The sequence below is a fragment of the Myotis daubentonii genome, chromosome 15 (genome assembly GCF_963259705.1).
Source record: "Myotis daubentonii chromosome 15, mMyoDau2.1, whole genome shotgun sequence".
NCBI classification, from domain to species: Eukaryota; Metazoa; Chordata; class Mammalia; order Chiroptera; family Vespertilionidae; genus Myotis; species Myotis daubentonii.
In genome coordinates this window covers 56751608-56820652 of record NC_081854.1, presented here as the reverse complement: position 1 = coordinate 56820652, position 69045 = coordinate 56751608, and the positions used below count along the sequence as shown (strand labels likewise).

The window sequence follows — 69045 nt, the reverse complement described above, 5'->3', positions numbered from 1 at the left end:
TTCAATAAAACTTTACGGATGGACCCGGGCCTCTGAACTCCATGGGATGTTCGTGCATCCCCAACATTAGTCTTCTTCTGTTCCCCCCGCCCACCCCCTCACCCCCCCGCAGCAACCATTTAAAAGTATAGGAACCATTCTCAGCTGCAGGGAGGGCCTGTCGAAGCAGCCCGCGCCAGCCCCTGTTCTGGATGATAAACATACACAGCACATACATGTGCCGGACTGTCCGAGGGCCCCTGTGAACCAACTCATTTCATCCCCACAGTGGAGCCACCACGATGGGCTCCGCTCTCCAGAGGCGGGAAGAGACGCACAGACGGCCGAGCCATACAGCCTGGGCTCAGCGTTGGAACCCAGAACCCAAAGGGTCTGCCCGTCCCGCTGCTCTCAGCCGCCTCCTGCAAAACCCACAAACTCCTCAGCAGGTGTGGTCCTCGCTCAGCGCTGCTACGCCCGCTACGACGTGCTAGACAGGGCCGCTAAACGCACGGTACAGGAACTAGACGCCCAACAACACTGGGACCCAGGCCTTGCCGTCCGCACTCTGAGGGGGTGTCCCCCCTTCTCCCTGCTCTCAGTGCCCGGGCCTTGCCCACCGCCCCCTCCACCCACCCTGCTCCCAGCCGTCGCAGCACGAGGGATGCTGGCCTCGGTTTCCACTCCCAGGTATTCGAGGGGGTCGGGTTCGGAGTTAAACAGCCCGGAGAGAGGCGGTCTGGGGGCTTGTGGGGCCCCAGAAAGACTACAGGGGGAGGGACACGAAGCAAAGAGGTGGGGTGGCAGAAAGGGCCTCTTCCTCAGAGCGAGGAAACCCCTGTCCGCCCCCCCACCCCCCATCCCAACCACAAAACCACAAAGCCGGGGCCTCCAGCTCTTGCGGGGGGAGGGAAGCAGGTGAGCGCTCTGAGTCCCAGGCTCTGAGTCCGGGCGGGCGGGGACGCTGCTGGCATTAAACAAAGCCCTCTTATATGTAAACTGCCGGCCCCGGTTCCAGGAAAGGTTCCCCAGGCGGCGCTGAGTGTGTGCACAAAAAATTATACCTCGGTGTATCAACACGGCGGGACGCAGGCTCACACAGGCGCGCGCTAAAACGCCCCAGGCACAAAGACAAGGCCAGGATGGCCCAAGGCGGGTCCATCCACACACCCGCTGGCTTTACAATCAGGGTGCAGGGCCAGGCAGGACTGGGTTCCACCAGGAATTCCAGAGCCGCAGGGGGTGCGGTGGGGTGGGGTGGGGTGGGGTGGGGGGGAGGAAGCCCGCGCAGCAGGGGTGGGGAGGAAGGGGAGGAGGTGAGAGAGGAGGACCAGAGGGGGGCCTGGTGTGGCTGGAGGGTGGGCAGGGGCCTGGGATGGGGAGAGGTGGGGGAGGGGGGCAGGAGAGGAGATCCAGGCCCCAGGCCCCCTGCTGAGGGGCCGTCCAGCTGGCAGGGCTGGGGGAGGACCTCCTGGTGGGAGGGAGGGCTGATCAGAGGGTGCGGGGGCCAGAGCTGGGGGGTGAGGGGCGGGCCATGGGGGCTGCGTGGGGGTGGGGAGTAAGGGGGCAGGGGGGAAGCTGAAGCAGGAAATCTGGTCTTGTCTCCCTGTGCACAGGCTGGGGGCCCGGGAGCGGGGCCTGGAAGGGGTGCTGACCGCAGCCCCAGGGGCTTGCGGAGGCAAATCCTGGAGCCACGACCTCACTGGGCTCATCCTGGGCTGCGGGGTTGCCCACTGGCTGTCTGCTGCCCCCTCTTCTCCCCAAGATGTCCCCTCCGCTCCAGCTCGCTACCCCCACCGGTGCTGGCCACACCGCTCTCACCTGAACCACCACAGGTGGCCCCCGAGGGAGCCCAGCTCCTTGCTGACCCAATGCTGACCTTGCCTCCCCCCCCCCCGCCCCCCGCGCTGCTGTGTCTGCCTGGAATGCTGGCCCTAACATGCTCTCCAGGCCCCACAGCTCCCGCGAGCCCTTCCTTCTCTGAGGGCTTAACCTCTATTTTAAAAATTTATTTGTATTGATTTCAGAGAGGAAGGGAGAGGGAGAGAGAAACATCAATGATACGAGAGAGTCATGCAGGCCCCACACTGGGGATCGAGCCCACAACCCGGGCTTGTGCCCTGACGGGGAATCAAACTGTAACCTCCTGGTTCATAGGTCGATGCTCAACCACTGAGCCACACCAGCTGGGCAACTTCTCCGTTTTCTGAGCGCTGACTTCATAGCTTCCCTGGGCCAGCATGCCCGCCCTCCCAGCATCGCCTGCAGCTGGGCCTGTCGGGCTCAGGGGGTAGAGAAGGCCGGCCCCTTGCGGTTATCCTCGGCCCGCAAAAAACCAGGGGCTGGTTGGTTCTGCCCAGCCAGCTCTGAGCCCACAACCTCCCACCTCCCAGCTGCCCCACTGCCACCTGGGAAATAGTTCAGCCAGAGTTTGGGCCTGAACTTGGGGCAGGGGCCCGAAGGTGCACACACTCTGCCCAGGGTTCCGCATCCTCTGATAGGCTCACCCTGCACCCACCGCCATGGACACGCTACAGCCCCTGGCTGCCTTCCCAGGTCTTGGTCAAGGTCACTGTCTTAGCTTCCCGTGGCTGCTGTAACAAACTACCACAGCGTCCGTGCCTTAAAGCAACACAGGTTGATTACCTGGCGGAGCTGGGGGTCAGAGGTGCCACACGGTGTCCCGGGGGTAGAAGGGGTGGCAGGACGGGGTTCCTTCCTAAGGCTCCTTCCCCGTCTCTTCCTCTTCGGCTTGTAAAGGCCGCCGGCATTCTTTGGCTCATAGCTCCTCCCCCAGATCCTCAAATCCAGCGGCACAGCTTCTTCCAATATCTGGTCCCAGCCTCCTCCTCCGCTTCCCTCTTCGACCTCAAAGGGCTGTTGTGCTTCCATTGGCCCCACCAGGCTAACAGGCAAGAATAATCGCTTTATCTTACTAGTAAAATCAGCTGCTAGCAACCTGTTCCCTCTGCAACCTTCATCACCCCTTGCCATCTTCAGACACCAGGGACTGCAGCTGGGGGTGGGGTGGGGGTGGGGGGGCATTATTCTGCCTGCCTCAGAGGAGGGCAGCACGGCCCGGATAGAGAGAGGCACAAATGGCATCTAGGCAAGCTGGCCCTGGATGCAGCCGCCTGGGTTGACATTCACCACCTCCCAGCCAAGAGACCGTGGGCACGTCACTTCACTTTTCGGAACCTGAGTCTTCTTGTTCCTAAAATGAGCGACAACGGACCCTGGCCGGGAGCCTCGGATGGTTGGAGCGTCGTCCTGTTGCAGGTTCAAGTCCCGGTCAGGGCACACTCCCAGGTTGCTGGTTCAGTCCCAGGTCCGGGTGCTTATGGGAGGCAACCCATTAGCGTTTCTCTCTTACATTGACATTTCTCTCTCTCCCTTCCTCTCTCTCTCCCTAAAAGAACTCAGTAAAAACATATCCTCAGGTGAGGATTTAAATTTTTTTTAAATAAAATAGGAGACGTTGGCTTACCTCTAAGCAATGGAATACTGTTCAACAATGAAAAGGAATGGACTGTCGAGACCCACAGTGAACTGGATGAATCTCAACTTATCACGAGTGAATGAACCCAGGCCCAAAAGGTATATACTGTGTGATCTTGTTGCTAGAACATTCTAGAAAATGCAAATCAGGGGTCACTTGCAGACAGAAGGAGCCAGGGAAGGCAGGAGGGAGGGATTGTGAGGGGGCACAGGGAACTTTTGGTTTTTGATTGAGTTGATTTGTGTTGATGTATGTCTGTATCAAACATCAAAACATCAAATTATACATATTTTTATGTTACATGCAATAAACCTTAACATTTCAAGAAAAATGATCTTAAATAATGTTACATGCAATAAACATTAATATCTCAAGAAAAATGATTCTAAATATGATGTTACATGCAATAAACGCCAATTATTCAAGAAAAATGATCTTACATATATTACATGCAATAAATATTAATATCTCAAGAATAAAAGGATTTAAAGTGTAATAATATTACCAAAACTGTACTAACATAGTAGGATATCACAAAAGTTGTAGGAAATATTAAAAATCTGCAAATAACAGGATTACTTCTATTATATTTGAGAATATTTTTTCCCTCTGGCTCTATTTTTGTTCATCAATTTATGTTGTTCATTATATTCCACAAATGAGTGAGGCCATATGATATTTATCTTTCTCTGACGGGCTTATCTCGCTTAGCACGATGTTCTCCAGCTCCATCCATGCTGTTGTAAATGGTAAGAATTCCTTCCTTTTTATAGGAGCGTAGTATTCCATTATGTAAATGTACCACAGTCTTTTAATCCACTCATCTGCTGATGGGCACTTAGGCTGTTTCCAGATCTTAGCTATGATAAATTGTGCTGCTATGAACATAGGGGTGCATATATCCTTTCTGATTGGTGTTTCTGGTTTCTTGGGATATATTCCTAGAAGTGGGATCACTGAGTCAAATGGGAGTTCCATTTTTAGTTTTTTCAGGAAACTCCATACTGTGCTCCACAGTGGCTGCACCAGTCTGCATTCCCTCCAGCAGTGCATGAGGGTTCCTTTTTCTCCGCATCCTCGCCAGCACTTGTTTGTTGATTTGTTGATGACAGCCATTCTGACAGGTGTGAGGTGGTACCGCATTGTCGTTTTGATTTGCATCTCTCGGATGATGAGTGGCTTTGAGCATTTTCATATGTCTCTCGGCCTTCCTTCCGTCTTCTTTCGAGAAGTGTCTACGTAGGTTCGTTGCCCATGTTTTGATTGGGTTGTTTGTCTTCCTTTTGTGAAGCTGCATGAGCTGGGATCCCAGTCTCTACGCTCTGCACCTTCGGTCCTGGGGCGTCAGGGTTCTCTCCTGTGAGTTTTCCGTTGATTATTCGGGAAGCCTTTCCGCGTTTCAGTGGTAATTCCAGCCTGTTCCTGGGAGCAGTCCCTGCAGCATCCTCCTACCCTGCCGCCATTTCCCATGAGTCCTTCTATACATTTTAAAGGATGCACCCGGCGGCCTGGCCCGTGGCGAGTGCTCAGAGTGCTGGCCGGCGCCACCACAAAGGGTCGCCCACCCCCGCTGCCGGCAGGGTCCCCTGGCACCCACTCTCCAAGCACCAACACCTGGGCCTCCCCTGCGCGGGCGGGGCTGGGCTGATGGGGGGGGGGGGGGGGCTGTGGCCGCCATTTCTAAAGCTCCCAGGGGGCGGTGTAGGATTGGAAGAAGGCAGGTTTGTCCTCTCTGTGCAGCAGCCCCCGGGCTCCATGGGGTCAGTTACCCGGGGCCACCTGGCTGGGAGAGAGCAGGTTCCGGCTCCTGCCGCATCCCTGGGGCTGGGTCTCCATTGGGCGTCGGTGGAGAGTCCGGCACAGCCCCCTGCGCTCCGCTGTTCCCACGAGTCCCCCGAGCTGGGCCCCCGTCGCCAAGGTGTTCTGGGGGGACAGAGGTCCCGGCTCCCAGGCTTCCTCTACTGTTCCTTTCCAGAGCGTTCTTTTTTATATATAATTTTAAAAATATGTTTGTATTGATTTCAGAGAGGAAGGGAGAGAGAGAGAGAGAGAGAGAGAAACATCCGTGATGAGAGAGAATCATGGACCGGCTGCCTCCTGCACGCCCCCCGCTGGGGATGGAGCCCGCAGCCCTGCACGTGCCCCCGACCAGAATTGAACCCTGACCTCCTGGGTCATAGGTCAGCGCTCAACCCTGAGCCACAGCCTGGTTTCCGCTTCCTTTCTCCTCTCCTGGGGCCCCGAGGTGCCGTGCGGAGAGGCCAGCCCAGCGCCCAGACGGGGCGGTTCCTGCCGATCCCCGGCTCCTCGAGTCATTTCCGCGGCAGCGGCTTCGACGGGAGGAAACGGCCCCTCGAACCCCCAACAGCGTCCAGGGGGACCCGCTCCGCCTCCCTGGGTTCTGGAGCCCAGTTTAACCCAAGCCTATTAACACGTAACATGTTAATTTGCCTTTTCCATGCGCTCTGCCCTGTGCAAGCGGAACCAATTTAATGCGATCAGAAGAGAGGGCTGCGCACGCTAATTACAACGTTTCCATTTCCCTGAGAGCGCCTTCCGGCCGGGCACCCCCGCGGAGACAGGCCCCCCAGCTGCACCCCAGGTGCTGCATGGCCAGCAGTCCACAAGGAAACGCGGGCTCCCTGGCACGAGGATCCGCTGGAATTGAATGGTTTCCGGCGTCTCAGCTTGTGTTCCCCAGGCGCAGAGCTGGACCAAGGGGTCCCAGGAAGTACCACCCCCCAACAAGGTCCCCCGGGACAAGGTTCCCCCAACAAGGTTCCCCTTGAATAAGGGTCCCCTCAGATAAGGTTCCCCTTGGACAAGGTTCCCCTCATATAAGGTTTCCCTCGAATAAGGTTACCCTGGGAAAAGGTTCCCTTCCGACAAGGGTCCCCTGGAACAAGGTTCCCCCAACAAGGTTTCCCTTGAATAAAGGTCCCCTCAGGTAAGGTTCCCCTGGGACAAGGTTCCCCCAGACAAGGTTCCTTCAACAAGGTTCCCCTGGGACAAGGTTCCCCCAGACAAGGTTCCTCCAACAAGGTTCCCCTGGGACAAGGTTCCCCTCAAATAAGGTTCCCCTTGAATAAGATTACCTCCAACAAGGTTCCCTTCGGACAAGGTTCCCCTCAGACAAAGTTCCCCTTGAATAAGGTTCCCCTTGAATAAGGTTCCCTCCGACAAGGTTCCCCATGTGCAGAGCTGATCACATCAGCCCTCTACTAGAATGTTCCAGTGGTTTCTGTGACAGTCAGAAGAAGAGTCAGCCTGCACCCATAGCCAGCCTGGCCCAGCCTGACGTTGTGCCCCGTGACCTCGCCTTCCAGACGCCCCTGACACCATGCATGGGCCCGGCAGCCACCTTCCTGTGCCTGGACCTCCTGCTCACTTCCCGCCTTGGAGCCTCTGCCCTGTGGGGGCCTCAGTGCATCCGTCAGGCCTCGGGGAAGTGTCCCTCCCCAGGGAGGCCTCCCTGACTGCCCTCTTCCATGCACAACCCCCCCCCCCCACCCCATCACTTTCCGTCCCTCGTTCTGGATCACGTCCACCACAGCCCCCATCACTTGGGGAAGACACTGGTCCGTTATCCACCTGCTCCCGGCTCCTGCAGGTCAGGGACAGCCCCCCACCCCCACCCCAGCAGCCTGTCCAGCGCCCGGCAGCCCTGGTGCTCGGACACCGGGCTGAAGAATGACTGTGTGACTGAGCTCCAGGTGGGGGGCCACCGAGAGGAGGTGCTGAGGGGGAAGGAGCCAAAACCTCCCACCAGCGGCCCCCAGGAGCCGGCTCCCTCTGCTGGGAACCCCAGTAACCAGATGGTATAGGACAGTGATGGCGAGCCTCTGACAGCGTGTCAGAGGTGACATGCGAACTCATTTTTTTGGTTGATTTTTCTTTGTTAGATGGCATTTAGATATATGAAATAAATATCAAAAATGTCTTTGTTTTACTGTGGTTGCAAAGATCAAAACATCTCTATATGTGACACGGCACCAGAGTTAACTTAGGGTTTTTCAAAATGCTGACAGGCCGAGCTCAAAAGGTTCATCACTGGTCTAGGAGGTGCCTGTCCCCTGCTCCCGGCCGCCGCCACCTTTAACGACGTGGATATTTCATTCTGCACCCAGGCCTCTCCGCCCAGGCCCTGCTCTCCAGGAGCTCAGGGAGTTCAGCTCCAGTCTCAGAGTTGGGGGGCCTGGCAACGGGCCCTGGGAGCGGCGGTCCTCCGGGCCTTCTCCGGGCTCCTCGTGGTCCCCAGGGCCTTCGGTGGCCTCTGCCCAGCAACCGGGGCCCCGTCCTGGGAGGGGACAGGTCCCAGCGGGAAAGGACTGGAAAGAGAGGCCCTGGAGTCGGGGGCCCTCCTGGGAAGGGACCCTGAGGGGCACCCGGGGCACTTGGGAGTGGCCCGGCCCCCATCACCCACGGCCCCCTCCCTAGGGCCCTGCACCCCGGGGGGACGGAGCCCAGAGAAGCAGCAGGCGTGTCCTCGGCCCACGAGAAGTCGCTTGGAAAAGTTTGCCAAGCCCTCTCCCCCGGGTGCCCTGCGCCTCCTGGGCCCCTGCCGTGCAGGGAGCCGGGGGACAGGGACCCCAGGAGGCCTGAGCCTGGCTGGCCTCACTCTTTCCGAGCGGCGCCCCAGGAGCCGGGAGTTGATGGAGAATCAGACTCCGGGCCCAAGAGACCTCCGATCTCCTAGGCTCCTGCAAGGGGGTTCCCGCCCTGCTTTCCAGCTCCATCTCAGCTCGGCTGCCCGGAGTAGGGGGCGCCGTCTCTCCTGCTCCCGGTCAGACGCGGGTGCCAGGCCCGGCTCTGCTCCACGCCCTGTGACCTCTGGAAGGGCTGGAGCTCACTGAGCCTCAGGCCCAGGTCTCTGAGGTGATGGCAGCCAGGTACCCACCCGGGTAGGAGGGCCTGAGATGCCCAGGGAACACGGATCCCCGGCGTGGCTGCCACTGGCCTTGCTGGTAACACACCCGGCATCCAGGCGGCCGGTGACGAGGCTCCCCCTCCTCCCCGGACCTGCAGACCCGAAATGTGCATATTCTCCCGGGTAGAGTGGAAAGTGCAGAGCCCGGCACAAGGAGTGTCAGCCCTCTCTCCTCCCCACATGGTGGGTGCTCATTCATTCGACAGCCACCCCATGCAGCCTGTGTCCCGGGACCAAAGCTGGGAGCCTGCCCACCAGCAAGGTGGCCAAGGGGGCCCCCAGCAGGCGCCAGGCCACTGTGTGAGAAATGCCAAGGAGGGAGCTGGGCCGGTGTGGCTCAGTGGGTGAGCATCGACCTATGACCCAGGAGGTCACGGTTCGATTCCCGGTCAGGGCACAGGCCCGGGTGGCGGGCTCAGTCCCCAGTGTGGGGCGTGCAGGAGGCAGCCGGTCCATGATTCTCTCTCATCACTGATGTTTCTCTCTCTCTCCCCCTCCTTTCCTCTCTGAAATCAATAAAAATATATTAAAAAGAAAAAGAAATGCTAAGAAGGGAGAACTGGGGAGACGGAAGGGGGCTCCTTGCAGGAGCCTAGTGAGGTGGGGTCAGGGAGGAGGAGGAGCTGCTGGAGGAAGCGTGCTGGGGGAGCAGAGAGCCTCACTGATGAGAGCGAGGGACCAGGGAGGACCCCCTAACCCCAGCTGCAGGAAGAGACCTGGACCCAGAGACATCGTCCCAAGGCCCCTTACCCACGCTGTTTATTTCACGTGAATTATCTCACGTTTTTAACCGCGGAGGCTTACAAACAGCCCAGTGACCCCATCTTCGAGGTACAGCTCCGTGAATCGACTCTCTGGACCCCATCTCGCTTTCCACAGGCCCCTCCTTTCCCTGGGGAACCGCAGATACTGCGAGGGGAACTGCGGGGGGGGGGGGGGGGGCGGCTGCCGCCCGGCCACCTTCTAGAAGTTCATGTCCTTAGGCCTGTGTCTTGTGGTCTGGGAGGTTTTAAAATAGTCCATGTTTTAAAAACAGACAATCTCGCAGTCTGCCCAATTAATGCTCACAGTTCATGGTTTGTAATTGCACATAAAATTTTATGACGGGAAATTACAAGGATTCTCTTTGAAGACTTCCCCCAAGGAACGGATTTGGGACGAAAAAGCCCATTTCCGCTTTCAAGGGACAGGTCCCTTTAGCAGCGACTGAAGCCTTCCCCAGAGATGAGCTCCGGGGTTCCAGCCAGCTCTGCGGAGGGACCAAGCAGACAGCATCTAGTCAGTGCTCAGCCCTTCCCACGGTCATCCTCAGCTCAGTCCTGTGGTGCACAGAGCAGTGTGCCCATTTCTCAGATCAGAAAACTGAGGCTCAGGGGGATTCTGACCCAGCCTGTCCAGGGAAGCCCTGCAGCTGGGCCTCCCACCCACGAAAGCCCACAAGCTTAGGCTCTGAAAGGCCTCCCACCGGGCCTGCACATGGAGTCACAGGGCCCCCCCGGCAGGGGTCAATAAAGACCAGGTCCAGCCCTGGCTGGTGGTGCTCAGCTGGTTGGGCATCATCCAGTGCACCGAAAAGTTGCGGGTTCGATTCCTGACAAGGGCCCGTGCCGGGGTTGTGGCTTGATCCCCGGGAGGGGGCGTGCAAGAGGCAGCCAATTGATATTTCGCTCTAACCAGCAGGCATTTTGGCAGCCTCAGAGCGAGCAGGGACAGAAAGGAGTGTCAAAAGAGACGGTACAGCCCGGCGGCACAGCGGTTAGAGCATCGGCTCACACACTGAAAGGCCACAGGTTGGATTACCAGTTAAGGGCATGTACCTGGGTTGCGGGTTCGATCCCCAGCCTCGAATGGTCATCACGGGGCACATGACTGTAAGCAAAGCAACAGAGCAAACCCAATAATAAATGGCATCTGAGAGAGGCAATACGGAGCGGGGGGGTCTGCGGCAAACTGGGGTGTGCAGCCGGTCTTGAAGGGCCAGGGTTACTTCTTGATTCCAGCCAGCGAGAACACAAGCCCGCACAGCCAGATATTCTGATCGCTCCGTGGAAGCCGGACGCCCGAGGGCAGGGCACACCTCCCAGTTCCTTAATGTTGGCACCCACCTCAAACACGGTACAGTCATTGCTCAGGCCCAAGACAGCACGTCTGCAGGCAGCAGCAGCCAGCGGGTCAGCGCGAAGCCAGGGGGCGGACACGGGGCTCTGAGCACAGAAGGCGAGGTGGGTCCCGGGGCCGCCAGGGGAGACTCGGGCTGGAAACCCAGGCCAGAGGGAAGCCTGGCTGGTGAGATGGGGTGTTGGGAGATGGGAACCAGCTGAACAAAGCTGGGGGGGGGGGGGCTCACCATGGCCTTGTGGCCAGGCCTGGCCAGCTGGTGTGGTTGGGATGAGCGAGTGGCCAGAGGAACTGGCCACAGAGGCAGGCCCTGACCCCAGGACTCGGTCTGGCTTTCGCCTTCCCTGGGAGGGTTTCTTTCTTTCTTTCTTTCTTTCTTTCTTTCTTTCTTTCTTTCTTTCACTCTTTTTCTTTCTTTTTTAATATATTTTTTTTAATCGATTTCAGGGAGGGAGAGGGAGAGAGATGGAAACATCAATGATGAGAGAGAATCATTGATTGGCTGCCACCTGCTGGGCATTGAGCCTACACCTGGGCATGAGCCCTGACCGGGAATCAAACCGTGACCTTCTGGTTTATAGGTCGATGCTCAACCACTGAGCCACGTCCGTCGGCCGAGCCCTGGGAGGGTTCCTACGTCTTTAGGTTTCCAGGAGGGAAGGCTAGTGGACTTTTGCTAAATCCCTGGCCACGCCCCTCCTGTCTGCAGCCTCCCCTCCCGTAATCTCCACAGCTCACTCATAAATTATGAGCATGCATTCATTTGCATGTCAGAAGCTCGGCCAAGAAATTAGATAAAATTGATCCGCCACAATTTATTCTCTCTATTTTTCCAAGAACTGGCCTCCCAATCATGTTTTATTCATGGAGACACCCAGCTCTCTCTTTTATCTCCAGCCCTCAGTAACATTTTCAATTTAGTCCGTTTATAGCTGCGAGACGCCCTTGGGCTGGGCGGGCGGGAGGCCACCCAGAACGCAGGCAGCTCCCGCGGCGCTGAGGCGAGAGGGAAGGAGGTTCCAGCAAGATCCGCCAGCCCTGGGCTCCCGGGAAGGTTCCAGGGCGGCCCGTGAGAAGGCTGGGAGCACGGAGGAGCCTCTGCCCCGGTGAGCCGGCGGGGGGGGGGGGGTGCGGGGGCTTGGACAGGGCCTCCTCCAGCTGACACGGGGTCCTCCAGGGGAGAGAGCAGTGCCCGCCTCTGTCAGCCCTCCCTGCCGCCATGTGTCATGGCCGGAGCCGCCTCCCATGTCCATGGGAGAAGGGAGGAGCTGCACAAGGACATTGTCCTGTCCTCAGCCTCTCCCTCAGAGAAGAGCGGGGGTTTCTGGAAGGCGGGTGGGCCTGGTTTGATGTCAGAGCGGGAGGGAGAGGGAGAGAGAGAGAGAAACATCCATGATGAGAGAGAATCATGGACCGGCTGCCTCCTGCACGCCCCCCACTGGGGATGGAGCCCGCAACCCTGGCCTCTTAGAAATGATAAAACCTTGGTTTGTAGTCGACCATATTGTTCCCTGGCATACAAGACGCACTTCTTAGCTTCTCTTGCAGCCAGCGACTGCGTTCTGACCAATGAGACGCGAGCAGGAACTTCCGGGAGGAGTGTTTTAAGGGAGGGGGCGGGGCTGAGAGGAGCCTCCTGTTTGCTCTTCCGCATTTTCACCTTCCTGGGATCCTGGTCGTGATGGCCGGCGCCCTGGCAGCCATCGTGCACCACGAGGTGCCCTTGAGGGTGGAAGCCCACGCTGAGGTTGGTGGGCTGAACACAAGAAGGAGCCTGGCCAGTGAAGGTGGTGCAGCCGTCCCCTCACCCCGGGCTGTCTACAGCTGCGCTTGTTTTACAGGAAATAATCCTCTTGAAGCCACTAGGATCTCCAGGTTTTTCTAGTATGTGCCCTCTTCCAAGACAGGACGCTCAGTAGCATGCCCACCGTCCCCCACTGGGGAAGGAGGGGGAGATGCAGTCCATTAGGTTTGCCCTCGGCATGGGATGGGACGGAGCCTAGAGGCAGAGTGGGCATCCTCCTGGGTTTCCTCTTCACAGGAGGCCCAGGGGAGCCCCGCCTTGGGTGGCAGTGCCCTGGGACCTTGACTTGCTGTTGGTCAGCCCGGTGTGGGTTAGGGGTGTGCCCACCTGGGACGGACCCAATGGCTCTGGACAGTCTGGGTTTGAAAGCATGGAGAGACGCTGCTGGGGGACCCCTCCCTGTGTGGTAACCCCCTCCCCAGTAGCCTAGGGCGGAAACATGGGTATCAGTGTCACCAAAGGACACTGGCTCGGCTTCCGGGGCCTGAGCCTCCCCCGACCACACCCAGGGCAACGGGGCTGCTTCGAGGGCGGGTCCTGTGCAGACAGAGCCGGCGCCTCTCTGTCCACCCCACGGGCTCCAGGCCGGGCACAGCGCCCCACGGCCAGGGTGGGCTCTGGAGAGGAGAGAGGTCCAGGGGCGGGAAGGACCCTTACCCTCTGTGGGGGGGTGGCCTTTTGCTTTGTTTGACCATTTTTGTCATGGGAGGGTCCTGCCTGTTTAAAATAAATGGATTCCATTTCAAAGCGTTTGCCCACCCCTCCTCCGACCTTGCCCAGGGCGCCCTGTGGGTCGGGAAGGTGCTTCCCATTTCAAAGGGAAGGAGGCTGGGGCCCAGGAGCAGAGGGGGCCGCGTCCCCTGGAGGGGGCATTCCCTCCCGGCCGGCCCAGCCCCAGGCTCCTGCTCTCGATCCCCAGGAGACCCTCTCTGGCCGCTTCCCTGCAGCCTGCAGCCTGCCCTGCAGGCGCCCTCCAGTCTGGACAGGGGGGCGCGGCCCCGGAGCCGGAGATGCTGAGCCAGGAGAACCCCCCCCCCCAGAGGGTCCGTGTCAGGCCTCACTGAGGGCTCAGTGGCGAGTTCTCCGCCCACCGCCAACCTGTCGCAGTGCACTGCTTGTCAAACACGGTCTGAAGACGCCGGCCCCATTTTATCTGCCGGCTAACATGGATCTGCTTTTGGGATGACACGCAACATGAGCCGGCTGCTCGGCGATCTCTCCATCAGCCACAGGCTCCAGCGCGGTACCACCGCCCGGGGCGGGAGCGGGCCCAGACGCGGGTGCCAGGAAGGCTGCGACCCGGGTGGGAGCTTGGGCCCGGGACCGCCCAGGGGGGCCTTGGAAATGCCGAGGGGCGCCCAGAGGCCTGCTGAGGCTCCCGGTAACACACCCCTCAGCGGGAGGCGGCCCTGCGGGCTAAAAGGCAGAAAAGACCTAAAAGGAGAGAAACCCCAGCATGTGCTGAGCAGCCGCTGGGAGTCACATCCGCCCTTGGCGCTGCCACTGGGCCCCGACGTCACCCTGCCACCCGCCCGCTGGCAGCGATGGGCGGGAGCTCACACGTGGAGCGACAAGGGCAAGGCACCCCCGTGGGGACTCCCTGGTCCTTCAGCAAGTATGTGGTGAGGTCGGTGAGGGGACAGGCTCCCTGCCAGGTGCTGCGGACACAGCAGAGAAGAGAACGGAGCAGAGGAAACGCCTGCCCTCACATTGTGGGCACTTGGAACCGGGCGGCCAGACCAGGCGCCAGCAAAGAGGTACCAACGGGTCTGGATGACCAAAGGAGCCAGGCCTGGGAGGAGGGGGCCCGGCCGGGGTGGCTCAGTGGTGCAGTGTCGACCTATGAGCCAGGAGGTCACGGTTCATTCCCGGTCAGGGCACGTGCCCAGGGTCTGGGCTCGATCTTCAGTGTGGGGCGTGCAGGAGGCAGCTGATCAGTGATTCTCTCTCATCATTGATGTTTCTCTCTCTCTCCCTCTCCCTTCTTCCTCTCTGAAACCAATAAAAACATATTTTTTAAAGAAGATTTTCCTGGGCAGGAAGGATGAGAACTCCAGGGACGGCTTGGGGCTTGGGGAGCAGGGCTATGTGCCATCGTCTTCGGGCCCCCACGTCTGTGGCTCAGGGGAGCCGCTGAATGGTCATTCCCGGGCCTCACCAGCGGCCTCCCCGGGGGCCCGAGCCGGGGCGGGCGAGAGGACCTGGGCCTTCTCCCGAAGGGACCCACGGCTCGCCAGCCCGGGGGCTTCCGGCAGGAGGCCAGAGCTGTGAGTGTGGGGACTGGTGGGCGAGGGCCCCCACCTTCCAGTCAGGGGGGCTCAGGGGCAGGACTGAGGACGGGAAAGTGGACGGGGCCTGGGAAGCGTAGCCCAGGGCTCTCAGGCCGCCTCTGACTGGGACCGTGCGGCTCCCTGTGCGTCTGGCAATTTGCAGCCTGACCAGCTCGGTCCCTGCGGAGGCCGCAGACCCGTGGGCAGTGAGGAAGGCGCATGGCCAGGGAGGGAAAGGGGCGGGCGGGCGCGGGCGGCTGGGGAGACCGCGGGCACGGCTGGAGGCCCATGTGTGCGCCCTTGACTTAGAGTCAAGCCACACTCCCGGCATACCCCTCCTTGCAGGAGCAGCACCCGAGAGCCCATCTGGGCCCCGCCTGCTGCTTCCAGGTAGTATAGTGGTTGCGCACCTACTATGTGCCCAGCACTGAGCCGGGCGGTGAGGCTCAGAAGCGAGTCCATGACCAGTAACGACAGAAACTGGCGATGAGGTTTATGACAGCACAGAGTGGAGGGTCCTGGTGGTCAGGGAGGGCTTCCTGGCAGAAGTCACATGGGAGCTGAGCCTGGAAGGGTACAGAGGAATTGGCCGCACACAGCAGCGGAGGGTCCAGGCAGAGAACAACGCACGAGGGTCCAAAGGCAAACCAGGGACCAAGAGACTGGACGTGCGCCCTGCCGTGAAAACATCAGCGCCTGCCCTGGCTGGTGTGGCTCAGTGGATAGAGCGTCGGCCTGAGGACCAAAGGGTCCCGGGTTCGATTCTGGTCAAGGGCATGTACCTCGGTTGCAGGCTCCTCCCCGGCCTGGTCAGGGCTCTCACATCCATGTTTCTCCATCTTTCCCTCTCTCTTCCACTCTCCCTAAAAATCAACGGAAAAAATATCCTCGGGTGAGGATTAACCAAAAAAAAAAAAAAAATCAGCGCCTGCCCCTCCCCCACAGCCCGGTGACACAGTGGGGCCTGGCCCTGCGGATGGGCCTGGGTTGGGGGGGCTTCTTAATTCCGTTGTGAAACCCCAACTTCGCCGCAGGAAGCCCAGTTCCCTTCAAAGGCCCAGCTGCAGCCCGCCGTGACCCCCTCTCGTGGCTGCGTGTCCAGCTTGTGTCACTTTAAAATTCTCTTTGTTTGAGGCGTCTGAGAGCTGCCGGCTCAGGGCGGCCGCAGGGGCCTGGGCTGGGCAGGGGCCGAGATCTGGGAGGCTGGCGGCTGCTGGAAGGCCGGTGCCCAGGAACCCTAGGACAGCGCTGCCCTCGGCACCCTGCGGCCGCCCGGAGCCACGCGGTTCGGGGCACGTAGGCCTTTGTCACTGTGCCTGCAGCACAGGGCAGCGGCGGCTCTGGAGGTTTCTGAGGTCTGGGTGCTTCTCTTAGCCGTCACCAGGCCTGGGGGTGGCTTGAGGGGATGTAAACCTGCCCCAAATCCCCACCAGCCCCTCCAGCACCCCAAGTAAACACACAATCCAGGAAAAGACGGGGTGTCTGTTCTTTAGCCTTGAGACCAGCCCCCAGCTTGGCAGGTGTGGCTCAGTGGGTGAGCGTCGACTGTGAGCGTCGACCTGTGAACCAGGAGAACACAGTTCCATTCCTGGTCAGGGCACACGCCTGGGTTGTGGGCTCAGTCCCCAGTGTGGGGCGTTCAGAAGGCAGCCGATCCATGATTCTCACCATTGATGCTTCTCTCTGTCCCTCACCTTTCCTCTGAAATCAATAAAAGAAGAAGGAGGAGGAGGAGGAGGAGGAGGAGGAGGAGGAGGAGGAGGAGGAGGAGGAGAAGGAGGAGGAGGAGGAGGAGGAGGAGGAGGAGGAGGAGGAGGAGGAGGAGGAGGAGGAGAAACAAGCCCCCAGCCCCCACTCCCAGCCAGACTGCCCACCCCAAGCCTGTCCGGCTGCCCTGCTAGGAAACCTGATCTGAGACATGGGTTGGGGTGCGGTCTTCTGAGCAGGACCATCCCTGAAATTCTGGGGGAGCAGACCCAGCCTACGGGGACACAGGTTGCCCTGAGGGGTCTGGCCAGGGTGGCAGGCTGGCCCCTCCGGCCCCTCCCGCCCGCCCACCTCCTCGCTGAACCCCGGTGTCCCAGCTTCGGAAGTGACAGTCCGCCCCCTTCTGGTGGCTGGAGGTTCTCAGGAAGCCGCCCCTGCAAGATGCTCCCGGGCAGGTGAGCAGGGGCAAGGTGCGGGGCTGCCCAGCCCTGGCTGAGGTGGAGGGCCACTTGGAGATGACCCCCCCTTGCCATGATAAGGGCCTCCGATGGCTGCCTTTGACCTTCCCTCCAAATGCCATCTCGCACGAGCCACAGAACAGGCCGGGAAAGGGCCACGCCCTCCAGCTTGAAACCATGTTCCCCGGCCAGGCCACGCTGCCTGCCGTGACCTAGGAATTAATTTTATTTTTTGTTAAACCTCACCTGAGGCTATTTTCCCATTGATTTAAAAAAATAAATTTATTCTACTGATTTCAGAGGAGAGAGGGAGAGAGAGAGAGAGAGAGAGAGAGAGAGAGAGAGAGAGAGAGAGAAAGAAACATCAATGATAAGAATCATGGATCAGCTGCCTCCTGCACGTCCCCCACTGGGGATCGAGCCCCCAACCCAGGCATGTGCTCTGACTGGGAATCGCACCCTGACCTCCTGGTTCATAGGTTGATGCTCAACCACTGAGCCACACTGGCAGGGCTTTCGGTTGATTTTAGAGAGAGTGGAAGGGAGGCGGAGAGACACACAGAGAGAAACATCGATGTGAGATACCTCGATTGATTGGTTGCCTCCCACATGCACCCCGATCAGGGCTGTGGATGGAGCCTGCAACCCAGATACGTGCCCAACTGCTAAGTGGGGGGACAGGGACCAGCCCCCGGGGCAGTGTGGCCCACAGCCCGTGGCCCTGCCACTGCGGGGTTTTCCAGGAGAGTGCCCAGCTATTCACACCGATGCTGGGGCTTGCAATGTAAAGTTTCCTCTTCCGCATGCGTGACATCTAGTCAATCGATCGACTCTTATTTCGGTGTTACATGTATATTCCTTTCGAGTCAAGAATTCCATTTCTCGTCACTTATCCTCAGGAAATAATAAGAGAAGCCGGCAAGGCCGAGTGGAGAAAGACGTTTATCACCAGATAATGGGAATAACGGGAAGTTAGACCCCAAAGAAATGCCCGCCCGGGGAGGGGGGAGGGAAAAGGGATGGAGGCCGGCAGGGGGAGGTGGTCGGGGTGCTGAGGAGTGGAAGGAGCAGGAGCCACGCGGGGGAATCGCGCTGTCAATGTGCCAGGAAACTCGTGGAGAGAAACATCAGAGGCGGCTCCAGCAGCCACCCCTGGGGTGAGTGTCTTTTCGCCTGTGACATTGCTGAATCTCCCACGTGTTCCGCCTTGAGCGCTGCTCATCCTCTAATAGTCAGAAATGTTATTTTTATAAAATGGCTGTCACCCTTTCCCCGCTGGAGTGCGGGATCCGAGGCGACGGAGTCCCCGGGGGTCGCGGTGCCCTTCGCTGCGATTCTCAGGAGACAAGGCAGAGCTCTACCAGCAACACCCCTCCCATCGAGTTAACCTCCGCCCCCACTGCCAGCCCCTGCCCGGGCCCTGCGGGAGGGGGCCGGGTGCCCAGCCTGGAAGGTGCCTCTTCCGCGAGTCCCTTCGGCGTCTCTCTGGCTGCCGAGCCAGCCACGCAGCCCCCTCGGGCCGACAGCGGGGGGAGCGTAAAAGGCCGTTCAAATAAGGTTATGCAAGTCAAACATTGACTTTTCAAACCCTCCCGAACGTGTATCACACAAGCAAGCGCAGGAGAGAGGAGAGGGGTTCAAGTTCAAACCAACACATTTGCCCAGCGGCCCTGGGGAGAGCGAGCATCCTGCAGTGAGTGCAACACCCAGGGCCATGGGCGTGGCTGAGGGGGGGACAGACTCTGTGGGTGTAGCTGGGGGGGACAGACTCTGTGGGTGTAGCTGGGGGGGACAGACTCCGTGGGTGTAGCTGGGGAGGACAGACTCCATGGGCGTGGCTGGGGGGACAGACTCCGTGGGTGTAGCTGGGGGGGACAGACTCTGTGGGTGTAGCTGGGGGGGACAGACTCCATGGGCGTGGCTGGGGGGGGACAGACTCTGTGGGCGTGGCTGGGGGGCAGACTCCGTGGGCGTGGCTGGGGGGGCAGACTCCGTGGGCGTGGCTGGGGGGGCAGACTCCATGGGCGTGGCTGGGGGGGGAAAGACTCTGTGGGCATGGCTGGGGGGGAAAGACTCTGTGGGCGTGGCTGGGGGGGATAGGCTCCGTGGGCGTGGCTGGGGGGGATAGGCTCCGTGGGCGTGGCTGGGGGGGGACAGGCTCTGTGGGCGTGGCTGGGGGGGGGACAGGCTCTGTGGGCGTGGCTGGGGGGGACAGACTGTGGGCGTGGCTGGGGGGATAGGCTCCGTGGGCGTGGCTGGGGGGGGCAGACTCTGTGGGCGTGGCTGGGGGGATAGACTGTGGGCGTGGCTGGGGGGACAGACTGTGGGCGTGGCGGGGGGGACAGACTGTGGGCGTGGCTGGGGGGATAGGCTCCATGGGCGTGGCTGGGGGGGGACAGACTGTGGGCGTGGCTGGGGGGGATAGACTCCATGGGCGTGGCTGGGGGGGGCAGGCTCTGTGGGCGTGGCTGGGGATTTGCGGGTGGGGAGGGGCGTGGGGGGCAATGAAAAAGTAGAACCAGAGTCATCACATAAAACAGTTAAGATGCCAAGTGAGCATGAGCAGAGCCTGCACTGGGGAAATAATTCAAGGAAAATTTCAACGTGTCCAAAATCGTCCACAAGCGCCCTGTGCGATGCATCGCAGCCAACATTCCGACGCCACGGCCAGTGAGGCCGGTTTTAAGGAAAAGCGCGGAATAACACGCCAGCAATGTTTCTTTGCCATCTTAATGGGCAGTTCTGATTTCTTGTCCCCCAAAATTTACCCTCTCCTCTCTCCTGATGTTTCTCTTTCTCTCTAAAAAAAAAAAAGCCTGGCAAAATGAAGACAGCCGATGATCAGCCAGCGCCCGCGCTGCACAGAGAACTCTGGAGATTCCGGGAAGACCTCCGTTGTTTCTGCTTAGAGGTGCCCACAAGCACAGCGAAGCCGGATGTCGGCTAGACTGAGTGTGCGGGTCGTTACCCGGTACAGACACGCGGGAAATGGTCACGCTGGGCCCCTGCGACTGACATAAGGTCACGTGCCAATTACATCTGGAAGAAGCAGAGCCGGCGGCGTGGGTTCCCGGGCTCCCTCCCTGCCCTGAGACACGCGCAGAATAAAAGTGTCCAGGCGTCAACCACACGCTGCCGCTTATCAAACGGACCCGTCTCTGAAGCTCTCCCAGCCCCTGCGACTCCAGCTGGTACCTGTTCCTACCGGGACAAGTGATTTGTTTGTCTCACCCACTTAACTCAGAACAAGCAAACGGCAACGTCCCTCCTCAAGGGCTTGGCTTGTAACCAGAAGACGCTTTAAAATCTCCCAGATGAAGAGCCTCTACTTCAAGTTCGCCGCATACGTGAAAGGAACCTTAAGAATGTCTCCGTGAACAACAGCAAAAGCGAAACGTAGGATCAGAACATGAGAGTGGCCGAGTGCTTGAACTATGGCTCCACCTCCGTCTCTATAGAGGAGTCATCCTAATTAAATATTAAAGTTCTGCTCCAAAAGAAAATTTCGCTTCCAAAGCAGCACTTGAGACTGTACAGGTTAAACCTTAAAATAGTGTATTCCTATCTGAACCGTGTCTAGATATGACCTCTTTGTCTTACAGAGCTATAGTCTCTCAACTAAATTTAAAAATTCTTAGTTTTTGCCCTGACCGGTTTGGCTCAGTGGATAGAGCGTCGGCCTGGGGACTGAAGGGTCCCAGGTTCGATTCCGGTCAAGGGCATGTACCTGGGTTGTGGGCACATTCCCAGTAGGGGGTGTGCAGGAGGCAGCTGATCAATGTTTCTCTCTCATCGATGATGTTTCTAACTCTCTATCCCTCTCCCTTCCTCTCTGTAAAAAATCAATAAAACATGTTTTAAAAAAATTCTTAGTTTTCGCTCTAGCTGGTTTGGCTCAGTGGATAGAGCATCAGCCTGCATACTGAAAGGTCCCAAGTTCGATTCCGGTCAAGGGCACATGCCTGGGTTGTGGGCTCCATCCCCAGTGGGGGACTTGCAGGAGGCAGCCGACCCATGATTCTGCTCTCATCATGGATGTTTCTCTCTCTCTCCCTCTTCCTTCCTCTCTGAAATCAATGAAAACATATTTTTTTTTAAAAGTCTCCGTGTCGGTTAGCCACCCACACCATGACATCCTCCAGGAGCAGATGACAGGACTGCAAAGAGCCTGCTTCACATCCAGGGGCCGCCCTGATGGCGCTTAGAGACGCATTTACAAAAGTACGGAAAAACAACGATCAGAAGATAACACAGCCACTCTAACTCCTCGCTGTTCAGGCCGTCTCGGGTTCGGTACAGATGTGACGGCTGCTGATGCAAGAGATGGGACCTTCGGCAGCCGGTGCCTGTCGGGCTTCAAAAGCAAACATTACATGCTGTTTCCAAATCATAGCATGTGGCAGCGTGGTGTACCGTTTCCATGCAAACCTGCACACCCTCGCTCCACCATTGGCCAGCGTCCTATTAAGCTGATGACAGAGAGGGAAGGGAGAAGAGGGAAGGCGGAGGTGGGGGGGGGGGGAGGAGAAAGGGGAGAACGAGAAATGGGTGGCGTGGATGTGGATGGGAACTTTTATGGCTAAAAAAACCCTAAAAACACTAAGAAAAAGATAAGCTATACTTCAGCCATCGTAGGCTCCTGGGAAAGTTTTTTGTTTATTTTTTAAAGCACCCTGGGAGGGTGTTTTGTTATTATTATTAGTATGTTTTGGGTTTTTTTTATTGATTTCAGAGAGAGGAAGGGAGAGGGAGAGAGCGATAGAAACATCGATGATGAGAGAGACTCCTTGATTGGCTGCCTCCTGCGCGCCCCCTACTGGTAACCGAGCCTGCAGCCCGGGCGTGTGCCCTGACCAGGAATCAACGGTGACCTCCTGGCTCATAGGTCACCACTCAAACACTGAGTCACGCCGGCCGGGCACAACTGCCGGGTTTTAATCCCCGCTCTGCTACTAACTGAGAAGCCTGAACAGGTTACTTAACGTGGTTATGCCTCAGTTTCCTCACCTGTAAAGTGGGGATATGAGGACAGTCCCCTCTCTGTGCTGCTATGAGGCCTGGATGTGTTCATCCGGGCGCCTGATGTGGAGGAGGCCCTCATGGATGGAAGCCAGGGTTTCCCACCTCGGCCTCTGGGTCCCTCTCGGGCCAGGGCCCCGGAAACCTGCCCCGGGGGAAGATGGCGTAGGGGCCAGGCCTCGAAGTCTCCCGCTCAGGAAAGGTCACGGGGAAGCTCACTCCGCGAACAGTCACTCCTCATTCCTATACTCGCCCGGCTTCCGCGGGCGAGGAAAGTGGTTTTCAATTCTGAATTATTCATCTAATCTGACACCAACCTCATCTTCAATGCAGGCAAGAGAGAGGCCCTGTCAAGGTTCATACACACAAAAATCAATTCCAATGCGGTCCCAGGAAAACGGCTTTTGCCAGATCACCGCCGTGGCTCCCAGGCAAGAGTCGGAGCTGCCACGTGGACTTACGTAGTTACTTACAAGGACTCCACCGCTGAGGGGGAACGGCAGTTACACGAGGTCACCTTCAAAACTGGCTTGCAGTCTAGCCGGCGTGGCTCAGTGGCTGAGCGTCCACCTATGAACCAGGAGGTCACGGTTCGATTCCGGTCAAGGGCATGTACCTGGGTTGCGGGCACATCCCCAGTGGGAGATGTGCAGGAGGCAGCTGATCGATGCTTCTCTCTCATCGATGTTTCCGACTCTCTATCTCTCTCCCTTCCTCTCTGTAAAAAATCAATAAAATATATTTTTAAAAAAATTTGCATTTCGGGTGCATACACCCACGGTTAGAGGGCAGCACCAAAAGTGTGTGGGGTGCGGGAGAAGGGGAGGAGTGGGTTCCCCGGTGGCGCTGACTGCAGAACCCAGAGTCCAGGCCCCTCCGGTCCCCAGGTCTGTGTGAGCTCCCGGAGCCCAAATGACTTTGGAAACGCAAGTTAGAGCAGAGTGGCTTAATATGATCGAGTTGACCCTGAGGGACTTCCGGAATAGCAAATATTAATAACGCCAATTTTAGCAAACACATAAAGTCTGCACAGCGAGAACACACCTGAATGGCTGCTAAAGCTTTTAGCAAATTGAGCCGCAACAATAGAACTTTACCTGAGCGCGCCTTCGCCCCCGTGTAAGTAGCCCTCTTGGGGAGAATAAGAAGTCGGCAGAAAAGGTTTAGATGGCTTACTGCTCCGAAACCCACACAGACAAAATTACCCTGAAGGAGGAATTATTTCCCGCCGTCCATACATTAGCTTCCCAGCCCGGGGGCTCGCAGAGGTGACTCAATCTTCGGTCACGCCGGATCTTAAAAGCGCGAACAATGGCTCCCCTCTTTCTTCCTGGAGCCCCGTTCTGTGGGCCTGTTCCTATTTCCGTCTGGTTTCCCTGCTCACCTGCTTGTGCAGAGCCGACCGCCGAAAGCACAGCCCTGTCCCAGGGACAGCCGGAAGCGCACGGCAGAGAGCGGCTTCAGCCTCGTGAATCTGAAAGTAGGGGAAGCAGGCGGCGTTGGGTAATTCTCTTGTTTTAAGCGGTTTTTAAAATTGATTTCTTTTGGAAAGAGAGGAAGGGAGAGAGAGAGAGAGAGAGAGAGAGAGAGAGAGAGAGAGAGAGAGAGAAACATCGATGTGAGAGTGAAACATCAACTGGCCGCCTCCTGCATGCCCCCTACCAGGAAGCGAGCCTGCAACCTCTCGGTGCACAGGATGGCTGCCCAACCCACTGGGCCACATGTGCCGTGGGTGGTGTTTGATGCTTTTTTTTAAAAATCAGGGGTTTTTTTGCCAAACCGGTTTGGCTCAGTGGATAGAGCGTCGGCCTGTAAACTGAAGGGTCCCATGTTCGATTCCGGTCAAGGGTATGTACCTGGGTTGCGGGTACATCCCCAGTAGGAGGTGTGCAGGAGGCAGCTGATTGATGTTTCTCTCTCATCGATGTTTCTAACTCTCTATCCCTCTCCCTTCCTCTCTGTAAAAAAAATCAATAAAATATATTTTTTTAAAAAAGACAGTTTTTTTGCCCAGCCCTGCGTGGCTCCGTGGTTGAGCATCCACCTATGAACCAGGAGGTCACAGTTCAATTCCCGATCAGAGCACAGGCCCGGGTTACAGGCACAGTCCCCAGTAGGAGGCGAGCAGGAGGCAGCCCATCCGTGCTTCTCTCTCATCATTGACGTTTCTCTCTCTCTTTCCCTCTCCCTTCCTCTGTGAAATCAATAAAATATATATATATATAGTTTTTTAAGAAAAATAAATAAAAGTCTGTTTTTTTAAACTTCTCTTTGCTGGAGGCTGCATGGACATCACCATTCATGTAGGTGACTCCCTGCCGCCATGACCGGATCCGGCAGGAGCGGCACAACGGAGCCCACGAGAGAAGATTCCTAAGTGATGCGCGGGCATCCGTACGAGGCATGAGACACCGCGAGGGAGGTTACAAATATCCACATGCCAAGGGCATTTTGACTGGCGCAGACCGCCCTCCGCACTGGAGGGCCGTGCGGTTACCGCGCGCCTGGGACTCACCCCGGAGATGGAGACAGCCCTGGGCCTGGAGGAGCGAGGGGCCCAGCCCCCGGGCTGCTCAGCCCCTGGGCTGAGGGGGTGAAGGAGCATCAGAAAGGCTCCCGTCCCCGAAGGGAGCACAGATGCCGCGCCAGCCTCCGCCGCGCTCCTGGCCGGTCTGCGGGCCGCGAAGGAGCAGGCAGATGGCTGCAGGCGAGCAAGTCAAAGGGAAGTTGCATGTGCCCTGCTCGGCTTCCTAGCAACTGGGCGGGCGATGCCAAGAAAGCCAGCCGCTCTGAGGAGAAACGCCGCGGGGGACCTGGAGCCTAGCGGCCGGCGGGGGAGGGGAGGCCTCCAGACACCCCCCTGGCAGAGCGGCCCGAGCCTTCGGGGGACCCCCACCCTGCCCGCCTCCCCCGCAGTGCCAGCTCCTGCCCACCTGGCCTTCTCAAACGCCAGAGCCTCAGGCAGCAGTCTGCCCAGCCAGCACGGGGTACGGTAAGTTCCCACTTCTCCCTGGCAGCGAAGGCTCCCTGCACCCCTAGTGCACCTGGGCGAGCTGGGCCGCAGCCCAAGCTGCGAAAGGCGGGCGCACAGCCCGGCTAGGGTCCCAGAGGCCCGAGAAACGCCCTCCCAGCGCCCTCTGTGCTCCTGTCCCTTCCTTAAAAACAGCCCCTGCGGCCCAGCCGGCGTGGCTCAGCTGGCTGAGTGTCACCCCAGGAACCAGGAGGTCTCCGGTTTGATGCCCAGTCAGGGCACAATGCCAGGTTGTGGGCTCCATCCCTGGCCCCAGCAGGGGGCGCGCAAGAGGCAGCTGATCAATGATGCTTCTCTCTCATCCATGTTTCTCTCTCAAATCAATAAAAACACATTTTTAAAAAATAAACAAACATATGCAGTGGCACATCATACACCAAGATCACACATCTGTAAATCTGAAGAAAAAAAATCCCAGCCTCGTCCCTGCTTCGTTTTCTTCCTTCTGGAGCACCAATGGGTGTCAGAGTGACCCCCGTCCCGGTGCTGCTCAGAAATCATCGGGTTCTGCTGTCTCTACGCACAGAAAACCCCGCTCGCCGCCAGAAAGAGCCCTCGCGCTCTCCCCGCAATTTCAAATTAAATGTGCATGTCACTCCCGAAGCCTCCAGGAACGCTGGGACGATTATTTTTAACTTTTTACTGTTGTATCTCAATTACCTCCACTTATGAGACAGCCGATCTATTAAGTTCTCAGGATAGGACCCAGTGGGGATCAATTTTAAAATTAAAAAGATTTTTAAGAGTCTACTCTTCGAAGTTCCATCATAATTTCAAATTTCACTGAAAACAATTTGAATTTTAACACTCCTCTGGAGAAATTTCCAGGGAGCCTCCAGAAATAGGGAGAGCGTGGTGCCGTGGTGCTATCCGAGGGACACAAACCAAGCCAGGCCTGGGGCTCCTGCCGGGATGCTCTGTAGAGGAGGGGTCAGTGCATGGCTAAACAGGGCAACCAGGCGGGTCAGCAAACACACCGCGTGACCTGAAAACACACACACACACACACACACACACACCCCACAAACGTTTACAGCAGCTTTCTTCATTATCACCCAAACCTGGGAGCAACCAAGATACCTTTCACCAGTGAGCAGATAAACAGATTGAGGTACAGCCATGCAACGGATATTATTATTATTTTTTAAAGATCTCTGGTTTCTTGTTTTTAATATTTTTGTTGATGTCAGAGGAGAAGGGAGGGGGAGAGAGAGATAGAAACATCAACAATGAGAGAGAATCATCCATCAGCTGCCTCCCGCACGCCCCACACTGGGGATCGAGCCTGCAACCCGGGCCTGTGCCCTGACCAGGAATCGAACAGTGACCTCCTGGTTCATAGGTCGATGCTCAACCACTGAGCCACACCGGCTGGGCCCTTTCTATTCTTTCTATAAAAATCAATGGAAAAAATATCCTCAGGTGATGATTACAAAAAAAAAAAAAGTGGGGCCAGGACTTGGCCCTAAAGCTCGAGTTCTGGGAACCCCGCTCCACAGCCTCAGGAGGCCGCGAGGGTGCGAGAGGAGGGCAGGGCGGGGTGAGGTGAGCTCTGAGCCACAGGGCAGGCGGCCAGGCCACGGCTTTGCCCGCATCTGGCCCAGAGTCAATGCCAAGTCCTGACCGGGATGCCCATCCCTCCTTCCACCCAGTGTACCCCCCAACCTGACTGACCCAATTCCCTCCTCCACCTATTCTCCCAGCCCCTCCCTCCATGGCAACCAGCAAGCCCCCTAGTTGTTTGCACCCCCAGCGCCTCGCCCCTGCTGCTCCCTGGGTTCCCCTCCGTAGCCACATGGCCGGCTCCCTCCCTTCCATCCAGGACTCTGCCCCAGTGTCAGGTTCTCAGCAGCCCGCCTCCCCCCCCCCCGCCCCCCCCCCCCCCGTTTCCCACCAGCTGTGCTCCCTGCCCCTCTGACCGGGCTTTCATTTTCTCCACGTCACTCATTGCCATCTAATATACCACACACCCATGCACATATATGCATGCACGCACCCAGGCATGCACACACATACATAGGCATGCACCCCCCCAGACATGCATACACAGAGAAGCATGCACACATACACACAGAGGCATGCACACACACACAGAGGCATGCACGCCCCAGGCATGCATACACACAGAAGCATGCACACATACACACAGAGGCATGCACACACATACACAGACATGCACACACAGAGAGGCATGCAAGCCCCAGGCATGCATACACACAGAGAGGCATGTGTGTGCGCGCACACACACACACACACACACACACTCACCCAGGCATGCACGCACACACACATTTTAAAAATAAACCTTCCTTTTTAGAGCAGTTTTAAATTTTCAGAAAAACCATAAAGATGGTACCCATGAAAGAGGGTTCCCATCTAGCCTATTTGCCTATGATTAACGTCTCACATTAACCTGTATTGATACACTGTTAATGACTTTATTCGATTACCTCCGTTTTTACCTAATGTCTTGTTCCTGGCCCAGGATACACGTCATCCAGTTGCGCGTCTTCTTAGGCTCCGCTGCCGGGTCTGGGCCTGCCTCTCCGTGGTGGCCTTGGCCGTGCCGAGGAGCGCTGCTCACCTACCCTGTGTGCGTTAGGGAATCCCAGGTAGGAAGGCGGGCTCCCGGAAGACAGGGATCTTTGCCTGTCCGCCCACGGTTTCCCCGGCATCTGGAGGGTGCTCGCCACATCGAAGGTGTTCCATGAACAGCTGCAGAATGAGTGAAGTTGCTAAAGTGACTAATTCTGGTCACTGCAAGGTCTCACAGAGCCCAGCCCTCCCACTGTGCACACAGGAAACGGGGAAGCCTGGCGGCATGGCGAAACGTGGGGCCTCAATCAATGTTGGAGGGAGTGCCGAATGGAGAAGCAAGAGTTCTCCCTAGAGAGCACCGCCTGCACCGCGTGAGGACACCTGGGGTGAGAGGGGCCCTGAGAGGCGCTGGAGCCCCCCAGGTTCATTCCGGGGCAACACGTGCAGCCCATCTGCCCACTGACCAGCTGGGGAAACTGAGGCCTTAAGGAGCTGGAAACCGAGTCTGAGTGCTGGCCCCGCCTCCGGCTCCCCGAGCTCCCACCGTGAGGGGTCAGGGGCACAGGGACTGCAGTGAGGCCAGGCCCGGCCCGCCCGGCCTCGGAGGACGCTTACCTGGCCGCGGTGTGGTTCCAGCTGCGTCCCCTTCCCTGCAGCCTCTCCTCTCTCACCTGGGCCCGCACGCCTAAGGCCCCGCCCCCGAGAGGCCGCACCGCCACGAGGCCACGCCCATCGACGCCCCGCCCCAGGAGACCACGCCCAGTTGACGCCCGGCCACACGAGGCCCCGCCCACTCGACTTCACGCCCCCGTGAGGCCCCGCCCACCGCGCCACTCCTGGCAGCACCGGCGGCCCGCAGCGCCCCCTGTCGGCGGGAAGGCGCAGGCCCGCGCGCCTCTGGGCTCACTGTTCAGTTCCTTTTCTTGTTCCTTTAACTTTCCCTTTCCTGCTCAGTCACTCCTCTCCCGTCCCCTTCTCTCTCATTTCCTTTATCTTTCATTTTTTCAATCGGGCATTCCTTCTTTCATTTTTCTTTCATGCAACAAATATTGGGTGCCAGAAACCGCTCAGACGCTGGGGGCAAGGCAAAGGCCACATTTCTGGGCCCAGCAGCTTCAGTTCTAGTGGAGGAACTTTTTTTATTTCACCCCCTCCCACAGTTGCAATCCATGTTAGATCACGTCCCAGTATATACACGTAGAAACACACACACACACATGACACTGAAACTCGAGTTTCACAAAAGGATGCCTCCCTGTACCAGTAACGGCGAACCTATGACACGCGTGTCAGAGGTGACACGCGAACTCATTTTTTTTGGTTGATTTTTCTTTGTTAAATGGCATTTAAATGTATAAAATAAATATCAAAAATATAAGTCTTTGTTTCACTATGGTTGCAAATATCAAAAAATTTCTATATGTGACACGGCACCAGAGTTAAGTTAGGGTTTTTCAAAATGCTGACACGCCGAGCTCAAAGGTTTCGCCATCACTGGGGGCTGTCAGCTCCTCCAGCCCATGGACAGCCTGTGGCCCAGCAAATCTCCCTTGGGGAGACTTGCAGCGGGTGGAGGGCGCCACCTGGTCAGCATGAGGGGCGGGGGGGGGGGGGGCAGGAAGGGAGACATGCAGGCAGGTGGAATCCGACCCACGGGCTTAGCTTTCTTGTCTTGCACAGATTTGTTAGGAGTGGCACTGCTTTGGTTATAAGCAATCTGGACTCCAGTTGACTTGCAAGGGGGATTTGCACGGAAAAGGGAAGGTTTCTGCCCTGGCTGGTGTGGCTCAGTGGTTAGAGCGTTGGCCTGCGGACTGAAGGGTCCCGGGTTCGATTCCAGTCAAGGGTACGTGCCCGGGTTACGGGCTCGATCCCCAGTAGGGGGCGTGCAGGAGGCAGCCAGTCTCATCATTGATGTTTCTATCTCTATCCCTTTCCCTTCCTCTCTGAAATCAATAAAAATATTTTTTTTAAAAAAAGAAAGAAAGGGAAGGTTTCTTTTTTCTTTTTTTCTGAAAAGGGAAGGTTTCGAACAGAAGTGCTCCTTGTACTCTGACAGTCAGGACTGGCCTTGCGAATGAGGGTAGCTGGTAAACATGTCTGCAAATTATATGAACTAAATCCGCTCCTCCTGGCTCCCGATGAAAATGTATTTGAAGTATGTAATACGGTGAAAGACTTTTTCATTTTTCAAAATGTATTGGGAAAGATGCATTGAATTACCAACATGACAATTTCCCCAATTGTTTCCAAGGGTTTTGGGTTAAAGGAATTTTCCCTTAGTGAAGGAGGACCAGGTCAAATTAGTTCTCATTTGATCAGTCTTCATAAAGCCTTTTTGATATATTTTTCAGAAACTGCGAAGGTGAGAGGGTCTCAGGACCGAGTAAGAATCCTTTTACAAAAGAGGACATTTCCACAGTTCAGAGGAGGACCTGATCCAGTGAGAGACTAATATTTTTAACGAGAGGCCAGTATACAAATTTTTAAACTGAAAAAATTTCAATATATTTCTTCTTTATATATATAAAATAAATATATATAAATATATGTATTTATATATATATACATATATATGAGAGAGAGATAGAAACAATGATGAGAGAGAATCATGGATCTGCTGCCTCCTGCATGCCCCCCACTGGGGATCGAGCCCACAACCCGAGCGTGTGCCCTGACCCGGAAACAAACCATGACCTCCTGGTTTATAGGTTGACGCTCAACCACTGAGCCACGCCGGCCGGATAATTTTTTATTTAAATCTTGGTAAGATAGGCATCACATGACATTAACCATCTTGGCCATTTTCACACTGTGGTGCAACCCCCACCCCCACCCACCTCCAGGACGCTTCACTTTGCAAAACCGAAACTCTGTCCCGGTTACACAATGACTCCCCAGCCCCCACCGGGGCCGGACAACCCCTGTCCCACTTTCCGTTTCTCTGAGCCGACTTCTCTAGGTATCTGGTGGACGCGGAGTCGCGCAGTCCTTTTCCTTTTATAGTTGGCTTATTTCATTGAGCATAATGTCCTCAAGGTTTATCCATGTCGCAGCATGTGTCAGAATTTCCTTCCTTTTTCAGGCTGTCATATCCCATGGTGGGTATTGACAGATATCACACTTTTTAAAATATATATATATATCTTATTGATTTATTACGGAGAGGAAGGGAGAGAGATAGAGAGTTAGAAACATCGATGAGAGAGAAACATCGATCAGCCGCGTCCTGCACAACTCCCACGGGGGATGTGCCTGCAACCCAGGTACATGCCCTTGACCGGAATCGAACCTGGGACCTTTCAGTCCGAAGGCCGACGCTCTATCCACTGAGGCAAACCGGTTACGGCCAGATATCACACTTTATCCATCAACGACATCTGGATTGCTTCCAGCGTTAGGCCATCGTGGGCAGTGCTGCAATGAACACGGGTGTGTAACTCTGTCTTCGAGAGCCTGACTTTGATTCTTCGGGTGGAGAGCCGGGAGTGGGACTGCCGGACCGGGTGAGAACTCCGCAGTGTGTTTAATTTCTTGAGGAACTGTGATGCTTTCTCCCACAGCGGCGGCACCTTTCCCCGAGCAACGCATGGATGCTCCACTTTCTCTACAACCTTATCTGATCACTGGGCTTTGTCCTTTATTCTGTGGAGATAATAGATTCATTCATCCTTTGGCTTGATACCAAGCCAACTTTGCATCCTGTCCTATGGCAGATTTCTCACTGGCCCCTCTCTGAGCACAGCTGGGTGCCCAGTGGAACCGTGAGGGATAAGACTTGGAGGTGGAGGGCAGGGCGATATGCTACTTGGGGCTTAAATCCAGGCCCTGACAATAATTGCAAGGTCTGGGCAAACTCATTTTTATTTTTCTCAGTTGTCCAGCGAGCCTACTGATACCTAGCTTGGTGGCTTTCCAACTTTGAAACTGTGGTTTGTTTGTTTGTTTGTTTGTTTTTTTATTGGAACCCTCCGTTAAGTATATGCTTTATTTTAGGGTCGGAACCCAGCAGGCATGCACACACAACCAAAAGAAAAGCTCATGAAACAATACTTATGCCGCCTTTCCACGAGGCGGATCGTTTTTATTTTACTTTCTTTCCTTGCAAATGAAATAACAGTCATGGCTCGGGAGGTGGATTTCATGACCCTCTCAGGGGTTTTGACCCAAAGTTTAAAAATGATCTCCTCGGAGGGCTCAGTGGGGTGATGGATGGAAAGGGTTTCGTCCAGAGGGAGGCACCCTCAATGGAAACTTCCCAACATGCTGCGTGGACCCTTCTGGGCCTCATCTTCGCAGGGCTGGTTTCTTCTCATCCATTGGGATTCTCAACTCAAATGCCCCACCCCCCTGAGCGCTGGCCCCTGCTACCCTCCTTTATCTCACTGTATCCTATTACCCTTACCTCCCTGGTAGAACTACCAACCTTATCTGAAACTAATTACTTAGTGGCGTGTTTATGGCCTGGTGTAACCCTCCCACTTCGAGGACAGGGATCTGGTCTGTCTCGCTCATATCCCTGATCCAGTGCCTGGCAGCATCATGCAATCAATAGTTCTAGAATGAATGAATGACCACGAGGAAATGGGCGGGAGAGCATTTTAAAATATATATATATATATTGATTTCAGAGGGGAAGGGAGAGGGAGAGAGAGAAACATCAATGATGAGAATCATGGATCGGCTGCCTCCTGCACGCCCCACACTGGGGATGGAGCCTACAACCCGGCCATGTGCCCTGACCAGAATCGAACCCTGACCTCCTGGTTCATAGGTCACCGCTCAAACTTGGAGCCACATCCCATCCGGACACACGGGCCAGGCAAACAGGAGAGCATTTGAATCAAATATAAATGTAGTCGAGTTGCACAGATTTTCATTTTTAGAGTTTTAGGTATTGGGGTGCTTTGTTTGCCTCCTTTATGATTTATGAAAGTGATCGTGAGAAAAAAGTAATCAAAGGAGAAATGTTTGCTTACGGGGTTCGCTATCTAGGAAAGAGGTACTATCTCCATTACTTGGGGTTCTAGTTAGTTCTGTACCTATTTCCGCATGCGTCCTAGAGGGAGGGCAAGCTCGTTGATTTCTGATGCCCTTGTCAACGACCGGAACACTGCCTGGAAGGTAGTGGGCGCTCAATAAATATTTCAGGAATGAAAGAATCAAGCTGCAAACTAGAAAGGAAGAACCTCAGAACCGGCTGGGTCAGGCTGCAGTTCCTCCCCGGGGCAGGAGGCGGCGCTAGCGTCACACCAGCCCGGACGCCGGCCGTTCTTGGCCCCTCCGGCTGACCGTCCAACCCCGGGCCCCGAGGCCAGGGCGGAAGTTAGCCAATAGAAAGCCGTCTTAGTTGTGAGGTGGGACAGAGCTGCCCTATGAGCGCAGCGGGTCTAGGTAAGGGGCGGAGCGACGAGGAGGGGCCGGGAGGAGCGGTTAGAGGTGGGAGTCGGTGTTGCGGGCCGGGCGGGGCCGCGGAGCTGCGATGCGGGCGGGAGCGCGTCCGTGACCGGAGCTGCCGGCCGACATGAACTCGCTGGAGCAGGCGGAAGGTATGGGCCGCCCGGACGCGGCCCGGGCTCGCCCCGGAAGCCGGCGGGGCTCCGGAGGGGCTGTAGCCTCGGGGACCCCGCCCCGGGGAGAGGAGACCGCGTGGGGTGGCCGGACGCGGCCCGGAGCCCGGGGGGCGCGAGGGCCCGGCCTGGGGGCCGAGGGGCTGCGGGACCCGGACGGACGCGGGGGGCGCGCGCGGCCGCTGGGGGGCGTTGCGGCCACTGCCCCCGGGCCGGGTTTCCACCCGGGCCCCCGTGCGGGGCTGTTTGTAATTCATTGGTGGACGTTCGCACTTCCGTTTGCGGGTCCACTCGCTTTATTCCGATCAGCCCGGGAGGTGTAGCCCTCGGCCCTTGATTTCGAAAACCCCGCGGGTTGTACCCCTCGTTCCTTTACCTACATTTGACTCTGAAAACCCCGTGAGTTGGAACCCTCACTCCTTCATCTTTATTTTGGAAACCCCGTGGGTTGTACCCCTCATTCCTTTTACCTGCATTTGACTCTGAAAACCCCGTGAGTTTGGACCCCCAATACCTGCCGTGGTTTCTGGTAACTGCCGGGGTCAGGGGTTGCCTCTCGGTTTCCTTTTTAAAAAGTTTAAGAAGCGCGATCGTGGGAGCGACACCTCCCCCCACCTCCCACCTCCCACCCTGCTCTTTCGCGGGGCCACCTTGGACGCCCCCCGGCTCGAGAGGGCGTCCGGGCGTCGGGGGAGCCGAGGTCCCCTCTCCCGCGTTCGAAGGGGGCGAGGGCGGGAGGGGAGGGGGCTGCCTGCGCCCTCGGTGGTTTCCGATGCCCTTGGCCGCGACCCGGACGCCGCCTGCAGGTAGCGGGCGCCCCGTCAGTACTGAGCCCCGTTAGCGGGTTCCAAGTCGCAGAGGCAGGCGGCGAGCCCTCGGGATCGGGTGCCCGCGTCCCCGGAGGCGGGGGAGACCTGGGTGCGGGGGGACGAGGTCCCTCCGTCTGATGGAAGTCCGCGGCTCCAGCAGAACCAGAACTCCACCGGGTTTTGACGCTTCCATTTGCACCCCCCAAGCTCCTAGCCTCTGACCCCGCTGGAGGCTGCCGCTGCCCCACATACCATTTCCCGAAGCTTCTGAGCCTGAACCAGCCGGTGCCCTTAGGTGTGACATTGCAGCTAAGGAGACGGGATGTGTTGGTCAGGCGCTTAAAGCCGCGGTAGGAAAGGGAGCAGGCGGTGCGGCCATGCCTGTGAGTTGGGGTGCAGCGTCCATCCCTCATCTCCCGGGACCCGCACCAGCAGGAGGAGCTAACGGGGACGGCAATCTTTCTGCCTAGATCTCAAGGCTTTCGAGAGGCGACTCACGGAATACATTCATTGCTTGCAACCTGCCACTGGGCGCTGGAGAAGTAAGTGCCGCATGCTTTTGTTTTTTAAAGGGGAAATGGACTGACAGTGGATACTTTTCTCCCTGCCTCGCAACGATCTACTTTCATGTAAAGCTTGAATAACAAAAACACTGGCTTTACTGAACCATAGGTGTTTCCTTTTGTTTCCACAGTTTCTAAATGTCTTCAGCATCGTAAACAATGCACTGTAAAGAAATTTTTAAGAAAGGGAACTGGCCACCCCGAAGAATAATCTTTTCTTTTTTTAACATTTAAAAAAATATATTTTTTATTGATTTCAGAGGGGAGAGGAGAGGGGAGGGAGAGAGGGATGGGAGAGAATCGTTGATTGGCTGCCTCCTGCATGCCCCCTATTGGGGATTGAGCCTGAAACTGGGGCATATGCCCTGACCCCGCATGGAACCGTGACCTCTTGGTTCATAGGTCAACACTCAACAATTAAGCCACACCACCCAGGCTGAAGAACAGTCCTTGTGGTTGAATTTTGATTTTCCCATTAAAATAGACATTTATTTTTTTATTGAACAAATATTACAAATTTGATAGACAACACATATGATAAAATTTTCAGTAGCCTGTTTAGCAGTTTTACAATTTACCTGCAAATGATTGGAATAAAGTTTTGTTAAGGAAAAAAATATTTATCATATAGAGAGTGGGGCAAAATAGGTTTACAGTTGTGACTGCAAAACAGTTTATTCTTGTATTATTTTTTCACTAGAGGCCTGGTGCACAAAATTCATGCACCAGGCCTGCGCCCTCAGCCCGGCCTGCGCCCTCTTGCAGTCTGGAACCCCTTGGGGGATGTCTGCCTGCCCGTTTTCTTCTGACTACTTTTAAGATGTTCTCTGCTTTATTTTTTGTAGTTTCCCTCTAATGTACCCAGGTATTAATTTTCTTTCTCCTCGCAGTCCAGGACCCTCCAGGGGATGTCTGATTGCCGGCTTAGGACATCCCTGCCGGCAGTTGGACATCCCTCTTGCAGTCCGGGACCCCTGGCTCCTTACTGCCCACAGGCCCGCTGCTCTTTAGATGCTCCCACTACTGGCTGAGCAGCGCTCCCCCTGTGGGAGCACACTGACCACCAGGGGGCAGCTCCTGCGTTGAGCGTCTTCCCCCTAGTGGTCAGTGTGCATCATAGCAACCAGTCGTTCTGGTTCTGGTTGTTCTGCCATAACGGTCGCTCAGGGCTTTATTGTGTAGATTATTTTCCATGAGAACAACTGTAAGCCTACTTTTGCCCCACTCTGTACTTGCGAAGGTTATGAAATTCGTTGGTTTTGACAGCATGATTATGCTGCTTAACAGCCTAACCTAGAAAAGAGTTTCACATTTTTACTGTCTATTCACAAATATCATGAATATTGAAAAATATGATTAGGAAGAATGGAGGTTACTGCCCAGTGGAAACATAAGCACATACAGGCAAATGTACAAACAGAACGCTTTGCTGACTTACGGTGGGACCAGTCTTCATTTCTTGGAGGTTTATTGTTGAACCTGATTCCTGCCAAGAAAGAAGCACAGCGCCCATCAGGGACGTGCTGGGCTTCGAGTGTCACTCAGTGGTGGGGCCAAAAGTAGTGAAGGTACAGGTCTCTCAGGCCAAGATTTCTCATGGAGTTTTTATTACATCTGTTTGCAAAGTTTTAGTCCTAGGCCCTGAGAATTCTCATTGGTCAGAATTCACAAGTAGTGATTTTTTCCGCTTCTCTGGTTTACTTAGAATTACCTCCAAAACCTTGTTTCACTGCTACTTGACAATCTTTTAGAATATATGTGATGCTGCCCTCACTTATAAAATGCAAAACAGTGGCCATGCTTCACCGCTCCTGGTCTGCGGTCTCAGTGCTTACCTGTAGGGGACAGCGTGGTTAATGTGTGTGTATAAAAGTGGGTGTCTGAGCATCCCCTCCTTGGCTTATTTACAATCAAACTGTACTGTAGTATATTTCTTATTGGAAACAGAATTATAGGAAATTGAATTTAATCTGTTCTGAGCTGAGAACTAATTTTGAAATTTTGATTGTTATTAAATACTTAAAATGAGATTGTTTTTCTGTGATTTACTTCTTCTTAAAATAAATGGCCAGGACTTCTAGACAATTAAGGATTTGACATATTTCTATTGCTCTCTGAAGCTTAAGCTCTACATTTTAAAACTGTGTGTCCCAGCTGGAAGTCAGTAACTGTATTGATCAGAATATTAACGAGGCCTTGCCGCCTTTTTATTATTCTTCAGTAATGCCACTTACCAAGTTTTACTTATGATTTATTTAGAACGTTTAAAAATAATTCTAGCAAAGTGGGGAGAGAGAAACTTTATCTAAGACTTACTCTCAGTCATTTCTACCCCACCCTGCCTTTGAGTCCCTTAAAGAAAATCCGACCCCGGTCCGTGTGCTCCATACACACTTAGTCACACTGACCTTTGTTTAATGAAACAGCAGTGGTCTGCAAGGCACACCCTTTAGTGGCAATTCACGGTGCATTCATAAAGGGGCTTTGTTTGGTTGGTTACATTGGAAAATGAGAGGGGTTTTGTTTTGCTTTTTATTTGAATTTGCAAAATCAGTACAAAACACTGGAAGTTATATAACGTAGAATCTTAAAGTTTTACCATCTTGTTTTATTGCTTTAATTTCATTAACTTTCACATGTCTGACTAAGTAACGAGGGGAACAGTATTACCCGCAGTGACTCAGGTCACAGGTTTAGAATTCCTCGGGTCCACGCCAGCCCCCATGCCTTTCCCCGAGTGCGCTGCCTTGGGCTGTCAGTGACCAGTAGCTGGTGGCGGCAGTGTCACCCGCTCCGAGCTCGTGCCTTACTAATTTTGTGTTTATCTCTCATCAGTGCTTCTCATAGTGGTCTCTGTCTGTACGGCTACTGGTGCCTGGAACTGGTTAATAGACCCCGAGACACAAAAGGTAGAAGTTTTGATTTAAAATCTTTAATACATTAAATGCGATACTGGCTGTAACAGTGCTTTGTTCATTGAAAGTGTTAGATTCTGCTGCCTGTTACTACTAACAGTGATATTAATCATCATGTTAAAAACATGCCTTACACTAATGTGCTGCAGAAAACCTCGGGCTGGCTATTGTGAATTACGTATCTTTACAGGGGAAAAGGCCTAAGAAACATAACTCCACTGTGATTCCTCCTCACTCATTTCTGAACTTGCGTGCAGCTTTCCGTGTCTCATCTGTCCCTGTTTTTACGTCCCCGGGTAACATAGTCTTCGTTCTGCTTCAGTTCGTGTCCTCGGGGCCAGCTTTCACGAATTACCAAACAACATTTTCTCCTGTGAGCTCCCTTTGTTAATACCTTTCCTCAGCCCATACAGCATTGAGGCGGCCTGGTAGGAAGCCAGTGATAAAATAGCACAATATAAATGTAATAAAAAGTCAAGACTAGAAATTAATTCGACTTGGAGGACAAAACCAGGAAGGATCCCAGGTCACTGACAGTGTAGCCATGTGCACCAGCACAGTTTCCAGAATTGAGTTACAGATTAGCCTCAGAGGCACCCAATCAATAAGGTCACAGCCAGTTCCACGGTTTTCATTGTCTGGGAAGATATACGTATAGGTTTCTTAGCTAGCAAAGCGTTTATTTCCTTCGCGTTTATCTCCAAAAAAAATTTCCTGCCTGAAGTTTAATATAGGAAACACTGAGAGAGCTCCCATTGGGCACTGCCGGGAGTATCCCTATACCAATGCAATAACAGGGTTCATAATGTTATTTCTCGACGCGTCCTTTGATGAAAGCTGGCAGCGTGCCTCTCAAATTCGGCCTCTTTCTACTAACCCGGCTCTTCATTTCCAGCTCGGGCTTTTTTATTAGAGAAGCAGTCGTCTCCAATATATCAGTGAAGTCCGTCCGTCCGTCCGTCCCCCCCTTGCAGCTTTATGTAATAATGTAAATTTATTTAAATTTATGTAAAAACGTTATTTATGTAAAAATGTATACTTTTCACAAATCTTAATCCCACTTCCCCATTATAAACTGGAATTAGGTCGCCCATTTCAGTAGGCGTATTTATGACCTCTTATGCAGGAGAAAAGCCTGCTAGGAAGACTTGTCCGCAGGCTGTGTGGCAGCTCAGGCAGCCGGGGTTCCTTAGCATGTAGTCTCCTGCCTGGATCCACTGGGGTGGGTTGTAATAAGCAGGGGAGGCTGGTGATGGAATTTTATGTTAATAGAGGGCTTTTGTGGCAGAACGGAAACTCTCCTGTGTGTTCATTTATAAAAACCCGATCTTAAGGCTGCACTTGGTACCCATCTGTAGGGGAAGAGTGAAGGAAGCTGCAAGAAGATTGAAAAAGGTCTGTCCTGGGAAATGAAGCCGACTTCTAATTGGGAAAAATACAAGCTGATTTTCAGCTAGTTGAGATCTTAATAAAACACAGAATTAAATGTAATTTGAAATCGGCCCAAAACTCTGTAGTTAATATGATTTTCTAAATTAGGTGAGAATGTGAGGATTAGCCTAAGGGTTGGCTCTGTATATTTTAGTATTTAATAAGCTCCAACCTGACAAGCCTTTTCAATAGCAATTGTGTCTGTGGCCCGAGATGCAGACGCAAAGCCAGTGGCTGGCCGGAGGGACGCGGGAGAGGGACCTGGCAAACCGGGAAACACGGGCCCCGGATCTAGGGGACGCTGCTGCTTGGAGGCGGCCGGTTGTGGCCTCGGAGGAGAGAAGGCTGGCACCGGCTGATCTCATTAAAACGAAAGCACAAACGGTCCGTGCTGACACCGCGCAGGCACAGAGAACAGCGGGCCCGTGGGGATCACTGTCCTCAGGTTGTGAGAAGACAGGCCTCTGCGATAGTGATCTTTCTTTGGGAGCTCATCCTTCTGGGAGCTTCGTCCTCCTGACGTTTCCAGCCTCTCGTGGCTTCGTGTGACAAGTTTATTTAACCGGGACCATGCTAGGCCGCCTGCCAGGCGCTTTCATAAGTTCAGGCTTGTCCTGAATCGGGTGCGCCCCTCGTGGTGTGCCGGGGCGCAGAGGCCCCGAGCCTATTCCGTCGCTGCCCCTCACTTCCCGGTCCACTCGATTTCTGTTGCCAGCCCCGATATCGGGCTTCTCTCCTTCCGCTGCTTCCCTGGCCCCCAGGAGTCCGGTTTCAGTGCCGGCTTGTTTTCCGAACGTGGCTCCTGGACGCCTGCCCCTCCCCATGGTCTTAGTGTTGTGTGTGGTCCCGTTTTCTGCTATCGACTGAGGATCCAGATCTGACTCCCCCTTTTTTCCTGAACTCTGCTTCCTTACGGATAGCTGCCCGTTGTTTTTCCCCACTGGAGGGTCCCGTGGCCATCGGAATCTCGGTGGCTTCAAAAGCAAACGCACCGCTGCTGCAGGGAGGAAGGGGAGGCTGGAGTTGGCTGTAGAGGATGTGCAGGGTTAGCCGGGTGGAGAGGAGAGGGAGAGGGCAGCATATGTGCCCGTGCGGCAGGATGTGATTCCACGGGGCCAGGCTGCACAGGGCACAGTTTGCCCAAGTCCTGAGGAAGCTGTTTAACAGGGAACTTCTTTTTTTTTTTTAAATATATTTTATTGATTTTTTTACAGAGAGGAAGGGAGAGAGATAGTCAGAAACATCGATGAGAGAGAAACATCGATCAGCCGCCTCCTGCACATCTCCTACTGGGGATATGCCTGCAACCCAGGTACATGCCCTTGACCGGAATCGAACCCGGGACCCTTCAGTCCGCAGGCCGACGCTCTATCCACTGAGCCAAACCAGTTTCGGCAACAGGGAACTTCTTAACTAGATCATGTGTGACTTGTGTTTTCATTGAGATCAAGTCCTCTTCACTCCACAAGACTCGTGTCGTGGCACACGCGCTGCCTCAGATGTTGGGAAAGCCCTGTACAGCACCGTGTCCCCTCAGGGGACGGAAGCGTGTGTGCTTTTTATCGGCCTCGCCCTGGGCGGGCTCAGTAGATAGTTGTGGGAGGGTGGCTTTTTATTACAGGAATGAATGTGTAGTGGTTCGGGTATTTGGAATGAATGGAGGGAATATTGCTATATTGTCTTGCTGCATTGAAGATATAAAACATACGTGTTTTCATTTTTGTTGCATAGACATACAGAGAACTGGCATTACTGGCAGTCTTCAAATGCCCGTATCTTAGATGACTGAGATGTTACATATGTGTATGCATGAGTGGAGAGGTAGGACGGAACCTGTGTTACTGCAGATTTTTAACATTTTTCTATGGCAAACCCTTCTTCCCAGGTGTCCTTCCTCACGTCCTTGTGGAATCACCCGTTTTTCACCATTAGCTGCATCACTCTGATCGGCCTGTTCTTTGCTGGGATTCACAAGAGGGTCGTCGCTCCCTCCATGTATCCTTTACACGCTGTTTGCTCGGAACGAAGCTGAGGCGCCTTCCCGGCGAGTGGGGCGTCGTTAACGCCTCTTATAAATGACGGGTTTTCCTTTAACCACGATGTCAGTATCGCCGCGCGGTGTCGCACTATATTAGCAGAGTACAACATGTCTTGTGATGACGTAAGTGTTTTCTTCATTTGAAAAGTACGGACATGTGAAAGGACTCTGTTTTTGCTTAAGTTAAACAAGCATTAACAATAATTGTCTCCATGGAATTAATAGTGGGAATATTCCTTATCGCATTGATTCTAAGACTTTTTAACTATTTCAGCCTCTGAAATTGAGATGTATTCAATCAGCAGTGTCTTACCATTAAATTGGTAGAACTGACAGTTTAATTTTTCTTTCTTTTTTTTTTTTTTAAATATATTTTATTGATTTTTTACAGTGAGGAAGGGAGAGAGATAGAGAGTTAGAAACATCGATGAGAGAGAAACATCGATCAGCCACCTCCTGCACATCTCCTACTGGGGATGTGCCCGCAACCCAGGTACATGCCCTTGACCGGAATCGAACCTAGGACCTTTCAGTCCGCAGGCCGACGCTCTAGCCACTGAGCCAAACTGGTTTCGGCAGTTTAATTTTTCTTGATGCAAAATCATGATGCATCTCTTCTCACATTCCAGCCGTTGGTTAACATTGTAACTTGAGGGAATTAAAGTTTACTGTCGGGAAAATAAAAGTTCAGTTCAGCTTTGAAAAACTTCATAAAAAGTAAAATTTACTGCTGGAAAAAGAGAAATGCTTTTGTCAGATACATCGTTTTATTCGTATTTTATGCACTGCGGTAAAGCACATAAATTAGTCCAATTACACTAATTTTATCTTATCCAGTTGATTGGCTGATTTTTACGTAACCAGGGGACAGGGATACATCAAATAAAGATTGTACGTGTGTGTTTTCACATAATAAAGACTTGGGTGCTCAAACCGGTTTGGCTCGGTGGATAGAGCTTCGGCCTGCGGACTGAAGGGTCCCAGGTTCGATTCCGGTCAAGGGCATGTACCTGGCTTGCGGGCACATCCCCAGTGGGAGATGTGCAGGAGGCAGCTGATCAATGTTTCTCTCTCATCGATGTTTCTAACTCTCTATCTCTCTCCCTTCCTCTCTGTAAAAAATCAATAAAATGTATATTTAAAAAAAAAAAAAAAAAAAAGACTTGGGAAGAAAGCTCCACGCAGAGAAAACTTTGAAAGATCATTTCATTGCTTAATCTTGACTAAACATAGAGAGGTGTTCTAATACCCTTCAAGGGCCCTTTGAGGTTTATAGATAAACGGTGGTGTTTTTAACAGAACTGTGTATTTAAAAACTTAATTTTTTATTGTTACAGACAGGAAAACTGATTCTGAAACCCAGGCCTCATGTTCAGTGACAGTCTGCAGTCACTGTGCTGGGACCTACAGCAGCCTTTCTTCGGAGAAGTGGCACAGCAGAGCCGTCAGGGTCCCTGTGCCGTTGGATGTGGACGGTCAGAGCGACAGCCGACAGGACGTGTGCAATATTTACCCAGATAGCTTGACGGCGGGACCCCCAGGATCAGCGCTGGTACCGCGGGCTGTTTGCGTATCAGTATTAGTGTCACTTTAGTACTTCAGATCCTGCAGCGGTTGTTGCAGGTGAAGTATGTGTGTATGTTACTAAGTTAAACTTAGAAACAGAACCTCATCCAGTTTTTATAATGTATTTTTGCAAACTACTGTAAATAGCAAATCAATGCCAATGTCAAAGAGGACAGCGTTATGTGGACTTGGTTCTCCCGCACCAGTATTTCAGGAACGCCAGCTTGCCGTCTCCACGGCTCTTTAAAACCTACTGTTAGTGTAGCGGTGCCCGTCCTTCCACTCCTCTCGGTCAGAATGCGGGAAACCACCGAGTCGGGCTTGGACTGAGGAAAACTCATCTTCATTATGTTGCAAGAAATCACAGATGTTTTGAGAAACAATTTTTGTTAAACCAGATAGTGAACTTCAGCCACTATTGGGGAGATACTTTCCTATTCATTGTTTTCATTTAATGCTAAATTTACTTTCTATTTTAAAAATAATTTTAAGAACACTCCAGAGGCTTCTGAAAGTACCAGTTTAGTTATAGATTATGTATTGTCTGGGAATGTGATGGTTATTGTTTTAGATAATTGGGATTTTATGCTGTGGTCAGCGTGCCGTCGCACTAGGATTGCACAGTGTCCTTGATCATCCAGTCCGTCACAGGGGAGCTGGGGGCGGTGCCACGAACGAGAGTACCATTCTCACTGGAGAGTGTTATTGACATACTGTGTATGCATATTAGCCACATGTACTATATAACTTAGAATTAAAGTATTGGGATTGCTGTAAATATTTTAAAGAACTGGAGGTGCCTTTTACCTGTTTATTAGAAGATTTTGAGGTTTAAATTATTTCAAGAGCAATCTTTTAAATTTCATTTGACATAAAGCTGTAAATTCAGTAATAGGACAGACTTTTTAACCAGGCTACCATTTCATGAAACGTGTTCATCCTGGCTTTCATGTGCATCAGGTTTTATTCTTTGAACTGTAGCAATAAAACCCTCTGCTCCTAAGAAGTCTTAAGAGGGTATTCTCTGTATTCTGCGTTGTTTTATTTTCTGTAAATTTTGTAGGTAAATATGTGCATAAAAATAAAGACTTTATATATAATCGGTGATTGGGCTTTTTCCTTGGTTTATTGTAACTCAGTACAGGCTAGCTCCAAATGAGATATTTTATTTTAATCCTGTCAGTAGAGCAAGTTTCCAGTAGCACTTGTACATACCCCATTTATTCAGCTATAACTTTGTCTTCCTCGTTGTCTAATAACATTTGGCTCTTAATCAAGAAGTGCAGGTTTTCTCAAACTTGCATTTCCAGCTTCCTGCAAGAGGATAAGTTGGACATAGATAATAGTGTGGTAAAGGCCTGGGGAGCGAGTGGGAGGAGAAAGGTGGGAGTCATTGGGGAGAAAAGGGGATATGTGTAATACTTTCAACAGTAACGATTAAAAAGAGGAACTTGTTAGGTCCTTAGATCTTTCTGGAGTTATCAGCTACTTGGGAGTATTTTGATTAAAGCCCTGCAACTTCTCCCGTAGAAAAACAGGCTGTGTACATGCACACACTTTGCATGCATTTGGAGAGGATTTCCCAGGCTTCCTGGCACCAGCCTCCTCGGAGTCTCCAAGAAAGAAACTTTTGTAAAAGTTTATTTTACTTCTAACAGAAAAATTCATTTTCCAAGCAAACCTTGGCTATGGTAGAAATAGGCCCAAGGGTTGTTGCCAAGTTAGTTTCTCCTCACCACTGCCCTCGCCCTCATACCTGCTTCCACACTACCAGGTGGGTATTAGTGGAGGCCAGTCCTCTGATTTTACAGGCGGGGCAGACAGCCTCAGGTTTTCAAAGTGACTTTAGATCCCAATGACTTTGTAAAGACAGAGGCAGCACCAGAACCCACGTCTCTGGACTCAGCTTGAAAGGATGTGTGAGTGTGTGCGTGTGTGTTGGACTTAATTCATGAGCTGTTACAATGTTATGGTTAGGAACACGGGCTACGTCAGGCTGGATTTGAATCTCAGACCTGCCCCTTGCAACTTTTCTCCTGGGTAGATAAAATGCAGGGTGGGGCAAAAGGAAGTTTGCAGTTGTGAGCACGCAAAACACAGTTTTTCTTGTATTATTTATTATTGTATTATTTTTCATACAAATGACTGTAAACCTGCTTTTGCCCAACCCTGTGTAGGCTTGGTCAGTCTCCCAGGTTTATATAGAGTATGAAACATGTTAATTCATGTAAAGCACTTGGCTACAAAGTCACTGCTTAGTAAATCTGTTAAATTCTAAAAGTGGGGAAAAAAAAAGATCCCACTGTTACAACCTTACCCAATGTCAGTATCTCAGTTGAAATCACCATGAGGGAATTCGGTCTGTATTTTGAACTAGGCAAACTTCTGAATAGTGGATTAAGTGCGAGAGAAAGGACATTCGCCTCTAACGTAGTGCTTACTATGTGCCAGTCTCTGTTCTTAGCACCTTTAGCACTAACAATCCTATGACAACTACATTAGGTATATTTTATTGATGTCTCCATTTCACTGATGAGGAAACTGAGGCAGGAAGATGAAGGAACTTCTTAAAGGAGTCCATGCTGAAATATTAGCTGGGATTTGTCTAAGTCAGGAGTTGTGCTATAGGCACCAGGGACACTAAATCGTGGTTCATCCTTTTTGAGCACCTCCTGTACCTTAGGCTTGGTGTCAGGTGCTTTACATAACTTCATTTAAGCCTCACAATAACCTTGCTAGTTAGGTATCCTTAATCCCATTTGATTATTATGGAAGTTAAATTTGATAATTTGGCGGGGTTCAGTCGCAGTAAACCGCACCAGCTGGTGGGAGGTGCATCCCGTATTACCATTCAAATCCAGCCTCCTTCCCAGGAAATCCCACGGGACTCCGCCCCTCAGCCAGGCCCGGCCCCGCCCACCCCCTCTACGCATGCGCGCTCCTCGCGCCAGCCCCTCCTCCCTCGCGCCGCGACGCGCGCCTGCGCAGTGCTTCCCATGTGGGCCCCGGCTGTCCGCCCGCCCCGGTGAGCCGCCGCGCGAACCGCCGCCTCGGCCAGGCCCTGCCACCAGCCGGGCAGCCGCCCCCGCCTCGCCGTTGCCGCCCCCTCTCGGTCTGCACGCCGCCATGGGCAAGAGCAGGACGAAGCGCTTCAAGAGACCTCAGTTCTCCCCTACCGGCGACTGTCAGGCCGAGTTGGCAGCGGCGGAGAACGGGACCGAGCTGGAGGAGGACGACGGGCCGGCGGCGGAGCTGCTGGAAAAGGTGGGACCCGGACTCGCGGGCCCGAGGGGCGGAGCGGGGCGGGCGAGGGGCGCGGGCTGCGGCTCTCCTCTGACCCCGCTCCCTTCCGCAGCTCCAGCACCCGAGCGCCGAGGTCCGCGAGTGCGCGTGCGCCGGGCTGGCGCGGCTGGTGCAGCAGCGGCCGGTGCTCCCGGACCTGGCGCGCCGGGACGCCGTGCGCCGCCTCGGGCCGCTGCTGCTCGACCCCAGCCTGGCGGTGAGGGAGACGGCGGCCGGCGCGCTCAGGTGAGCGGGGAGGGCGGCCGGGGCGGGGCCTCGGGGCCGGGCGGCGCAGCTGTCCTGGGCAGCTGGAGGATTTGCAGAGGGAGGATTTGAACTCAGACCCCAGAGGCTCCATTTGCAGAGGGAGGATTTGAACTCAGAACCCAGAGGCTCCCGGCTGCCCAGCGTCCGCCCTCAGGGCCTAGCGCGCATTGTCCCCTCTCCAGGAACCCTCCAGAGCGTCCTGAGAGTCAGGAAAGGCTCCCAGTACAAATGTGCCAGGGCTTCTGGGTGCAGGGGACTGTGATCAGGCAGCACATGGGGCGAGACAGTCGAGATCCCCGCCGCCAGAGTGAGACGCGCTCTGGAGAAAACCCAGAGGAGGATGAGTTGGGCGTGAGACGTTACTTTAAAGGGGTTGCCCTCTAGGTGACAGCTGCCAGGAACGTGGCGGGGCGGGGGAGGAGCAGCAGAGAAGGGAGGCAGCAGAGGCCTTGGCACGGTTAAAGGATGGAAGGTTGGTGTGGCTGAGTCGGGTAGGGGTGTGGTGTTATGGGAGAGGAGGCTGGAGAGATGGACAAGGGCTTGGGGGTGCGGGACCAAAGGACCTATTCGTTCTGAGCAGGAGTGACATGATCCAAATTACCTTTTCAAAAAGGCACTCTGGCGGCTGTGCAGCCAATAGACTGTAGAGGGGGCAAGAGTAGATGTTGGTGTTTGTAGTCCTTATGGCTCTGCCTCTATTTATTGTGTTTCATTCATTGGCTTCGCAGGTCAGGGGCGCCTCAGGGATGTCCTTCTCAGGAGGTTCCAAGACAGGGTCCCTTCACGTAAGATTAGGCTGTGACTTATTCACATTAAATAGGAAAGGTCTTTCCCCCTCCCATCCCTGTAGGCACGCACCTACGCGCTTCTCAGACTGACTTGTTGCGTGACTAAGTCCTTTGTTTACATCGTGTAGGACAGCGGTCAGAACAGGTGGGAATCCAGGGATTGGTTCTGCAACATCTTATCAAAATAATAAGCAATTTCGTCTGGGAAACCTTAATGGTTAGACATGGAAATACATTGGAGGGCTTCATGGTGCTTTGTGGTGTGCTCTGAGAGTAACACGTGTCTTAAACTCCTCGTGTAGGAATCTCAGTGCCTGTGGAGGCTTTGAGGTTTGCGATGACATGGTGACGAAGGACGTCATGACGCCGCTGGTCGCCCTGCTCCGGGAGGTATGCGGCTGCTACAGAATCCTGGGGGCAGTAGTCAGATGGAGCGCTGAGTATGCAAACTCAGCGTTTTTTGTGTGTTTTTGTTTTCGTACTTGGGTGTTATGTTGTCTTCCCTCAGAACATCCTATGGGAATTTTATGTCTCTTCCTGGAAACACTGATCTCTCATCATCGTTGATAGCAGTTTCTAGTTTGTCCCCACTACCTTTATTGATATAATAGTTGGAAAAGACCTTCCCCAAACTATAGGCAGACTCCTTTAGACTTTAAACTTCATACAACAAAATAATTAGCATTCCTTCTTTATGCACCAGGTGCTCTTTTATATATTGTTAAACCCTCACAGCAGTCCACTTGGCATCTGTAAAATATCTGTTGTTTTTTTTTTTTTAACACTGTCTAAGTCTATATAACGGCTTGTCTCATAGAAGAGAGCACTGGAATAGGTTGCACTTGGTTGCTGTAGCAAGCTCATGTATTTTTTTTTTTTTTTTTTTTTTTTTGCCTGAAAGATGACATGAAGTTCCCAGATTTAATACCGTGCCAACTTTTTTTGCGTGATACGAGCTCCGGGATCAAGGCGCTCTCGCTGGCGTGCCTCTGGCCCACGGCGCTGTCCTGGGGGTGGTTTCCGCTCGGTGCTCCCTCGGGGCCATCCGGTTCTGTGAGAGGCACCAGCCTGCCCCTTTGTAAAGCAGTGGCCCCACAGGAGCCGTCTTCGATGGTCACAGCTTGGGGGAGGGGCTGCTCCTGGCGGGCGGTGACCGGGGATGCTGCCAGGCCTCCTCCAGTGCACATGTCAGCCCTACAGTAGAGACTCGGCGGGTCTAAAACGCCGGCCGTGCCGAGGCCAGAGGCCCTGCTTTAGGGGACGCTGTGGATGCTGCTCGAGGTGCAGTACACAGGGGGGTCCCCTGCACCCGCTGTGGACCCAGGATGCCTGGGTCTGAGTCCCAGCTGCACCACAGACCACACTACCCCTCAGCAGCTCTCAGAACCTCAGTTTCCTGCCGGTAGTGGAAGACTGGACAGTAGTTCCTCTACTTCATGGGCTTGTGGTGCGGGCTGAGTGACTCCGTGTATGTGAGATGCGTAGACTGGTGCCTTGCATTTAGAAGGCGCTGCGTGGATGTCAGACCTTACTGTGTGTTGGTTTTCTTTGCCTTGTTTACTGTCTTTATCACGTTAAATACTTCGTACTGATTTTACATTTTTATTTTTTTTGTCTTGTTTGTTTTGTTAATCCTCACCTGAGGAAATTTTTTCCATTAATTTCCAGAGAGTGGAGGAGTGGAAGGGAGGCGGGGAGAGAGAGAAACATCAATGTGAGAAAGACACATCAGTTGGATGCTTCCAGCATGCACCCCGATGGGGGCAGGGATCCTGCAGCCCAAGTTCGTGCCCTTGACTGGGAATTGAACCCGAGACTCCTTGGTCCTCTTGCCAAAGGGGAGCAGGCTTGTGAACCACTGTGATTTCTGATGTTTAGATTTTGTGATTCTTTGCTGTCATTAGCCGTTTGGTTTCATTGTTCTTTTGAACCAGGTGCTACTTTTGATGTTTGGTTACAGTGTAGTGCCGGACTGGATTCCAACGAGGTGCCTGCGCGGGAAGAGAAGGAGCAGCACAGACATTCTGTTGAGAACATAGCCAATGAGGCCGTGAACGTGCTGTGGAACATCTGGTGAGGCGCTCAGCCCCGGGGGTGCTCTGCTCTCCGCTGTGCGCCTGTAACCCCGACGCTGACCCTGGGTGAGCGGTCAGGTCAGGTGCTGAGTCCTCCCTCCCGGCTTGGTCCCTCATCACTGCATCTTCTCCTGCTTCTCCGCGCTTCTCCCAGTCCTTACTGCTGACCAAAACACGGGAGCCTTGGCCACTGGCACGCACCGCACACCCTTCCCCCACCACCGGGAACCTGCAGTGGCAGCTGTCTTAAAGCCGCAGGCCCCGCGCAGTCGCTGCTGTGGTCTGGCATCTGGACCGAGACAGGGACCACACAGCTCGGTGGTGCCTGACGCCCCCACCCTGCGTTGCCATGCAACAGGGAAGCAGGTGCCTGGGAGGAGCTCCCAGCCCCGCTCCATTCCAGGACTGCCGCAGCCGTGGCCTGGGTGCACCTGCTCTTAGGAGTGGAAATGGCTAGAAACACAACCTGGATCTCCTTTTTCCTCCCCCACTTTATGTTCTCCATTTTAGCAAGATGCTGCCAGAGCTCCTTCTGTTTAGTCAGCAGCAGTTATAACTTCTGGCCAAAAGCACGGGTACTTCTTAGAAGACAAGACTCAGATCTGAAAGCTGCCGACACAGCAGCCCCAATTTGCCTCTGGTTCATGGGAAACTAGTGCACGCGCTCCCCCAGCAGCACGGGGGAGCCGACGTGAGGAGACGGCGTCGGAGTGGGCGGCGGCGCACCACATGACTTTATTTATGTATTAAATGTTTTTATTGATTTCAGAGATGAAGGGAGAGGGAGAGAGAAACATCAATGATGAGAGAGGATCACTGATCGGCTGCCTCCTGCACGCCCCACACTGGGGCTCGAGCCTGCAACCCAGGCCTGTGCCCCGACTGACTGGGAATCGAACCCTGACCTCCTGACTCATAGGGTCAACCATTGAGCCACAACACCGGGCCACGTAACTTCAACCTATAGAAACTGTTGAACTTGGAGATTCTCTAGAATGTTCTCCAGGAAGAGCCTGAAAGTGTAATCTCCTCAGTGAGCTCTCTCCTGATGCCTGTGAGCCTCTCTGTGTCATGCCACTGACATGTTTGCTTGTAGTTTATATTGTAAATATACTTACATACATGTGTACTTTTACTGTCTCAGTGCATGTGTGTTTACCCTCCTGGCTGTACTGACTTGACTGGGCTTCTTGAGGGCAGGCTCATGGAGTGCAGTAACTAGAGAGAGAGAGGAAGACAGGAACAGTTTATGTTTCAGTTCGTAGGACTGGATTTAGTGCTGTAGTCAGCTTAGCTATTAGTATGTGATATGGGTACGTGGTATGTATGGGGCAATATTTTCTCTGGAAACATGGCTGTCATTATTACAGTTAGCTCTGTTTACCCTGTATTTAGTACATATGATAATAGCAGTGATAACATTAATTCTGATTTTTTTATTAACAGATAGTACGGTTTTTAAAAATATTATAGCAGGATCTCCATTACAGACTGTAAATTCTGCTTGTTGAAATTATCAGAGTCTAGAAAGAATGGCTAAAATTTAATTCTACTTTCTGAAAATTGCGTGCCTTCGGGGAGAAGCACAGAGGCCTTTCACTTACTGTCACCGCGGCGAGGTGGGAAGCGCAGTGGGCCGACCCTAGGAGCCACCACGCACAGAAGGTGTGGCCCTTGGGCAGGTCACGCACCTTTGGGGCCTGTGTCTCCTCTGGAAGGAAGTGGTTTCTCTGACCGCCTGTGAGCAGACGGGGTCAGGCAGAGAGACGGGCGGAAGAGCCCGCTGGGAAGAGAAATAGACGCAGACACCGCTGCGTTCCTGTCCAGAGAGGACCGAGGGCCGTGGTTTCTTCACAAAACGGCGGGTGTTTGACTCCAACTCTGGCTCTGTTATAAAACCTGACTGACTTTTTCATGAATTTCTGTGGTTGATTTCTTTTTTAAAAAAAATTTATTGTATTGATTTTTTTACAGAGAGGAAGGGGGAGAGAGAGGTAGTCAGAAACATCGATGAGAGAGAAACATCGATCAGCTGCCTCCTGCACATCTCCTACTGGGGATGTGCCCACAACCAAGGTACATGCCCTTGACCGGAATCGAACCTGAGACCCTTCAGTCCGCGGGCCGACGCTCTATCCACTGAGCCAAACCGGTTTTGGCTGTGGTTGATTTCTTAATGTGAAAATGTGAATAGTAAAGCTTTTTTTCCCCCCCTTCAATTTAGTGAATGCAGTAACAGAGCAGTGTCTATATTCAACAAAGAAGGGTGCTTGGAGATGGTATTAAAGTACTTAAGTCGGTTTCCCACCAACGTCGACCTGGCTATTTCAGCAGGTAAGTGAAGAAACAGTGATGATTACTTACGTGTGGCCTTGTTTGAAAATGTTTATTCAGATGTAGCATGTTTTCTCGTATGCAAATGCATAGCTGAGCTCTGTTCTGAATCTTTTAAAATCTGTGGTCAGTACTTACACAGTCTTTACTCGGAAAGGGAGGGAAGCAGTTAATTGAGCCTGTGAGGCTTCTGCTGTTACCATTCATAGAAGCCTCTCACTTCCTGAGCTCCTGTCTGCCATTCACGGAGAAACAGTGACCCACAGCTACCAGGCCTTGCAGCCAAAGGTCATTGGATTCTGGACCTATTTAAATGCCTCGCACCACTGTCTCCTACTTCTTTTTTAAACATGTTTTTATTGATTTTTAGAGAGAGGAGGGGAGAGGGATAGGATAGAAAGATAGAAACATCAATGAGAGAGAAGCATCATCGATCAGCTGCCTCCGGCACACCCCCTACTGGGGATTGAGCCCACAACCCAGGCATGTGCCCTGACCGAGATCGAACCTGTGACCTCTTGGTTCATGGGTCGGCGCTCAATCACTGAGCCACACCAGCCGGGCTGCTATCTCCTACCTTTGGCATAAAACTGGTAAATCTGGGCTTTTTTTTTTGAGAGAGGAAAACAAATGATTGAAATTTCTCGCAGGCCTGCTTCCCTTCCTTGGGATGGCAAAGCTGCCCGCCTCCCTCCTCCTGTCCACGGGGTTAGAGAGCCATTGGCGAAGTAGGAGCCGAAACCGGAGAACTTGGAGTAGAGCGGAGAAATAATTGATGAAAAGCATCCCTTTTCTGCCCATAATCCTGGCAGGCATCCTTTATTTAACCATGCATTCTCCTGGCAAGGACGAAGCACATTCTCCTTAATGCTGTTTCTCTTGGCTCTAATGGGTACTTTTAAGAGCACAGAAAAGAAAAAGAAAAAAAGCCGGGGGGGGGGGGGGGGGGGCGGCGCAAATACTACTGGGAAAATTTAAAAATCTTTTTCTTAAAATGGACTCTTTGGCAAGGGGGAGACTGAGTAAATGTGGAGTTTCATAAACAGTGGAACAAGGAAATTGGCAGGTGACTTTTAATCTCAGAGGCTGGGTTTTATTACAGTAAGAGTTTCAGGAAAGTTAGTTCATTGCTTTTAAAAGAAAAACCTCACTTCTATTTTTGTGTCTTTAGTCTTGTCATAGATGTATTTGTCTTGTTTGAATGCAGGGGAGGAGTTAAATGGAGCTATTTTGGTGTGAGCTACCCTCGCAGAATTCATTGTTTCTGAGCACTTCATTCTTGTCTTCCTAGCCTATTGTTTGCAGACGGTAACGGAAGATAACCCAGAGCTACTGAAATCGCTCAGTGCCTCCGCGCTGCCCGTGCTGGAATCCGCCATGCGGGCTCCTGTCGGTTCCATGGCGTATACCCTGTTGAAGACACTGGTGGCAGGTAACGTTTAGCCGGCTGTGACAGGTGCTTTTCAGTAACTTGTAGAGACGGGAGGCTGAAACTCCTTGATTTCACCAATCCGGGCCTTCTGTGCTTACTATGTCTGTTCTGAAATTTTTAATGTTGAAGTGGAGACCCTGAATTCAAGCGGTGTGCATAGTTGGGAAGCCTCCTAGAGTCGACTTGTTTTCCATGTAACGGAATACTGTTGTCTGATGGAGAAATGCTGCTCTCAGGGTCCCTTACTAACTAGGAGGATCAGAAATGGGCTGTGGGCATCTAAGACGTGACACTCACTATATATATATATATATATATATATATATATATATATATATATATATGTATATAATAATATATATATTATTTTTTTTTTTATTGATTTCAGTGAGGAAGGGAGTGGGAGAGAGAGAAATATCAGTGATGAGAGAGAATCATTGATTGGCTGCCTCTTGCATGGCCCCCACTGGGGATCAAGCCTGCAACCGGGCATGTGCCCCTGAGCAGGTATCAAACTATGACCTCCTGGTTCATAGGTCCATGCTCAACCACTGAGCCACACTGGCCAGGCTGTATGTACCACATTTGGTTTTTCCATTCATCTGTGGATGGACACCTGGTGGCTTCCAACCTCTGGCTGTTGAATAATGCTGCAGTGAGTATGGGGATGCAAATGCCTGCTTGAGTCCCTGCTTTCAGTTCTTTTGGTTATGTACCCAGGAAGTATTTTTAACAGTCACTCTTTAAACCATTGGCCTAACTACTTAATGGTAGCTCCCGTTCTGTTTTGATAAGAACGTGCTGCGTGATTGGTCTGTTCGCGAGACCTTGGAATTTTTAATACATTCCATTCCACTCTTGGAATATAAGAAGCTGCCTCGGAGAGCAGCTCAGGTGAAGATGAAAGAAAGCGAAGCAACTGGATTTATCATTTTCAAAGAAACTCGATCGGTGCTCCTGGTCAGTTGCGAGGCGGTGTATCAGAGGAGGGCCTGTGAGCCAAGGAGGGGAGCGGTGGCGAGGGGCCGTAGTAACAGGAGCTGCCTCTGTGCACAGCTCTCTGACATGTACTAGAAATCGAACAAAGGCACTGGGATCAAGATTTTTTGAAATTACAGCTGAGCTTAGAGAACCAGTCTTGTGGAAACCGTATTTATCAGATTTCGAAGGCGAGTCCTTTGTCCTTGCGCTCATTTTCTCCCAGGCACAGTGTGGAATCTAAAGGACATTATTCCGTCCAAGAGTCAAGCAGAAATCATAAGCGCCATCCTCAAGATCTTATCCGAAGTTTTGGAAATGGACGCGGGCGCGGTGGTCATTCAGATGAAGGAGGCCGAGACGCAGAGGCTGAGAACCGCCGCGGAGACCGAGGAGGTGCTGGAGAGTGCGAACGGCGCGGGCTTGACCGAAGACGACGAGATGGAGGAAACTCCTCCCAAGAGAAGGGTCAGGAGGAAAACTTTCATTTCGGATTTACTTCCGGTGAGTCAGGTCTGTGCGTCCAAACGGGGTCACACGGAGGTTTTCTTTCAACAGCTACCCTGCGTTTTGTCGGACAGTGTGAGAGCAGTTAACTAGAAAGTGGATTTCAGTGAAAATCAGTGCTGTCTTCCTCCTCCGACAGGGGAAAAGCCTGTTTAGAATGAAACGTTTACATACAGAAGATTTCAAAGACGGGACAGAGCGAACTGCTACAACACGTTAGAAACACATGGTCATCTTCCCGGCTGCTGTCTGCTCAGTGCCTTTACACGCCGTCTCCCGACTTACCCAGCAGAGGAATCGTCACTCTGCTTGGATTGTCCAACCCAGGGCATCTGTGTCTCTTATTCTTTTAATATATTTTTATTGATTTCAGTGAGGAAGGAAGAAAGAGAGTGGGGGGGAACATCAGTGATGAGAGAGACTCATAGATTGGCTGCCTGCTGCACACCTCCCACTGGGGACCGAGCCCGCAATCTGGACATGTGCCCTGACCGGGAATCCAATCCTGACCCCTTGGTTCACAGGTCGATGCTCAGCCCCTGAGCTCCGCTGGCCAGGCCTCGTCTCTGTTGTGTTAGTGCTGAGCCTCACCAAGCAGCCAGCCAGACGGCCCTGTGCCCACTGCTGCTGCACGGAAGAGGCTGGCTGATGGGGAAGACGAGCGATGGCTGGTGGCTTTGCTGATTGGGTGATGGTGCTCGCTCGTGCCAGTGGGTGTGACATTGGCGTGAGGGTGCGGGGAACTTTTCAGCCGCGCTGGTCAGCAGAGAGAATGCTCCCAAGGAGGAGAGCAGGTGGTCAGGAGGACGGAGGGGCGGAGCCTGCTCATTCAGGTGCACATCTGCCCTGCCAGGTGCCAGGCTCGGGCCAGGTGCTGACAAAGGGAAGATGACTAAGACGCACTTCCTGTCTTTAGGGACCGCCTCCATCGTGGGAGGAGAGGCGCGGTAGTGACACTGTCATGCCTGTGTTGGGACCGCAAGGGCTGGGCGCAGGCCTCCCCGGGAGCAGTTTGTGTAGAGGAGGCAGAGGACGGAAGAGGCTGTCAGCACTCTGGACAGGCACCTGGGCCGCCTTAGAGGCTGGTGAGAGCAGGTGGCGCTGTGAGGCCCTGGAGGCCGGAGGCGCAGGAGGCTGCTGGCGCCATCCTGGGGGGAGGAGGCCTGAGCTGGGAGAAGGCACGAACGTCCCCACACTGTACCGCTTCAGACCAGCCTGTCCTCCTTCATGTCAAACGACCTGAAACTGAGGCTGGTCTATGGGAATGCCTTAGAGTTTTGTGAGGCTGTGCTCAGTAAGAATTAATGTGCCTGAAAAGACATCTGTCAGCATACTACTTGTTTGTGTTCACACAGTCTCTTAAACAGGAATTGGTGGTGTTTAAAAGGAAAATGTAGTTAGAGCTACTTTTCTAGCCCCATGAATAGCTGTTAGGTGCAAAGCATTGTGTCAGGTGTGGGGGGAACACTGCCCTTGAGTTTCTTGCAAGTCATCGAGTGTTGCCCTGGCCATTTGCCTCTGTGGTTAGGGCGTCTACCCGCAGACTGCAGGGACTCAGGTTCAGTTCCAATCAAGGACATGTACCTGGGTTGCGGGTTCAGTCGGGCGCATGCAGGAGGCAACCAGTCGAGGTGTCTTGCCTCTCTCACATCAGTGTGTCTCTCTCTTCCCCCCTGTAGTCCCCCCTTCCTCTCTCTCTGAAAAGCAATGGAAAAAATATCCTCATGTGAGGATTAACAGCAACAAAAAGTATGGATACTTAACTGGTATTTAGAGATTTACTCCCCTAAGTACTCTTTAAAAATAGAACTTTGCTGCTTATAAAATGCAGTGTTTTCTTATAACAGAAGCTTGCTTTTTAAAGTCTATTGACATAACTGAGTCAACTGGGTGACTAACATGCCAGTCGGCCAGCCAGTGTTTAGGTGCCCGTCGGCTGCCAGCCATCATGCTGGTAGGTGCCCGGAATACAGACATATAGTCCGTCAGCGCCGGTCCTCCTCACTGCGGGAGTCCTTTAGAATCAGAACCTGTAATCGCAGCCTTTCACCTAAGAAGCTGCGGTCACAGACAAGGGGCCTCGCTCCCCCACGTCCACAGCTGTCGGCCATCAAACCGCAGTCTGTTCTCGTCGATGTCCCTGCCCACGCTCCCCTGCACTGCCCAGTGTTATGAAGCCGATCTCTGCTATCGTAACATTTCCGCTAGATTGGCTCCTCCTGTCACTTGGGTAGCAATGAGCAGTGGGGAACTGTTCCGAGCAGGAGAGTTGCATGGAAAGGCAAAACTTAACTCAGATGCGTCTAAGCCAGATCTGCGTGCCTTTTGAAGTGGGTAAGAGCCCGCAACAGCCTGTCTCGTTTATACATTTGGTTTGGTTGAATACCATACCCACAGCAAAGAGGAATAATTTTTACATTCATTCTTGCCAGCAATAAAAGGAATACAAATATTAAATGAGTTACATCTCTTCCGTTAGCCATTTGCCTTTATTTTTCAAGAACTTGTTTCGAAGTTACAGTTACATTGTTGCACAGGAAGCGGTTGGAGGGTAACAAGGGAGTATCTACATTCTAGAAGGAAATCGCACTATGTCACGTTCTTTAGTTATTTTGCTTGCTTGGTTTTTAAAACAATGTTTTGATTTTTAGTGAGAAGGAAGAGGGATGGAGAGATAGAAACATTGATGAGAGAGAATTCTCCATTGGCTGCCTCCTGCATGGCCCTGACTGGGAATCAAACCAGCAACCTCCTGGTTCATAGGTCAACACTCAACCACTGAGCCACACCGGCCGGGCAGGTCTCTAGTTTTTAAGCTCTGACCCATAAATCTGACAAATAAGACATCCCAAATAATCTGAACTATTCCACACTAGTGAAATGCTTAATAAATTATAATGCATCCGTCATTCAGACAGTAAAGTTTACATGATTTTTAGCTTATGCACGGGTTTGGAATGTCAGTGTAGCTATTTCACTTTCCATAGGTGATTTGTAAATTAAGGTTGTGTAAGTCTCTTCAGCCCCTCTTAAGGATGGTAATTGACAAGGTTATGTTAATTTATTCCTGGGGGAGGGGGTGCCCCTTCTCTCTTCAGTGTTAAAGGAATGCCAACTGCATCTTCAGGGCAGCCAGGAAGCAGCCTTCCGGTCCTCAGCAAGCTCTGCGGGCGTGAAGGGCTGCTGGGAGTTCTCATGGGTGCAGTCTTTCCCGAGGGGACATCCAGGCATCTGAGAGCGGGTTTGTCGTGTGTCAGTGCCTGGCGTCTGAAATGAAATGAATGCTCTGTTTCATCTTAGTGCTCAGCTACTTAATATATCCGGCTAAGTTTCAGGGTGAATTCAGTTCATGGGGCTGAGTATTTCTCCATCTCTCAAGCTAGCGGATTGAGCGTCGACCTATGAACCAGGAGGTCACAGTTCGATTCCCGATCAGGGCACATGCCCGGGTTGCAGGCTTGATCCCCAGTGGGGAGCGTGCAGGAGGCAGCCAGTCCATGATTCTCTCTCATCATGGATATTTCTCTCTCCCCCTCTCCCTTCCTCTGTGAAATCAATGAAAACATATTATGAAAAGAACATGCTTTCCCCGACTCTGAGAGCTGGTGTTGGTTTTCCTAGCCCACTAACGAGGAGCTGAGAGAGGCCACGGCGCTGCTGACGGCGCAGCAGACCGCGCTGGAGATCATCGTCAACGTGTGCTGCAGCGAAGGTTCGTCCCCGGCCCTGCTCCCGGGTGGCCCCTGCTCCCCTGGGCTCCACAGCTCCCATGAGGCGTGCTCACCGACCCCGGCCCCGCGTGCTCTGGACTCTCCACAGATCCCTCGGACGACGAGTGGGAGGAAGAGCTTTCCAGCAGTGACGAGAGCGAGGCGTTCATGGAGAGTTCCCTGGGCGAGGGCGGGGGGCAGCTGCTGTCTCCCCTCTGCCTCTCGCATGAGACGCACGCCGCCCTCACCAACTTCCACATCCCCAGGAAGGTACTGGCTCCCGGTCCGGGCTCGCCGTGCGGCGCGGGGAAGGCCTGGGAGGCTGCCCGCGCTGTGTGCAGGGGAGTGAGCTCACCCTGGGTCACCGGGACGAGGCCGAATGCAGGCCTGGACGTGGGCTGAGGAGCCTCAGCCGCCCGCCGTCTCACGTAGCTGCCGCGCCGGCTCTGAAAGGGGCCTGTGTAAGGAGTCCACTGTTCAACTTCTGCTTTCCCGCCTTTTCAAGTCCAGGTGTTTGAGAAAACTGCCTTTCCCAGCAGCGCTGCCGTGGACGTGTGTTCCAGGAACCCCACGTGGAAACCTTTGGTTAGAAAGTAAGACCTTGTCTGTTTTCAAAACCGTTTGTCGTCGCTGTGCTATGAAAGGGGGACCACTCAGCCGGAGCTGCCGCCCCCCCCCCCCCCCCCCCCCCCGGTTCCCGAGTTCTGTTCCCGAGTGTGTGCCCTGGAGAGGGGTGTGCTTAGGGCACTGAGACCCGAGCGTGTGCACAGTGGGGGCATCCATCGGCGGCAGGATGGGGCCATGCGTTTGGCATCGTCAGGCAGTAGGATGCAGGCAGCAGTAAGCAGAATCCGAGCTAGGACTTGTCCCCACGGGATGAAACAGCATCGAGCCAGAAAGGGAGGCACAAAGGAATATACGCACTGCTTCGGGTGCTTTTTAAAATATATTTTTATTGACTTCAGAGAGGAAGGGAGAGGGAGAGAGAGATGGAAACATCAATGGTGAGAGAGAATCATGGATCAGCTGCCTCCTGCACCCCCCTACAGGGGATTGAGCTGCAATCTGGGCCTGTGCCCTGACCAAAAATCAAACCGTGACCTCCTGGTTCATAGGTCAATTCTCAACCACTGAGCTGGGCTGATTCCGTTTTTACAAAGTTCAAAAGCAGGTGGCGCCAGGCTGTGTTAGGGATGCGTACATGAGTGGTGAACCTGTGAAGAAAGCAAGGAACTGTTTCCCATCCATGTCGGGCGTGGTGACCTTCAGGGGTTGGAGCGGTCGGGTGTGGCAGGGAAGGCGCAGGGGGGCTGTGGGGTGCCAGTGGCGTGCATTTCTCACCTGGGTGCACGGTCGTTGGCTTGAAACACTGTTAAACTGGACGCGCATTGCAGGGCTTTCCCGGAGGGAGGTCACACTTCCCAGCTACAGGTGATTTGAAAGCTGCTGCCGTGGCCAGAGTTTTCTAAAGCCAGTGCCTGAGGCCCCGGAAGTGGCTGCGCCTCGGGGCCTGGAGGCTGGGGCGGTGTGATGGAGTCTGTGCTGACTGCCAGAGCGCAGGGTGGCAGGGGGCCTGGGTTCCGTGGGGAACCCCGTAGAGAAGCAGGCGACATTCTCCGCTCCCGCCGCAGGATGAACACCGTGCAGTGGCGAGCCCTCGTGTGTCTCCAGAGTCTCGTGTCCCTGCTGGAGGTGGAGCACCTGGGCGGGGCGCCGGCCCTGCAGGCCCTGGCGCAGCACCTGTCCACCCTGCTCTTTTCTCAGCCAGGTCAGTCGCCGGGCTGCTGTGGGCCCCGCTCGGGCGGAGCGGGACTTCGGAGGGGCAGGACCCGGGGGACAGGCCCTGTCACGGTCCTTTCAGTCGCTGCGGTCTTGCAGGGCTTTCCCAGGAGCTCGCTTCCATCGCACAGCGTGTCTGCGACGATGGCAGGTGTGCCACTTCCCACGCTCCATCTGGGTCTGTCCCCTTTGCACAGAGCCGCTTGCCTCAGAGAAAGGCACTCACGCCTCCCCCTGTTTCAGACTTTGCCAAGCACGTGGACTTCCTGGAAGCCATCAGCAGCGCCTTGAGGGCCCTTCTGCAGACAATGGCCGCCAAGAACATTTCTCAGGTGAGATGTACCCGCTGTTCTGTGCAGCCCGCCAGGAGCCTGGTTATGGGGGCAAAGTGATGCCCTCACTGCTGGTGAAGGGCGTTTCCGTCACGTGGCCCTTGTACAGTACAAGGAGAGCAGAGGCGCCTAACTGAGACTGAAGCCTTTCCACTCCCACCGCGGCCCCTCTCCCCACCGCAGCCGCAGGCTTTCTCATTGGTGCAGCTTCTTGACGGCAGTGAGTAAAGATTTTCTCTGCTCCTCATTTGTCTCCTTAACAGCATTTTATTACAGACGTTTCCAAGCACGCCCTCCTGACCCCACACAGCCAACCACCTCACCTCCATGCGAGGCGCCTTTTCCCTGAAACATTTAACTTTTTATTCAGGAAATTGTCAAACTTGCCCAAAAGCAGAGATGGTAGTGTGTGGTCATAAGATAATAGTGTAAGGAACCCCCACGCATCGTCACCATCACCGGGTCTTAGCCGGTTATTTCACCCATAAATGAACTTTTTAAAATTGTAACCACAATACTGTTACCCCAGGCTCACAAATGAACTTGGTTATCAGTGATGGGTGGTGAGAGCACGCTCCCTGTCTGGTCGGTCCTCTGCCACCCCCGGCTGCTCCTCGGGCCTTGAGGGCTCTGCTGGGCTCCGTTCCTCTTCACTTAGTCCCGTCACCACCCCTGGTGACCTCACTGTCCCAGGGCCCCGGCTTCCCAGGGCCTGGACCTCCTCCCCAGCGGCCGGGTCTTCCTCCTGGACTCCATGGCCGGGCCCCCAGGGCATCCTACACATGCCACACTGCCCCTGGCCCCAGAGTTGACTGGGAATGTTAAATGTAGTGCGTGCTGCTGGCTTCTCATACGTACTCTTCAGACATTTCTTTGTACATTGGAAACTTTTTTCCAAGAACGTAACTTTTTGATTCTGTGACATGGGAAAGGGAAGAATGCCCGGCCTGCCGCGTGGCTGTTGGGAGGGTCAGCGAGCCCTCCCTGCGGGGCTGGCAGGAGCCTCTGGCATTTCACTGATGTGCCATGGTGCCAGGCGGCCATTGGCGGGGCCAGCCGAATGCTTAAGAGGAGCTGCTCAAGCTCAGGCTCAGTGACTGAGGAAGTGTCCCTCTGGGTTAAGGTCGTCCGTTCTCGGGCTGGCGGCGTGTTGGGCATGGAGCTGCAGGAGCCTGGCTCCCGAGGCCTTTATTAGCAGAGGACACCGAGGGCTGGACTTGCCGAGGGACAGCTCCGGCCTGGACACAGCTGTCCTGCCGCCCGGTGGCTCTCCCACACGAGGCACTTCCACTGGGAGTCAGACGGCGATGACGCCACACACCTCCCCGCCGGCCGGCCCGCTCTGAAGGCGCCAGAGTTGGTGGAGCTTTTCCCATCCGACGGGCTTCTCGTTCAGAGATGAGTTCGGTGGTTTAGAGCAGCTCGGTCTCTTCTACAGAGTGACAGCCCACATTTAGTGAGTGCTGTGCACGCACTGTTTAACCCTCCTAGCAGCTCTGTGACGATCACTGCCCCCAGTTGCTGAGGGGAGACGGGGGTTCTGAGGGCTAAGGACCTGGGCTGGATCGCCAGGAGGAAGGAGTGGGGCTGGGATTCGAACCCAGGGCGTCACGTCCCGGTCCTGAGCCCTGGGTGCCCACACTGCTGCTTCTCCCAGGCAGCAGGACGCTGCACTCTCCCCTGTCCTCGTGTGTGCAGATTAGCTCACACTGGAAGTATCCCTGCACGGCGGAGCGCTGTGTCAGCTAATGGTTCCACAGTCCTTGGCAATCGCCATAACCCCTCTCGGAGTGCGCATAGGTTCAGCCAGCTTTTATTAAAGCTACGTGATCCTATTATGTTTTTAAATAATATGAAAAGCAGTTGGAATCTCATTAATCTGTGTGCACCTGAACGGACGCCTTTAGACGGACTAGTGGAAGCGGAAGCCCTTCCACGGTGCACGGCGTTGCGGGCTGGACAGCGCCAGTGCCACCCGCAGGCCTCCCCTGGCTCCACGACCAGCGGTTCTGGGAGTGACCAGAAAGTGTAGCATCATCTTTGCTGAGAGCTGCTGTTCTCAGGACAGGCAGCCTGTGGAGACGCCCTCGGTGTGTCTCGCGTGCCAATGGCTGAGCTTCGCCTTAAATGCTCGTCTTCTCCTCCGACAGTGCATGACCCCCGACCAGCTGATGACGCTGTGCAGAGCTGGCGTCCAGAGCGGCAGCGTCGGGGTGAGAGTGAACGTGGTGAGCATTTTGGGAATCACGGGCAGCGTCCTCGCCAAAGAAGATGGTGCACTTGAAACTCTCAAGGTAACACAGTGGCTTCCGACCTCAAATGCTCAGTGATTAGAGGTGGGGTGTGGGGTGTGGGGCTTCAAAACCTCGCTGGACATCATGAGACGAGATCGTTAAGGAGCTGCTTCCTGGAGAGTATTAGTGAAACGCACCCTGTCGTGCGGGGTGTGAAGTAGAAACGCTGCCTGAAGGGTTCCTAGACACGCACATTCAGATGGAAAACAGAGGCCCGAGCAGTGAGCAGCCTGTCCCACAGGGCTACCGTGGAGCCAGTTTGCCCTCCCACCTGTTTACCAGGTGCGCCCTCAGGCGGGGGAGGCTGCGGTGGGCAGGCTGTGGTGAGGTGGGTGTCAGAGGTCAGCACAGCGGAGCCACCTGACACTGTTGTGTTCAGTTTCTTTCATTGCCTGTGAGTGTTTGTCTTACACTTTAAAAAGCAGGGTTTTTTGTTACAGAGACTGTTTCTATGCATTTTTACACCATGGGGAAAGCCTTTTTGAGGGTGATGAGGAAAACTTAATAATTTTCTAAATCGATCTTTCATATGTCATTTGTGGACCTTATTTCATCTTATTTAGTAATAGAAGCTCTACTATGTTCCATTTATCTTGCTTATATTTTACTTGGTGTATTTATAAATATGTGTTAAGTCTTTTAAAAGCTCTCCTTTGCCCCTGGAGTTTTATGTAAAACGTTGTGCATAAACCGCTGTCACCGTGAAGCGTGCTCGGGAACAGCCCTGAGCGCCGGGTGACGGGTGCGTTCTGTCGGCCGCAGACCATCGGGTGCTTCCTGCTGGAGGTGGCCACCAAGGACCCGTCGCTGGTGGTGGTGGGAGAGGCCCTGGACGCCCTCTTCGATGTGTTCGCTGACGGCAGCGAGGCTGAGAGGGCCTCGGTGCAGATCCGTCTGTTGTCTGCCCTGAAGGAATTCCAGCCAGTCTTCAAGATGAAGGTACGAGGTGGTTGGGTCAGAAATGCTAACGCCTTAGCGTCCTGGGGAAAGGGGCTCCTGGGGGAAGGGGCGGTGCGGCCCCTCCCAGCCGCCTCCCTGCTGCCTGGAGCACTGGGGCCCAGGGCTGAGTGCTGCGGGCTGAGTCCCTGCTCAGTCACCCAGAACGTGCAGCCGCTGGGACTTGAGCCAAAAGGCGGCTGATGTTCTCCTTACTGTGAGCTCAGTGATGTCAGTCATGTCCTCATGTGGGTGCACTGTGGTCTGGGGCCCTCAGAGCTTCACATCTTCACCCTGATTGTGTGTCCTGCCGTGCATACAGTTGATTTCATTGTCATGGATACTTCCCTGAGGTGCGCTGAGAAAGACAAACTCGCAACCGGTCTCTGTAGGGGAATGGCGCCACTTCCATTCGCTGTTTTGTTTATTCTTTCATCTGAAGCATCAGAGCTAACTTTGAGTCAAAAAATAATTTTCCAAACCATTTCTGGGGGCAGGTGGAGTGACACCAAGAATTTTACAACAGCCTTGAACCACATGCGTCTAAATTTACCATTCCCTTCTTACCTAAATCTTAATTTTTAAATTATGTCATTTTTTAAAACAAAAATATTTGTGTTTTTCGTATTTAGATTTTAAATTCAATATTCCCTCTTAAATCTTGGTGGGGAGAATAGAGGTTTTGATGGAAAGTTATCCTGCTTTTTGTTGTTTTCCAATACGCATTTCTTTGATCTAAGAAGCTTTTAAAATTGAATTTCAGGCCTCATGGAGAGAACTCTGTGATAAGTTTTAGGCGGATATGATTGTATGGCTAGAAGTTTAAATTTCGTGAAAATATTTTAAGACATAAAGTAGTTTTCACCCAGCCGGTGTGGCTCAGTGGTTGAGCATTGACCCCATAAACCAGGAGGTCACCGTTTGATTCTGGCCAGGGCACGTGCCCAGGGTGCGGGCTTGATCCCCAGTAGGGGGCATGCAAGAGGCAGGTGACATGATTCTCTCTCATCATTGATATTTCTATCTCTCCCTCTCCATTCCTCTCTGAAATCAACTAAAAAACAAAAAGTTTTCTTTTCCAGAAGAAAAGAAACTATAAACCCAGGCTGTGCCCATCTTCTGCCATTGTCACATCTGTAGTGGGTGTCGGTTTAGGAACATTAACAGCGGTTTGTTTTTATATAATGTTAATATCATTGCAATAAATTTAATTAAATTAAAGGTGCATGATCTTAATTTATTTTTATGGCTCATGTACTGTTACTCCATTTACTTTGAAAGTGAAAATGTTGACTCCGGTGGCTTGACAATAAGATGGCGGCGTAGGTAAATGCCTGTACTCATCACCTCCCACGACCACATCAAAATTACAACTAAAATACCCAACAACCATCATCCAGAACCGCTGGAAAGCTGGCTGAATGGAAGTCCTACAACTAGAGGTAAAGAAGAAAGCACTGAGACTGGTAGGAGGTGTGGAGACGCGGAACAGGCTGGTCTGCACCCACATGGGCTGCTTTTTTAATCTGGAGGAGGATCATCTCTGCGGAGGCCCCCGGAGGAGCAAGGGGTACCAGCCCCACACCAGACCCCCAGCCCAGGCTCCCAGAGCTGGGAAAAGAAGTCCCTACAGGCAGGAAGAACTCCGGCTGTAAAAACCGGGGCCCGGGGCTTGGTAACACACAGGCTGCTAGAGACCCAGCTGTTCCTCTTCAGAGGTGGCGCCACGAGCTGAGCTCACAAGGTCTGCTTCCCTCTGAGCTCCAGCACAGGGTGAGGCTCTGCGGACACAGACACATACAGGGAGGAACTGGAGTGTCTGGCATCAGGGCAGGAACTCGGGGAGGCGGCTTTCTCCCAGTCGGAGGTGCTCACAGGGATCATTGTTCCTATGCTGGGATCTCCCTGGTCACAGTGCTGATTGGCAGCCATTTCTGTTTGTTCCGTCCTGGTGATTCCCTAAAACCTTGTCCCACCTAATTTACAACCCCACCCAAGCTACAGCTGGGTCAGGAAGCCCCAAACCTATCAATAAAAGGCCCAAGACCAGGCACCAGTACCAGCCTGCCTTGCTTCACAGCTGGGCCTCATCTGGGCACTTCCAAACCCAATACAAAGAGGAGGAATCTGCAGATCTCTCGTAGCTTCTGCTGGGTGGCCCCAGGCAGTGGCTGACTGCACCTCTCTGGAGACCCAAGAGCCAGTGTACCCAGTGGTCAGAGTGAGACCAAACCAGGTTACAACTCTTCACATCCATAAGTGACACACTCAAGGGGCAGACTCAGCACCAAAGCCCCACTGAAGCAAGTCCTGCTCCAGAGAGGTGTCTCCTGCACAGCAGCTCTCCCGCTGTAGTTGCAGCTGGTCTTCACAGCCAATTGTTCTGGAGGTCAATTCCTCCCAGTGACACCAACAGCCATCAAGTCTCAATTACAACAAAACAGTGCTCACAGCCCACAAAGGGGTGCACCTAGAGCTCCCAGCTCTGATGACAGGGGGCTGAGCCACTGGGCCCTATAGAATATCTAATAAACAAGGCTACTCTACCAACTCAAGGAGACATAGCAGCTCTACCCAATACATAGAAATAAACACAGGAAACAGCCAAAATGTGGAGACAAAGAAACATGTCACAAATGCAAGAAAGCAAGCTACTGGATATAGAGTTCAAAACCATGGTTATAAAATTACTCAAGAATCTTCTAGGAACCTCCAAAAAAATGGAAAAGGACTAGTCAGAAATTAAGCCTGCACTGATTGAAATAAAGAATAATGTACAGGGATTCAAAAATAAGTAGAGGATTCTGAAAATCAAATCAGTGATTTGAAATATGAGGAAGCAAAAACACCCAACCAGAAGAGCAAAAAGAAAAAAAGAATCCAAAAATATGAAGCTAGTGTAAGGAACCTCTGGGACAATTTCAAGTGTACCGACATTCGCGTTATGGGGTTGCCAGAAAAAGAGAGCAAGATACTGAAAACCTATTTGTAGAAATAATGAGAAAACTTCCCCTACCTGGTGAAAGAAATAGACTTACAAGTCCAAGAAGCAGAGAGAGTCCCAAACAAGAGGAACCCAAAGAGGCCCACACCAAGACACATCATTATTAAAATGCCAAGAGCAGAAGACAAAGAGAATCTTAAAAGCAGCAAGAGAAAAGTAGTTAGTTACGTAAAAAGGAATGCCCATATGACTATCAGCTGATTTCTCAACAGAAACTATGCAGGCCAGAAGGGAGTGGCAAGAAATATTCAAAGTGATGAATAGCAAGTACCTACAACCAAGATTACCCAGCAAAGCTGTCATTTAGAATTGAAGTTCAGATAAAGAGCTTCACAGACAAGAAAAAAGTTAAAGTCCATCACCACCAAACCAGTATTATATGAAATGTTGAAGGGTATTTAAGAAGAGGAAGAAGATAAAACAGACATCACTGGAGCAGAGGGCGAGAGTGGGCTAGAGGGCGTTGACGGGGGTGGGGGGTGGGGAACGGGGACATATGTGATATTTTCAACAATAAAGATGAAAAAAACAACAAATTGTATAAATCCAAAAAATAAAATAAAAAAAAGAAGAGGAAGAAAAAGGGGAAAAAAAGAACAAAATGCCAACAAATACGTACCTATCAATTGAATCTAAAAATCAAAATAAACAAATAAGAAATCTAATGATCAGAATAAACTGATGAATAAAATAGAATCAGAGGCATGAAAATGGAAGACTGACGATTCTCAGACGGAAGGGGGTGGGGGGCGGCAAGGTATACGAAGATCTTATATGCATACATGCATGACCTATGGACACAGACAATAGGATTGAAGGTCTGGGGCGGGGTGAGAACTGGGTGGATGGGGGAGGCCTTGCGGGGGGGAAAAGGAGAGAGACGCCTGTAATAATCTCAACAATAAAAGTTTTCTTAAAAAGTGAAAATGTTTCACCAATTCCGGCAGCTGGCTCGTTCTGAAAATAAATACACCCAAAACGAAATGCTTTCTTGATGTAAAGGAATTAGTAATTGACACCAATTTGTATGTGGTTTTCTTTTGGCAGATCCGAAAAGAAGGGAAAGGCAAATACAGTCCAGATCAGCTGTGCGTTCTCAACAACGTGAAGACGAACTTGAGGAGGTTCGTCGCTTATCAAGAGACTGTTGAGAAAAGACTGACTGCTTGACCTGTTGAAAGAGAGCAGTTCTCGTCCCAAAGTGTTCAACTCTACAGGTTCCCTGGTGCGTGTGCATTTCCGTTATTCAGTGTCTGTATTCTGTGTGTTGATGTGAAGTTCTCAGAACTTCGAAGCCTGTCAGAAACCCTTCCTTCCTTGAGCTCTGGGGTTGGGGTGGCGTTTCCCATGCTCTCTCCGCCTCAGTCACCGGACACGGGACAGGGAAGGCTGGGAGCTGGGAGGGGCCTCGTGGTGCTCTGTGAGCAGCGCAGAAACTTGATTTGAGTCAGTATCCTTTTATACGAGCTGAATTTTTAACACATTTGAAGACAAGCTTTATGAAAGACTTTTGGTATGAAGTATATCAATTATGTTTACCTTTTGTGAAGTGAATGAATTGAATTTGTATTCCACTATTTAGTAGAATGTACGAAAGAGCTAATGAGGTCCTTATCACCCTCTATATAAACAGATCAGATCAATTATTGCTTTGTAACCTTGTTTAATTTGATATGTCATCAGAATTGGAGGAAAATATTTTTAATAAATAACTTTTTAATCAAAAGCTTTGTGTCTTACAAAATCTTTTCTAAAAATACCAGATAGTCCTGTTTCTGGGCATTTGCTTGCTAATGGGCATTGCTGTGAATATGTGTGGGGTATTAAAAACCAGACTTAAGCAGGGACCTCCAGCATGACTCTCAGTGTCCTTGAGACATCGCTAACTACAAAACATTGTTGAGAGAGAGTAAACCTGAATGAAGGGAGAAGTATACCATGTTCATGGATGGGAAGATGGTATTTCTTCCCAACTCCATCTATATATTCGAGGCAATCCCGATCAAAATCCTAGCAGGGTTTTCTGTAGAAATTGACAAGCTGGCTCTAAAATTATGTGGAGGGGAAAGGACTTGAAATATCCAAAACAACTTTTAAAAGGAAGAAGAACCATGACCTCCTGATTCATAGGTCAACACTCAGCCACTGAGCCACGCTGGCTGGGCTCGAAGGGGTTCCCCTTTCCGCTCTCACCCCAAGGCCTGCTTACTGCTTCCCTTGGTAACACCCACTGAGAATTTCAAGGTCTAACATGTTCTTTTACTCTTGTCCCTTCTTTTGAGCTAACAGTATACCTTCATTTTACTATTTAACCAAAAGGAAACTCGTGTCTTGTAGAAGATTCTCAAATTTTGCCCTATTAGAGAAATTTATATCTTTAACTGAAACTGTTTGGGTCCGCTTAATTGAACAATTCCTCATTTTAATAAGCGGAATTAACTCGAGCTGTTTTTTTCTATGCCAAGTGAGAAATTACAAGCAAGTGGTTTCCAGTATTTGCTTCAATGTATTTTTAGCCTCTGGTTTCATGTGGGAATCCTATTTATGAGAACACAGTTGCCCTAAAATTTTAATGTTTTCAGCAATGTATGCCTGGCCGTGAAAAGGACAAATTCTTTTTGAGTAAAGGAACTGCTGATTGCAATCACATTTAGTCTGAGTGATACCAGGAAAACACCTTCCCACTGTCATTTGTAGGAACCAATTTCCTGAGTTTGTGTAACATAAAGACACTTAAACTTATTCAAGTAAAATAGGAAGAACTGAAGTATGTTTTGTTTTTTTTAATGAAGACTATGGAATTAGCGTGCACTCGAGTGATTTCACCGAGATGGTTCAAGTAGTTACCTGCCTTTTTTTCTCTTTTCTATCAGAGATTAGTGTACAAAGTCAGGAAATGTTTAAAATCATCACAGTCTGGAAAACATTGCACACGCTAATGGAAAAACTCCATCCTTAAAATTTACACGAATTTGCCGAAACCGGTTTGGCTCAGTGGATAGAGCGTCGGCCTGCGGACTGAAGGGTCCCAGGTTCGATTCCGGTCAAGGGCATGTACCTGGGTTGCGGGCACATCCCCAGTAGG

The 69045-nt window shown here is 52.9% G+C and overlaps 2 protein-coding genes and 1 long non-coding RNA gene across 5 annotated transcripts; 2 read left to right on the top strand and 1 right to left on the bottom strand.

Moving 5' to 3' along the window:
- Positions 1-17699: 17699 nt before the first annotated feature.
- Positions 17700-28046, bottom strand: LOC132217606 (uncharacterized). Its single transcript, XR_009448928.1, has 4 exons — positions 27966-28046; positions 27275-27527; positions 23166-23255; positions 17700-17987 (listed from the first exon to the last, which is right to left on the bottom strand). It is a non-coding gene; the product is annotated as an uncharacterized LOC132217606 (long non-coding RNA).
- Positions 28047-32762: 4716 nt separating this feature from the next.
- On the top strand, positions 32763-43349 carry CNEP1R1 (CTD nuclear envelope phosphatase 1 regulatory subunit 1). 2 transcript variants are annotated; one of them, XM_059668094.1, is made up of 6 exons: positions 32763-32899; positions 34200-34271; positions 37128-37201; positions 40524-40633; positions 40745-40799; positions 42014-43349. In XM_059668094.1, the coding sequence occupies exons 1-6, from the start codon at positions 32875-32877 to the stop codon at positions 42053-42055; spliced, it is 378 nt and encodes a 125-aa protein (XP_059524077.1). In that variant the 5' UTR covers positions 32763-32874; the 3' UTR covers positions 42056-43349. The 2 variants fall into 2 exon arrangements, with proteins under 2 accessions (XP_059524077.1, XP_059524078.1); XM_059668095.1 differs by lacking the exon at positions 34200-34271 and having other exon boundaries at positions 32780-32899.
- Positions 43350-45221: 1872 nt separating this feature from the next.
- Positions 45222-67686, top strand: HEATR3 (HEAT repeat containing 3). 2 transcript variants are annotated; one of them, XM_059668088.1, is made up of 15 exons: positions 45222-45506; positions 45598-45770; positions 46882-46969; positions 48540-48652; positions 50879-50988; positions 52280-52420; positions 53625-53902; positions 57527-57617; positions 57725-57885; positions 58126-58208; positions 59247-59383; positions 59638-59726; positions 61877-62020; positions 62783-62959; positions 64238-66385. In XM_059668088.1, exons 1-15 carry the CDS (start codon positions 45369-45371, stop codon positions 64238-64240), a joined length of 1926 nt encoding a protein of 641 aa, XP_059524071.1. In that variant the 5' UTR covers positions 45222-45368; the 3' UTR covers positions 64241-66385. The 2 variants fall into 2 exon arrangements, with proteins under 2 accessions (XP_059524071.1, XP_059524070.1); XM_059668087.1 differs by lacking the exon at positions 64238-66385 and adding an exon at positions 67008-67686 and having other exon boundaries at positions 45223-45506.
- The last annotated feature ends 1359 nt before the right edge of the window (positions 67687-69045 follow it).

Bases quoted from the DNA above. Each gene is read 5' to 3' on its own strand.
- CNEP1R1 (XM_059668094.1), top strand. From the start codon at position 32,875: ATGAACTCGCTGGAGCAGGCGGAAG. The intron at 37,202-40,523 runs GTAGAAGTTTTG...CCTTCTTCCCAG, and splicing joins TAGACCCCGAGACACAAAAG to GTGTCCTTCCTCACGTCCTT. The intron at 40,634-40,744 runs GTATCCTTTACA...CCACGATGTCAG, and splicing joins AGGGTCGTCGCTCCCTCCAT to TATCGCCGCGCGGTGTCGCA.
- HEATR3 (XM_059668087.1), top strand. From the start codon at position 45,369: ATGGGCAAGAGCAGGACGAAGCGCTTCAAGAGACCTCAGTTCTCCCCT. The intron at 45,771-46,881 runs GTGAGCGGGGAG...CTCCTCGTGTAG, and splicing joins ACGGCGGCCGGCGCGCTCAG to GAATCTCAGTGCCTGTGGAG. The intron at 62,960-67,007 runs GTACGAGGTGGT...TTCTTTTGGCAG, and splicing joins AGCCAGTCTTCAAGATGAAG to ATCCGAAAAGAAGGGAAAGG.